Below are 72089 nucleotides of genomic sequence, written 5' to 3' on the forward strand. Positions count from 1 at the left end.
TCTTATGAGATTCATCTTTTGTTGGCTGGTGTAGATAGGCTAATTAATATTTTCACCTTTTTGTTTATCTTATCTGGTTGTACATGTTGCTTGTGAAACTTGTTGTAGCCCTTTCAGTCCCTTACCCCTTTGATGGTACTATTCTCACATATGGACATTGTTGCTTGTCACTATTTAGTATCTTCCTGCATAATCTTGGTGACAGACTGAATGATGTGAATGTAAAGTTACCTTTTTGATTTACTAAATTAGCTAAGTAATTAGCTAGTTGGTTTTCCTCTCTAATTACATGTTGTATGATTACCTGTTTCCCTTCTAATGCTTGATTTATCTGTTCTACTATGTCTATTATATTTCATGGAACTTCCCAATTCTGATTTATGAACTTCTGCATAGCTATTGAGTCTGTTTGAATGATGAACCTGTGTTGACCTGTTAGCTTGCAATAAATGGCTGCATGTAGTAATGCCCTTTATTATGCTTCTATATTGTCTTTGTCTTCTATTACTAATCCTTCTGCATGAACTAAAGCACCCTGTGCATCCCTCAAACAAAATTCCCATGAGCTCCTCCCTATATTCCCTTTGGATGCTCCATCTGTATTATACTTGCACCAACCTTGTTCTTGCATCTCCCATAACACTAACTTAAAGTTGATAGTAGGTCTTAACTAGCTTAGCTGTTTTAGTATAGATGGCTATTCAGTAGAAAAATCCAATGTTGGCATTCTAACTTTTAGCATATTGTCATGTTCCTAGTGACATTATATACTAATGTAACACCCCATATTTCGGACTAAAATGAAAATCCATTATTCATATGTGTAGATGTTCCAAAATCCTCAAATCCTATGTAAATTTAGTGTGTTAATCAATTATGTAGTGAGGGAATCTATTTTAGTAGGAATTTAGATCATAGATGTCCCCTAACTCAAGGACAAGTTTAAAGCTTTCCTATCATTTAAGTTTTAGTAAGCGTCAAAACTTGGGTCAACTTTAATTGACCATAAATCTTTTTATATATCTAATTAGAGGACCTACTATATATAAAATGAAATATCTTTGAATTATCTTTCCAACGATATCAATTTCTCCCAAATTCGATATCGGAGCAAAGAGTTATGCCCATTTTACTCCAGCATGTTAGCCTAGAAAATTGACTAACGACATTTTGTGATAAGTTATCACAAGTGTGACGACTTATAACAAATGTCGCCAGCCTTAGGTAGAAATCCACTCCCAGTGATGACATTTTATGATAATTTATCACAAGTGTGATGACTTATCACAAATGTCGTCAGCCTTAGGCAGAAATCCATCAATTCCAGACCCCTAGTGATGACATTTGTGATGACTTATCACAAGTCTGGCGGCTTATCACAAATGTCGTCAGCCTTAGATTTTCAGCAACTGGGAAGCTATTTAGTAAGGGTATTTTTGTCTTTTTCCTTTACCTCCCACGACTTAAAACCCTCAAGGGATGTAACTTTCTCCTACTTTTCTTTAGTTAAAAATATCAAAAACCCTCTCTTACACTTTCAACCACAAGATTAAGGTTTTTATTAAAATTATCTCCCAAAAGCAAGATTCAAGCCCTTTTTCCAAGATAATCAAGAATTAAGTTTCCCAATCCAAGAACTCTCCAGAAACTCATCAAAGTTTCCTTTCTAAGGGATGCGTAGTGTTATCCATAGATCCCTTTGATCCATGGAGCTCAAGAATCATGTTTTAAATTATAAATTATGATTTCCTTGTTGTTTTATGACTATATTCATGTTGATGATTGTTGTTTGGATTCAAGGTTGTATCTTGATGTATTTTTCAAGAAGCATGTGAGTAGGTTAGTTGAAACCCATGAATTTTGGATGGATTAAGATTGTCAAATTGATAAGTACACCTAAGCCCAAAGTTGTGCATGTAAGGTCTTTGATAAAATGCCAAGAATGATAGAATCCATATTTTTATGACTTAATAGTTCTTAAATGACAGGTCCATGTTCTAGTCCTTATGTTTTCAAATGAATTCCATGTTATTGATATGTGTTGTTGTTATGAGTTGCTGTTGTGATATGGAATGTCCATGATATTGAGGTATGCAAGTATACCCATGTTATATGTATTCCCTTTCATGTATAAGGTGTTGAGAACCATGTGTAGTGTGAAATCCCCTACTTATGGTATTATGAATAGTGGATGTTATTCCTACGATCAAGAAGTATCATGTGTGTCAGTTTCCTTCCATCGAGTCCTAGAGGTACTTGAACTCGAAAAATATAACTGTGTGCCTAGAGCCGAGTCAGTCTCAAGATAATCTCAGTTATGCTTGATTAGTAGAACTCAATCAGTTATAGAATTCAAAACTCTCAAACAATTATAGAACTTAATAAATCTCAGTAATCTAAGTATCATTATCATTCCATCTTCAGTTCAGTACTCCGCTCAGATCTTAGTAGTATTCAAGAAATCAATTCAAAACTTAGTTTCATTCAGTCAAATAATAAATTTAGTTGTATTCCATCAGATAATGGAACCAAGTGAACTCAGTTAACTTAGTCAAGTAAGAAACTCAGTAATAGCTTCAGTTCAGTTCAAGTACAAGTTCTAAGAATCAGTTTAGAGTCTTTTATTTGGGAGTCGGAGCTAGCACCGAGCGAGTGCAGAGATAGAGGCTCCCCATCAGAGAGGCAGAGTTGGTAGGATCAATCCCTGAACTCCAAAACTACGTAGCCAGCACAGGATATAGGAGTCACCCATCCCAAGAAGGCTTGTCACCCATCAGAGAGGCTTGACTATTATACTGCCTTAGGCTTGACTTCCTAAGAGAGTCACTCATCAGATACGCTTGACCAGATAGGTCTTTACCTGTGGCATGGTATTGACACCCTTCCAGCTGGGGTTATAGGTTGGACCCCACCAGTTTAGATTCGGGGCATGTCGGTTAAGTGAGCACTCCCACAGTTACAGTTTTAGTATCAGTCATCAGAGTAGAACTCAGAAATTAGAACTGTCAGATATAGTTATTAATCTCCGTAAGGAACTCAAATAGTTCCACAGATTCGTAGACCATCCGCTAGATAGGCTTGGTCTAACATAAAGGTATTAAGTATCAGTACTTACATAGGTCACCCATCAAATAGGCTTGATCTCAGTCTTAGATTCAGTTAAGTATTCTCAATATCAGTTCCAGAGATCACCCGTTAATTAGGCCTGGTCTTAAGCTTAGTCACTCTTAATTATTATTAGAAGATTTAGACTGTCAGATACAGTCGCTCAGTATCAGTTACATCAGTTAGTCCAATCATCATAGTTATGTCAGTTAGATCAGTTGTCATAGCTTACATTATCAGTATTCAATTTCAAGACTGTTAGACACAGTCAATCAGACTAGTTCTTTATAATTCGAACTGTCAGAAATATCCATTCATTTATTTAGTATCTTAGTATCAGTAAACTCATGTTGTTAGCATTTAGACTCAGTAGTCAGTATCACCAGGAGTTCAATTATAGTTACTTATGCATGTATGTATTCTCACGTTCATATCAGTCAGCATTATTCATGCATATAAACCCTTTGCATTTAGCCTACCACACTCGTGTACTTAGTACATTCAGATGTAATAATGCATTCATGCTATGATGTTTTATTTTACGCCATAGGTTCATAGGCACGAGTTCTAGAGTAGCAGTAGCATTACAGATTTCAGCAGTCAGAGTTAGAAGTGAGTGCTTATCCTTTGAGGACATAATTATTTCTCTATCTTCTCATTGATTAGTTCATTAGTCAGAGTTAGTTGGGGACATGTCCCATCAGCTCCTTATTTAGATTATTAAAATAGTAGAGGCTTTCAGACTAGACGCAGACTAGATTACAGATGATTCAGACTTTAGTATTTTGATTTTGTTTTGGTATTGTGATACCACTTTATTCAGACATTATTATTATTCAGATTATGTTTAGTATTGAACCTTATGGCCTTTCAATTCATGTTTCTACATTTATATTCATATAGTATGCAGTGTACAAGTACAAATATCAGTCATGATTAGCCTGTGGTCCCTCGGGGTAATGAGCATCGTTTAGTGTTTCGGTTCAGAAAATTGGGGTGTTACAACTAATCTGTGGACTATCACCATTATACCTTCATGCTTCATTCTGTTTCTTCTTCTCTATAACTCCCATAAGATGATTTTTGGTATCGCTCTTAAGTATACCTTCTCCTTTTGCTTCACCTGTGCTTCCCACCAAGCTTGTATTATTTCTCTCAAGCTGAGACCTTGAATATTGATTTTTGTAAAAGAAGAAAAATAGTACCATGTCCTATTAGCAGCATAAGATCTCAGTAGAACATGAGATATGGTCTCTTGTGTTGGGTTTTGACAACACCAACATTTGGAAGGACCTTGTACTCTCCATCTCTTTATTGTATAATCCACTGCAATTCTTCTTGTCCATATCCTCCATATAAAAAATACTATCTTAAATGGCATTCTTTTTATCCACAACTGCCTATAGAAATTAGAAAGTTCTTCTCTTTGTTTCACATGCTCCCATGCTATTTTGACAGTAAAACTTCCCCTTGGTTCCACACTCCATATTATTTATCTTGTTGTGTCAGCTATTCACTAGGTGTTACATTCTGGTTCACATGGTCCACTATTTTCCCAGGTAACACCTACTTCATTAACTCTCCATTCCACCTCTCTTCAATTATTAAATTTTTTATACTTTGCAAGTTGGATTCCCCTTTTTTTCCTGTCTTGTAGGATAGAATAGAAATCTCCTAAGCCACTCTAATTTTCAAACCATAAATGAGGATTCCCTCCTCTAACCTTCCATATAATAAGATGATCAATGATGTCTCTAACCTGTAACATTTTTTTCCACACTTGAGATCCACCATCCACTTTCCACCTAACTTCCTTTGGGTATAGCCTTTTGCAGTACTTGTTAACCATATAATCACTCTCGAGGGTATTCTTAGTTATGAAATTCCACCATATCTTTCAAAAGAGTGTTTTTGAAACATCTTCTAATATTCTAAAACCTAAACCCCTTCTGCCTCAAGTAAACACATTTTATTCCATGATACCAAATGCCCACCTCTTTCCCTTATTGTACTACTCCAAAAAAAATTAACAAATATTTTCTAAATAGTACTTAGCATATTTTTAGGAGGATTCATGATAGACAAACAATGTATAGGGATGCTTTGAAGCATATTCTTAATAAGTATAGCCCTTCCTCCAAATAACAACAACTTTCCTTTCCATGCCGGTAATTTGTTAGTAATTCTATTCATGATTTGTAGATAGTACAACTTATTCTTCCTCTTTTAAAAAATAGGCATCCCAATTATGTGAAGGGAAAATCCTCCCTCAAAATACCTGTTGCTACCTTTACTACTACCACTGCTCCATTTGACATATTCTCATGAAAGTATAATGTATATTTATCTCTATTGATTTTTTGTCATGAGTCCTTCTCATACGTCTCTAACATTGTTGTGAATAATTTCAAAGTAGTCACCTCTTGCAGACATAGTATGATCATGTCATCCACAAATGCAAGATGATTTACTTTTAGACTTCCTCTAGGCATGCCAAAAGTTTTAAAGTCTTTCCTACAAAATAGCTGCTTCAAATTTCTTGATAACACCTCTGCAGCTATAATGAATAATGTAGGTGATAATGGGTCTCCTCTATTAATCCCCCTAGATGACTTGAAAAATCCTTTAGGTTGCCCATTCAGTAACATAGAATATTAATTATTAGCCAGCAATCTGAAAACCATATCAATTATTTGTTCAAAAAAAATAATCCTTCTTAGGACTTTAGTGAGAAACAACAACTCAACCCTATCATAAGCCTTCATCATATCCAATTTCATCACCTTGTTAGGTGGCTTTCTATTTTTCTTGATTTTTAAAATTATTTCTTATACCAAAAGAATGTTTTCAGCTATACTCCTCCTTGCACAAAGACAGCTTATTCCTCCGACACTATGTTAGGCAACACTCTTTTTAGTCTTTCATGAATAATTCTAGAGAAGACCTTATTCATAAAATTGCTAAGTGAAATAGGTCTATGGTCAGAAAATATGTTTACTACTAACTTCTTTTGTAGTAATACCTAATTAGTGTGAGTAGTAAGCCTTGGAAGCTCTTGTCCACAAAAAAAATCTATGACCATCTGATGTATATCCTCTGCTATTATACTCCATGCATCTTGTAAAAAAGAACTTATCATTCCATCAGGACCAGCAAAACTATTTCTATTTAATCCCATTACTACTACTTTTACTTCTTTCATGTGTTGAATTCTCTTCAAATCTTCATTTTGTGTTGTTGTTATAATTTTTCGAAGAGCCTCCAGCATTGTGAAATCTTCAGCATCCTCCTTTTTTTCAAATTATTTCTAGAAAAATGAATCTGCAGCTTCCTCCAAAGTGGTAATCTCTTGGAAAATATTTCCAAAAGTTTGTTTACTCTACTTAGTCTGTGCTGATTTATTATTTTTTAGCTTTTTCTGAAATTTTAGAAAGGAACTTCCTTCAAAATCAGTACTCTATCTTTTCCTTATAACTTCCATGCATGATTCTTCTTTAAGCTAGAAGTTCAGAAACCTAAAAGGTTTAATCACTTGTTCTTCTGAGTTCCTAAATTGTAGTAATATTGGAGCATGGTCCGATCCAGTCCTCAACAAGTGTTCTACTTCTATGATCTAAAAAAGTTCCTGCATTTTATCATTCACCAATACTCTATCCAATCTCTTAAATATGCAATCTTCACCAATTTCCAGTTTGAGAGTAAGCTACTGTTCTTCATCTCTAATGATGTTGTACTCCATGAATGCATCCATAAATTCCTAAATCTTGCCTGATCTGTTAGCCATATCATGTTGCATTCTTAGTCATCTTTCTATTTCTCTATATGATGACCATCCTAAAATGGTTCCACTAAACCAACAAAACAAAAATGATATCATTTCTACATTGTGATGAGGCTTGTAAAATCTTTCTGTGTATTTACTAATCTGATATTCCAAATGAAGTCATTCATTGTGAATTTGGTTTCATGGTTTGACTCCTTGTCTACATAGTACTTTCTCTCCCTCTTTTACCTTTCTTTTTTTGTTTTCTTCTATGTTTTGCACTTATTGACTGAACTTTCTTAGAAGATAGATTCCCTTCAATAGATACCTTTTCAATGTTATCCCGCAGATCTTCATCACCCATATCTTTATTTTTTATATTTAGCACCTCCATCATGCTTCCTGTTTCTATTACTAGAGGTCTAATTCCTTCTATTATTATCTCATGCCTATTATCCTTGTTATGAAGTACCTTCATTAATTCTTTGTTGGTTTCCTGATCTTCTTCATCTTGGTTTTCTTTCTCTTGTGACTTCTGTACTTCATTTGCCTTTGATTGCACTATTGTTACTTCTTCTTATTTCTTACTTTATGTGGTGATATTATCTACTTGTGTCTTCTGCTTTTTATTATTGCTGATTGGTTGTTCTTCTGCAACCTTCTGTTCTACCTTGTCAAAAGTCTCATTAACCCACTCCTTTGTGCTTTGTTTACTCTGCTGAATTGATGTTTCTTGTAGCTTTTTATTTTCTTGATTTAAAGCCTCAAATCCATTTGAGATCTCCATTTCCTTCCCATTTTCTTGCACTTCTCCTACAATATGTCCATATTTGTCCTTGTTGTACTTGTTCCTTCTTTGTAACCATTGATCTTTTCTACTTGATGCCTCTTTTTTCATTTGTTCAGTCTGCACTTCTTCCATTTCAATACTTTTTTTGGTTTCTTTTTAACCTTGTGTCTTTCTCATATAGCTCTGGATGAAGGCTCTAAGAAGTCATTTTATTATGGCCTTGTAAACAACATTCCTTATATTATTTCGGCTTGTAATCATACTGTATGTTAATCCATTTTGACTTTATTTCCCCACTAGTATCATCTTCTTCACTGATCCGCACTCTGTGTGGTAATTTAGCAACAAGGTGTACCTCGATTTTAAGTCTAGTACAGCTAGGCCTTTTATGATTTTGTTAGCCATATCTACCATCGATGGTTTCCCTAGTGCAGAAGCTATTGAGAAAATAGCATCCTTGGAATAGAAATTTTATGGCAAATCCGACATTGAAATCTATGCAATGCCTGTTGTGGTTTTTACATCAGGTTCAGACCACAGATCCCATTTAAGGGTTCTCATTTACCAATACAAATCATTAGCCTTTATATAGTATGCAGCTATTGATAAAAGTTAAACATAATCCTCCAATTGGTTCAACCTTAGTAGTATGTGACGTGAGTCCAGCTCTCTAATATTACATTCTCCCTTTACTCCACATTATGATGGTATAGATTTATGTAAATCATAAACATTTGGTTTACCATATGAGAACTTACCAACTATTGTATACGGTAGATTCTCTTGTATGATTAAGTTTTTGACCTCAAAATATTTCCACGTGACTATGGGTTTCGCATGCAACATTATAACAGGTTTTGGGGGAACCCTAATGGTATCATTCACAGATGTTTTATTTTTCAATAAATCTGCATATTTTGGAACGATCGAGCTTATTGTCTCATCAACACCTCCACACTTCTTGGGAACACATCCACACTATTTAGGATTGTCATTCGGTGGGTCAGTCCTACTGGAAATCATAGCCATAATTATCGAAAAAGATTAGTTCTAGAAAGTTTTTTCATGCACTGATATTAGGGTTTTTCCTTCTTTATGGTATGGAATAAATAGACAATTGATTATGATACTTATGATTTAATTTTATACACTAAGTTATGTTATAACTATCCACTAATCACCATTTATTAGATAACCATCATTTATCAACTAACATAATTTATTTACTAATCGTCCTTTACCAGCTAATCCTCGTTGATCAACTACTCATGAGTGGTCACTTAAACAACATCCATCACGAATCCTTATTTATCACTAATCATCAACTATACCACCTTATAATTATTTATTACTTTTGGTCTATAACTGGCATACCTAATATCAACATCATACCCAACTTATATATGTGTGTATATATATATATAATTATATCAAAATAAATAGCCGAAATTGAACTGATAGATACACATATATACATCAACATAATCATCGTCTGGCCTTGCCGGGTATCAATGTATTATCATAATCATCCTCTGGCCTTATTGGGGATCAATGTATCATCATAATCATCCTTTATCCTTGTTGGGTATCAATGTATCATCATAATCATTCTCCGACCTTACCAAGTATCAATGTATCATCATAATTATCTTTTGGCCTTGCTGGGTATCAATGTATCATCATAATCATCCTCCATCCTTGTCAGGTATCAATTTACCATCATAATCATTCTTTGGACTTGCCAGGTATCAATGTATCATCATAATCATTCTTTGGCCTTGCCGTGTATCAATTTATTATCGTAATAATCGGTTCAAATCGAATCGGGTATAACCAATAGCATCATCATCTTTTGAAATCAAACAAGGTATAATCAATATCTTTCTTATTTTTCAAAATTCAACTGTGGGTATATGTATATACTAAATCCGACCTCAAACCGCTATTCACATTATCATAGTCGGTGGAAAAATCAATAGTATAAGTTCTAATATAGTCAACTATCATGAATTCTAGCATAATTATAGCATAAATTCCCATAAAATCAATAAGCATAACTTCTAGCATAATTAATAACAAATTGCTAACATCATTAATAAGAACGTTTTCTAGCATGATTACTAGCATAATTGCTTAGCATAATCATAATCATAAGTAATAGCATAGGCAATAACTTGTCCATGTCATGGTTAAAGGCTAATCATTGCCTAATAGATAGCTTATACATTGTATAACTCATAACTTCTTGCAATATGATCAATATCCCATCATAGCATAATTGACAATCTAATCCATTAGTCCATGAACATTACTTCTAGTGTCATAATAACCATAACTATCAAGTGTCAAAGTTTCTCAACATTGCCATAAAAGGGCATTCTTTAGGTATTTAACAGCGTACAAGGGTTTCAAGAGAACTATTCATCAAGCTTGACTTAAGGTCGGTTGAAGAGCCCACTTCTGAATCCCCAAAATTTACTTCAAGGAAATTTATACCCAGGACTAGGCTAAGGTATCTAAACCCACTTTTAGAAATGAAGTAAGCTACAATTACACCTAAGGTAGAGCTTTTCCTAAACACAACAACTAAGTCAAACAAAAACTAAGACAACCTTCATTAGTGCAAGCAACTAAGGCCAATCTTAACCTAAGCATGAGTTACTAAGTCACTCTAACCTAATTAGAGTAATCCAGAGTATTCTCATGATAAACATGAGAAGTCAAGTTTATTTCACCTAAGGCACAAGGAAAACAAGCTAAATGCTTCAACTCTACAATTTTAAATTGGCCTAAATGTTCCAATTAACCCAGGTCTTGCATTTCATCAAACCAACATCTAAAACTCATTCCAAATCTAACACAATATCATAAATATACTATGAAGTAGCTCAATCTAATAAGGAATAAACCTTGCCTATCTGGAAGCTGAAGAAAGCTCACAAGATATGCCAATACACCACTTTTCCCTTTTGATAAGCCTCATCAAGGTGCCAAGCTATCATAAAAACATTCTACTCATTAAAACAAGAATACCAATATCTATATTGCACCATTGTGCTTCGGGTCCAAAAATCACATATAAACCGCATGTGGGTCCCACCTACAAAAATTGCATTTTCAAAACTAACCCAACATTCTTACATGCTCAAGAAATCATTACCCTTAAAATAGATGAAAACTAAGCTAAATTGGGGATAAAATGGAGAGCTTAAAGTTTTGGGGTTTTAAGCAAAAGAATGAAAAATTCTACCATGAATATGGAGGAATCTTACCTCAAATCTGAAAGATAATCGTGAAAACAAGTATTAATCAAGATTTCCAATTACCCACAAGCTTCAATCCCACTCTATTTAACTATTTTGGATTTATTTTCTTAAGAAATAGCTAAATTTGCGACATAAAGTTCTATTGAAAGGCATACCAAGTACTCGGGGCCCGCTATTGCGGACCCAAACCTGTGATCGCAGCATTTAGTGGCTACACAAGCAAGTTACAACTGCAACTCATGCCCTGCAATCATACAACTTTGCCTTCCAAAGGTACTGCGATCGATACCTTTGGCTTGCGATAGCAGCTGTACTAGATGACAACTGAAATTTGAAAAAATTTCCAAATTTCCGCCAAGCCCTTAGCATTCATCCGAAATTCCATTTACGCAAACTAACTATGTAACCATAAAAAATTTGATGTTTTTGACTCAATGTTGCAATCATATTTTCCACACAAGATTGTTTAGACCAAATGTGGGTCCCACGCCCATATTTTATTTTCTTAACTTTTCGACCACTAGGTCAAAATGTGCTCGAGTGTCTCGGGACCCAAACCAAAGGTCCACCTAACCTATAATTGATTTTCTAGAGCTGTTGGCATAGTTTGAATTTGCAAACAAGATTATTTTATTGATTTTTTTTCAGGTGGCAATTTGGAACCAGCAAATATTTCAAAATAGAGAATTGGCTCTAAAAACCAAATGAACTGCCCGATAAATGATCTGTCAGAGCTAGCAAGACATAAATGATTTGGCGCTTCTATGGAAAGGCTCTAATGGTGAAAATAAGTAAAAAAATATGGAAAATGATCTAAAAGATCATTATATATTATGAAACATGCTTCTACCTACATATAGAAAAGTTCACAAATGGTAGCTCACACTGTATCTCTTAATAATTATACAAATATAATAATTATATAAGAATATATAAACATAAATATATCAATTAACTAAACATACAAAAAACCCATAAGTAGAATACAAATAGTACAATGTGGTTCAATGCAATGGGATGATAGTGGGATAGTAATATAAGCCACCGAATAACCCTGTATACACCTTCCGAGCTAAATCTTTAAAGACAAGACCAGCAGGGAGTTCAGGGCCTACATACCTTCTTGGCATTTTAATAAACATATTGAGGGCATATATTTATAGTTTCCAAAATAAAAAAACAAGCATCAATTCGCCATTCCCATGTAACCACATATTTAAACCATAATTATAACATTAAAACCATAAGAAAAGCATGGAAAAACATCATCCAACCACAAACAACCAAAACCCCCAACATCTATTTCAAAACCAAAACTATACCACAATAATACCATGAAAAACATTCATTAAATCATGCTTTTAGTTAAACTAATAAAGAGGGAGGAGTAAAATGCCTTAAACACCGAGGAAGACAGAGAGACTCACTCTTGAAAGTGCCTAATCGATTATCTTTGTGAAACCTTAGACTTTTGGGTAAGAGAGGGTTTGAGACAAATTTTAAGAGTATTTGATTGAGAATAATAGGTTAATGAAGCTCCAAAAGATATTTTATGTTGTGGTATTAAAGGGCGTTACATTGGGAAAATGTCTAGAATGCCCCCAATTTAAAAATATGAAAAACTCACAGGTGGGTACGAGTTGACCCTCCAAATCATCACCACATCATAAGACTAGTACCATCAAGTCATCACCAAAACAAAAAGTTGGACACCATATTTTGTCCAACTTACACCTCTCTTGCCCAACTCATCAATAGACTATATGACTAGTATGGTCTAGTCATACCCAAAAAAGAAACCAAAGGGATTGGACACTAGATAATATACGACTCGAGCTACCATTCATACCCTATCCTCACAGCTCTTAGTGAGACACTCGTACTCAAAGCCAAGTTAGTTACTAAGTAAATGATTTTACTAAGGGATTAACTAAATGAATCGTCACCAACCCTAACGACTCGTACCCACAAAACTATAACCACAACAAAAACCCAACTACCCTTTATTGGCCTCCTAAAAAATAAGGTCCTAGACCCATGCCCACACCATACAACTCATATAGTGAGTCATCACAATTAAAGTGTGTCCAATATGCAGGAAATTTCAAAGGGCCAAAACCCTAGTTTTTTCATAATGGGCCTTATGACTCATAGGGTCCAATCATAATCAACACAGAACCTATTTAGGTAAATATTGGACATCCTATGATTTGCACCCAAGGACTCATAAAAATTCCTTATGACTCATAGTGAGCCACTCGTACTCTAAGTAGAACTTAGCTACTTACTTTCTCATTTGGTTGCGACTTGGGTCCTTGGGACCTGTCAAGACTCCCTACAACTCGTAAGGGTAAGTCGTAGTCAAGATAGTAATGATAAAATTTTAAAAATTTTAAAGGACAAAAAACTTGAGTTGTTACACCTCCACACCATAAAAAAACTTAGGCTAAGGAGAGGTTACTTTAAATTATCCTTTAACTAGAGCATACCCTCATGCCCAAACTCTACCTCTACATCAGCCATGAACCTTGCCTTACCCCTGACTAGGGCTCCAATAGTGGGTGCCACATCATACTCATCAATAACTCTAGATCTAGTCCTCACCATTTGTTTAGAAAATAATAGAATATATGTTTAGAATCTTGGGTAATAACCACACATACGATGAGGAATCAAATTAGAGAAGTTTTTCTTAAGTGTGTCCTATAGCCTCTAAATAATAAATATGGACAACAATGTATCGATCCACAGGACTCTATTATAGACCATACTCGTTATCTTAAAAGATTGGTAAACCTAGTGCTCTAATACCAATTTATCATAATCCAAATGTTAAGTTCATAATGGCACCTACCATTACCCAACTTTGGTAGGTAAGACATAAACCCATAGCTGATTTGAAATACAATATAGGAAAAAGAAAAAGTAACTACAAGATTTCTAGAAAAAAGTTAGGCCATAATCATAAATCTAAAATATTTGATTAAAAATACAGCCAGAATGAAAACCTAGTATCATAAGTATAAAGAGCATATAGGAAAATACTTAAAACTTTAATTAACAACAATATCTTAAAAATGCAGGTAAAGACATAAAACATAGAGGAAAGCTGGAACAAGGCTTTGGATAAAGAGCTCACCAAAAATCTAAATTAACTCTCACTTCACAAATTAACCACTGTAGGTTGCACTCGTACTGGGATATGCACTGAAAGGGAACAAGAGAAGGAGTAAGTATGATCCACTTGTAATTAGTAGGTATTATAGGTCAACTGTGCAAAGCATAAAACTAAACAAGTAATGGATACTCTGAGCACGCTTCAACCTACACATTGAAAAGTTCTCAAATAGTAGCCCACACTACATCTCCTAATAATTTTATAAGTATAATTACTATATAAAAATAACTATACAAAAATATATAGAATAAAACTAAACACATGAAAAAACATAAGTAGAATACGAATGATGCAATGACATACAATTAGAAGATAATTAAATAAGTCATCGCATAACCATATATACACCTTTTGAGATAAAGATTTCAAGATAGGACCTATGGGGGGTGGGGGGGTAGCAACCCATATACTTTCACAATCTCAATCAACCTGTTGGAAAGGTCTCATTTAAGGGTTTTACAAAGTTTCTCAATTGACCTTGTTGACAAAGATCTTGGTCATAGATTTTATGAAGTGCATCCTTTTTTTTCAAAAATCAGTGTTGCTTAGTGATAACAATCTCATAAATATGAATGAATGAAATAAGGATGTATTCTTATAACCAAATAAGAATAATGATAATAATCAATTCAATAATGATATAAAAAAGCTCAAAATCTAATTTATATGTCAATATTTCATGATATAAGTCATTGCATGGTACCACTATAATAAATTATCATGTAAGACATTAATAATATCAATCCAAGCACCTCTCTTGGGTATTAATATAACAATAGAGGCATATATTTTCCATTTAACAAGGCGTATAGTATTAATATGATCCCCTCGGGTATCATGATAATTACAAGTCAAATAAATGCACCAATAAGACCTATAATTTCAACTCAAGCCCCCACATGGGCATCACAATAATAATAATAATCTCTCAAGTCAATAATAATATTCATATAAGCCCCCGCATGGGCAACACGATAATAATACTAATCTCAAACATAAAAATCTCATGACTAAATTCCCAACCCATTGCATGCTTTACATGAAAGGTTAACAACCAAACCTAGTCAGAAGAAAGTTATCCATAACCTATCTTAAATCACCAAAACTCAAGCTTGAACCCTTCAATATTGAGACTTTCCTTCACGAGCGGTTACATAACAACATAAATCTCTCAAAAATAGAATCTACACATCATAAGGTGTCAAAAATACCCATATAGGCTATATTTGTTTTTGGTCTACAAGTAGTTTAAAAATTATCTTGAAATCAATAAGGGTTATTTTGTTGGAAAATGGTTAAGACTCGATTTAACTTGAAAACTTAAAGAACTTTCAAAATTTTATCAAAATACAGTTGACACTTTATTTAATTCTAGAAAATTTAGAAAATCTTTTGAAAAATTTCAAGTATTAAAACAACAAAAAGACTTAAGAGAATTTTTTTAGAAAATTATGAGTAAGTAGTTCCTATTAATTCTTTGAGAATATTTGTAAGGCATTTGGGGTACCCATTAACTTGGGGTTGTCTGATATAATTAAAAATAATTTTACTGACTAACTTTGAATAAAATAGTTGCATTTATTAGAAAATAAATTATTATTGCCAAGGGCTCTTCTCTTTTATGTTAGATAAGTAGTTAAATTTGAACGAGTATTCAAAGACACAAACTAAAATCGAGTTTCATAGGAAGATGATTTATACAAAATCATAGCAACTTTACTTTAGGAAAATTCAACTAGATATAAACATGTCCCAAGGATTTAGTGTTAATTACAAATAAATAAGATTATATGAAAATAAAAGGGGCGAGGTAGAACTAAATAATAAAGACCTCATTTAAGCTCGCAATGTCTATCCTAATAGCTAGGGTTTGGCCAATTTTCAATGATCCCTGGTCTCCTTATATTTTTTGCCTGGGAGGTAGTTGAGACATTCGTTGTTGCATAATATGTTTTTGGCCGTTCAGCCCATTTCACCTTCTTCCACTTTTGTGTTCCTATTAATATCTAACAAGGCTAACTTGAAGAGATTTTATTGAGTTTGACTCAGCATGAAAATGGAAATGAGAGATAGGAATCCCGATGGACTCACATATAAACTGCATGCAACATAAATAAAAGAGAATAATTGGAACATGCTTGAAATAATCCAATTTGAACTAACAAATAATTCAAAAAAATCCAACTTTTACAAGAATAATATATAGTAAAATCAAAAAAAACTAATCAAAGATGCTATAACACTATTCAAGAATAGGGTAATTTAATTAAATAAGACCTCCATTTCTATTCTCCATTAGAAACAAACCAACAAATGATGCACTAATCACTAAAAGTTTGAGATGTCCCAAAATTTAGAATATTCGTAGTACAGACCATCCTTATCACGCATAGACATAAGGAAAGAGAGAAATCTGGGTGGAAAAGGATTTGTTGGAATTTTGGGTTTTGCTGGGTGGAGTTTTGTTGGTCTGTTGTTGCTATTATTTTTTGATTGATGTTACTGAAGCATTTTACGAGCTATGTGGGCTGGTTCGAGTAGAATATAGGTGGGTTGGGTTTAGTAGTATATGGATTTGGGATTTTAGAATTAGTCTTTTTAAAATATTACCCAAACAGGTTAGGACCTTAATCAATTTATTTAAATTTAAATCAAATTAAAAAATAATTGGACAATTGCATTGTAATTGTGGCTAAACTAATTGAAACTATTTTCAAATTTAATAAATTGACCTAATTAAATAATAATTTGAGATGAATTATTAACTATTTTAATTCCGAGCTTCTCAAATTAATAAATCAAGTGAACATTTTGCAAATAATTCATTTTTATTGACAAAATATATTTAATTCAAGATTTATCTTGTTTGAACCTATTTTCAAGACGAGTCTCAATTGGATACTGATTTTTTACTAAAATAATTGTTTAAGTAATAAAAATTACATGATCTCATATATATGAATATGATAGTGTATAGTAATCACCCAAGTAAAAAAATTATTCCAAGATAATTTTTGAAATTCCTTATCTGGTAAAACCAACATCTTGATTTTATATAAAACTTAAGAAACTCAAAATTAAATCAAGTCATGGAGGAAAAAAACTAGGTTTCAACATTGTCCTGCCTTTTGGGTAGGATGAATGTAAGTAACACTATCATAGATTAATTTTTTAAGGCGGTTGGTATTTGTAAAAATTTTGAGGAGTTATTACCCAACCCTGGTGTCATATTTCCTATATATTTTAGGTTATATGATAATTTAGACTACTTTTAGTTCACAATTATTGATTTATAAGTACAGTTTTCAAAGAATTCATAAGCTATCGTAATTCTAAATTTTTGGAGAGACAAGAAGGCTCATGAATGAGGAAATTGGCAGAGTTTGGAATGCAGTCAAGATTTTAACACATACCCCATTTTATATATCCCTGAAACTCGGGAAATTAGACTACCTGGAATTCAACTCAATCGATGAAAAAATTAGTCTTTCATGCTAAGATGACTTTTTGCTTAGGATGGGTGATGAACAATTGAGCTAGGCAAAAAGGCTTGTAATCACCTCTATAAAAAAATGTGGGGCCCTCACACCTAAAAAATATGAGATGCATGGTCATAGTTTGCAAAACTCCCTAAAATAATAGGTGTATGTTAACCAGATTTGAAGAAATGGAAAGTTGAATCCAGTGTAAGTTTAGAAATACTCTTGATCCAAAACATAAATTGGAAGTATCATAAAATAGCCACATACCTTCTAATAGGTGTATCATTTGATGGTGGTGGAAATCATTCTTTATCTCACATCCAAAGAGTCTGATATCCTTTTTTGGACTATGTCCTTATTTATTACTAGGAAAAAGTTTCCACATTCTTTTGCATCCACTTTGAATTTGTTTTCACTAGTGGCTTTGGTTAAAGATTTCTTCCTTCTTAAATTTTGTTGACAAAATCTTGGAACAATATTGGTTAAATATTGAACAAATGCTTTCTTCAACTCAGCTCTGCATTGTGCTATATCCGTTCTGGTGGAGTCCTCATCATACTCTATATATGATACTTTATTTCATATATTTTTATTATAAATCAGTGATTTTGGTTTGAGAATTTCATCCTCTTAGGCGCTCTAAACAAAATTTAAAATATGAATATAGGTAGAAAATGTAATTCACAAAGGGTAGTTCATTCTTTCACCATTCCTTCGCGTGGGTTGATTTCCAAAATAGTCATCCTTTCTCATACCCATTTTTGAAGATAAAATTTTTTTCAATTGTTAACATTATTACTTTTTTGGTTTTTGGATATGATGGCTCTCTTGGAAATTGAAGATTTATCAAAATAGGGTAACCCCTTTCATTCATTGACAATATTTTGGGTAGAACCGTCCCTGTAATAGTTATATGGCCTTAAGTAAGTCTTGGGCATCATCTATATGAATATTACATACAAATAAACCTCATATTTTCAATCTTCAAGTAATCTTTCCCATCACCTGATGTTGTACACAAGGTGGCTTACATATATCCTTTAGGTTGCCAATTTTTAGGTAATCTCACACATTATCCAATCTTGGATAAGAGATGACTTATAGATTTTTCTCAAAATATATAGCTTTCAAGTACTTCAGTAGATCATCCAACCATAGGTAAAATGTAGCCTATAGATGTCCCTTAAATTATCAGTCTTTAGATAATCTTGTACATGATCAACCTTGGATATGGCGCGACTTATAGAAACCCCTCAGACTGGCAATTTTTTATAATCTGGTAGTAAAAATGTTGTTATGGCTTATGGATGACCCTCGATTACCGACCTTTACATAATCTTGTACACTATCATGCCTCGGACAACTCTACTTATATATGACCATTAGATTGTAAGCTTTTAGGATATCCAGTACGTCATCCTTTTTTAGATAGTGACTTACAGACATCTTTTGGAACGCATACTTCTTTAATTGTAATGAGTGTCAACCTCTTCGTCTTTTCACATTATAACAAACTATTTTGGAAATCCATATTATAATTTTTTTGGTGTTGACAGGCTTGTAATAACTCTACAATATTAATAAGTGTCAACCTCTTTTGTATTTGATGTAATATGATAGCCTCTTTCGGTGATCCACATCATTCTCATTCGATATTAATATGGATTTTCTTCCCCTTAAGTATTTATAATTGTCAACCTCTTTTAGATTTGGCCTAATATGGTAGCCTCTTTCGGTGATCAATATCATCATTTTTTTATATTCACATGGCTTTGTCATTCCGCTTTGGTATTAACAAATGTCAATCCCTTTCAGAATTAATGCTATATGGTAGTCTCTTTTGGTGATACATGTCATGTTTTTATGGTATTGACATGGCCTTGTCATCCTTCTTCAATATTGACAAGTGTCAGCCTCTTTTAATTTTGATGTGATATGGTAACCTCTTTCAGCAATCCATGCCATCCTCTTTCCATATTGACATTGCTTTGTCATCCCCATTTTATATTGAAAAACATCTACCTCTTTTGAATTTGATACAATGCAGAAGTCCTGTTCAAAATTCTATTTAATATCTACTCCTCTGTGTATACCTGCACACCAGGTAAATATTTAGTAGACACAATGTCACTTTTGATAGCGACTCCAGTCAGATTTTTAGAAATCTTTTAAAAAGTATTCAAAATATAAATGACTTTGTTTGGCAAATTTCATCCTTTCTTAAGATGAATATCTAAACAAGAAGTAATTTTGGAGGCAAATGAATGGATGAATCCCATTTCTAAGGACAACTATAAATACCACTTCTGAATTTTATATGTTTGGTTTGATCCATGGTGGATTGGAGGAGGATGTCTTTAGTCTCCTTATTGGATGATCTCTTTGACTGCTCTTTTTGTTAACTCTTTTGCATGTACCTGTACTGAAGGTAATTGGTTAATAGACATAATGTTGCTTTTTCTAGAAACCACAATAAAATTTAACAGAAGTTTTACGTGAAATATTCATAACATAATGTGCACAACATTATTTTCCATACACAACCCTTTTTCATAGTGGAATAAATAAATAACAGATCTTTTAAATTTAGTGACCGATTGAATCCTATCTTTGTGGAAAATGACAAACCAATTTTTAACATCAAGTGTTCATTTCAATCCTATAATTTCTTATAAATTTGAGAAGGATTTTACTGTTCACTCTTCATACATTGATCACTACAATCCTAGAGAGATCATTAGTTTTGAAAGCTCTGTTGCTTTTAGCTCTTTTCCAGTGTCTTGGATTTTCTTTGCCAATTATGGATATTAAGGGATACGCTGAACAATTGGAGTCTTTTGCTGATCCAGTTCATTCTTGGCACAACCGACATCTATAGAAAACTGTTAGTTTTGATGAAAATGATTTGTGTTGAACTCGTTCTACCTTTTACTCCTTTCTTTCCATTCTTTTGGTGCTCATGTCATGACCAGATTTACGTGTCATGATGGTACCTTCTCTACCCCACCAGTAGGTAAGACAAACCATATCCCAGAGATAGATGCAATGGATTAACTTTGTGGGAAAATGGCCTAAAAGCCAAAAATGAACATTTAAGATTCAAATAGCAATAATACGGTCATAAAAGTCTAATAGATAGATAGAAACCAACAAATATCCCAAGACTCTATAATGTCGATAGAAGAACTACTATAATAAACTATGAGTATTGAATAGTCAAATACAATTTGTCTCTAAATGAAAGACTAGACATAGAAAAATAGAAGGAAAAAAGGTAACTCAAACTCTAAGAGCTCACCTAATCACTAAAAATCGACTCCACATTAAGTCTAATCAGCAATGACAACTAGTACTCAGATCTACACCAAAAAGGTACAGGCATGTATAATTACCAAAACCATGGGTACTCAGTAGGCATCGTTGACCGACTAAGCTAAATAATAATATAAATATAATAAGATACAAGATAAATTAAGCTAAGTTAGATAAAAGGGGGAAACCTTAAAATAAGCTCTGAAACCGTTGTGCATAGATAAATAAATCCATACAAGCTAATAACATAAAGATCATACCATTACAACTACAACATTAGCCCCCATAAGCCAATGTATAGAAAAATAGCACAACATAGACCCACATAAGCCTGGAGGGTACAATCAAAATCATAATTTATCAAGTATCATGACATAACCAACAATCTATTCGAACCACATTATCTCATAAATAAATCCCAATGCCGGGATAGAACCAAAAATCAATAGCATCATCATTATTATTATTATAAATTTTCTGGGACTTAAACCGAAACTCATATCATCAATACCATCAGCAATTGTCGGACTTGAACCGTAACCCATATTTATAAACTATATCAATGAACCATAATGGTGATCCACTTAGACAAGTAAACCCAATTGATTATACTAATAAATCATATCTATAAAACATTCCCATACTCATATCTATTCATCGAACCAAGAATCATAACCACAAGTCTCATCCATAATAACATCGATAAGCCATATTATTAGCCATATGTGGAATCCATATCAATACTAATATTCATAAGCAATACTATTAAGCATATATCGTATTCATACTAATAGCAATATCTATAGTCCATCCATCATATCTATAAGTCGTTAATCGTATCTATAAATAACATCATACTTATGATCCATGTCATATCCATAAGCTATATTATATGTATGCATAAGCCATAATATATATTAATATATGCCATATCATATCCATAAGCCATTTATATATATACATACGCCATATTATTTATGTATTCCATATAATATATGTAAGCCACATCATACCTATAATCCATATTGTATATATAAAAAGGACATCTCGGTGCACTAAAGCTACTGCTATGCGCGGTGTCCGGGGAAGGGCCCCACCACAAGGGTGTATCCTACACAGCCTTACCTTGTATTTCTACCAGACGCTGTTTCCAAGACTTGAACCCGTGACCTCCTGGTCACATAGCAGCAACTTTACCATATTGTATATATACATAAGCCATAATATATATATATATATACATATATACGATATCATGCCCATAATCCATATAGATAAATACATAAGCCATATCATATATGTGAGCTATATCATATTCATAAGTCATAAACCTTCAATCATGCTGAAATCTATAACATTAAGCATATCAATAGGCCATGTTTTTAATCATATTCAAAACCCATACCAATAATCCCATGAATAAGCCATAAATCATACTTATAAATTACATCCTTAATCATACATATGAGCAATATCGTTAGCAACACTGGAAATTAGCACCAATCCTTCAATATCCAACTAATATATTCAATAATTATATTCAACCTCCTTAAGCATCAAACCTACCACCAATAAGAGTATATCATGCGTAAATGAGTCTACAAGGCTATCACAAGTCTTGGCCTAAGGTAGGCCGGGGGCCCACTTCTAATCCCTGAAAAACCACTTAGGCAACTTCTACCATAGACTACACTAAGGTATCTAAGATCATTCCTAGATGTTAAGCATACCATAAATAGCCCTAGGATAGTAATCCTTACCAAAAATGAATAACTAAGGCAATTCTACCTAGAACAATAACAACTAAAGCAATTCCCTTGAGAAACTAAGGACAATTATACTCTAACATGAATAACTAGGAAAATCTCACCTACCTTGAATTATTAAAACATTTCCATTCAAAACATATACCTCAAAACTCAATCCATATAAGCCATGAATAACTATGCTAACTACTCTAAGTCTTTGATTTCAAGATAGCCTAATGACCAAATTAAACCAAATACTCTCATTCATAATTCCAACACCTAAATCCCACCCCATATCTAGAGTAATATCATAATAATACTATGAGATATTTCAATCTATGAAGAAGGTAAACCTACCCTTCCTGGGCGCCGAAGAAAGCTCAAAAAATCCGCTAAATCACAAATTTCCCATTCTGAAAATATCTGCAAGTTGCCTCTCTATCAAAATCATAATCTACTCATCAAAATAACAATGATGATACCCATTTTGCATTATTTTTCTTCAGGTCCAAATTATGTAAAAATCCCACATGGGTCCTATTTAGGAAAATCTCATTTTTGAAAACCAACTCAACGTCCCTATATACTCAAGGATTTACCCTAAAAATGGTTGAATTCTGAGCTATAATGGTGCTAAAATCAAGTCACCAATCTTTTATATATTTTATATAGAAATGGAGAAATTAACCATAAAAATAATGGAATCTTAGCATAAATTTGAAGGTGAATTGCGTAAATAATCCTTATCCAAGCTTAAAAATCACCCACAAATGTTATCCCAAGCTTTCCCACTTTTTAGGGTTTAAGATTTTAGAGAATGGATGAGAAATGTTGAAAAATAGGCTAAATGGGGTATTTATACCCTTTCCAACTACACGGGTATCGCTTAGGTGAGCTTTGGGTTACTTATGCGGTACCTGGCCCTGGCACAGATATCACTTGACCAATAAGCCTATCACTTATGTGATATTTGGTTATCTGAGTAGGTGTCACTTATACGACAATAGTATCACTTATGCAATACGTGTTCTACTAACAAGAGGATTGCTTAAGCATTACAAGCATCATGCACGTGATACTTGCTACTAGTTGGCAGATCTCATAACCAATCAAAGGCATCACAGCGACAATGCACCAGCACCAGTTGAGACTTGAAAGTCTCGGTCAACCCCTCAAGATTCATGTGGAATCTCATATACATAAATTGACTATGCTACACTATCAAATTCAATATTTCTGACTAAATGGCACAGTCGAAACTTCCATCCAAGGCTATTTTAATAAAAAGTGGATCCCAACTATTTTTCTTAACTTCTGACCAAAAGCTTAAAATGAGCCTGCGAGTCTCAAGACCCAAACCAAGGGTCCACTTCAACTAAAATCTACATTACAGAGCTATTGGAACAATCAGAATTGGCATACAAAGTCATTTCACTAGAGTTTTTGCTAGATAGCCAATTTGAATTAGTAAAGACTTCAAAACATAGAATTGGCTCTAAAAACTAAACGAACTACTCGGTAACTAAGATATTAGTTGTAGCAAGTCATTAATGGCTTGAGGAATCTATACAAAAGATCTAAACGATAAAAATAAGCTGAAATACAAACAATTACCCGAAGGGTCATTACAATATCCATTACTAAAAGAAACTTTTTTCGCCAAAGTAAAGATTTAGGATATTCCTGAAGCCTTAAATAGGTGAGGTTAGTGGGTCTACATCTGACTCTCGATCTCCTAAGTAGCCTCTTCTACTGGGAAGTGCCTCCACTAAACCTTAACTACTCAAATCACTCAAGTGTATCACTATTTGGCATCACTAGCCAAAATAAGAACAAGATCATCCATGAAAGTCAAACACTTATCCAACTAAACTGAGTCCCATAAGGGCAATGATGTCAAATAAAGCTCACACATTGGCAACACACAATATTAGATATCATTTGTTAACAACAAGAGAATATAATCCCCTACTCGGACATAAAATAATAATAATAATCTCAAAATATAAACTCCATAGTTATTTTCCCAATCCATATCATGACTAACTTGTTGATTAACTACCCACCTCAATCTAAAAGAAGTTAATCCATAACCTACCTCTAAATAATGAAATCCAAGGCTAAAGTAATTAAACAAGGAGTTTTCCCCTTTAAGACCCCAAAAATCCAAGACAATATTAGAACCATACTTCAAGTATATGAAAAAATCAAAAACCATGTTTTGATAGTTTTATTAGTGATTTAAATACATATTAACGTCACAAATAGCTCCAAGCTTATAGACAAGTTAAAATATCCTTTAGTGATTAAATTGTTGTGAAGAATATAACTATAGTCAGCTTTAAATGAGCATAACTTTTGGATTACTAAGAATATTTGCGATAAAGACCCACCACTAGATAGATAATTGAATTGGATTTCCAAATCCACCAATTTCATCTTAATCTAATAACAGAGTAAAATGTTATGGCAAAATTACCGAAGCACTATCAAAGTTGTTAGTGACAACGACTCTGATAATGACTCATTGTCAAATATAATGGGTTGTCACAGGGAGTTGTTACCATGGAAATAGGGGACAAATTTGGGTCATCTAAATATTACTCAAGAAACGATTCGTAGCCAGATATAACAAGATATTACCATAGTCATCGGGACTGCTTCTAAGAGTTTTTCAAACTATTTTTAAGGGTTTTTTTTTGTCTTTTCCCAATCTTTTAACTCTAAAAATATGTATTTTAAGCTATTATAATGTTGAATATAAATCCTAAACAACTATAAATCCCTAATTCTCAATGCAACACATGAATTACTCAAGAAACATGTGATTTTCCACTCTTCCAATGCAACAAAATTAGGGTTCTTCATCTCCAAGTTCAAATCCTCAGAGCTTCATTTCAAGAATTAAAAGTAATCAGGTATGTGGGTATTAAATGAGGATATTCTTTCATCCTCATGCCCAAATTATTATTTTTGTTAATGAATTTTATGATCTTCATAAACTAGGGTTTTACCCAATTATTACTCAAAGCTTAAATTCAAAGCTTAAATTCATTCTCTGTGATATATTTATCATTCATAAGCATGTTTTAATGATTATTCCTGATTTTCTAGGCCCATATTATATCATTCATGTTATTATCAAATCCATGCATGATATACATGATATTAATTTTTGATCATATGATCAAGCTATGTGAGATTTATCAGTTTCAAGACTATTAAGCACTATTTATCATGATTTTGTGGATTTCATTCCATATTAGTTGACACACCAATTTTTCCCATAAAAATTTAGTATTTTTGCATACTTAAAATTATGAACCTTTGGTATGTTGGTAAATTCGTGATTTTGGAATTGAGTTATGAAACTTTTTATTATATTTAGATCATAGAATTTGTATTGTTTAGTCACATTATTCAGAGCTGGTGGGTTATGGACACCCAATATCTAGGGATTCATGCATATATCAGTTTTCATGATTAGAGCTCTTCAGATTATCCATTGTTGATATTCCAGAATAAAATTATAATGGACAATACAGTTTTCAATGTCATTTAGTTAGGAGTAGTACTTAGCATCGAGTGAATGTAGGGATGAAGGATCATCATCAGTTTAGGCTTGAGATGTCCGACCTGAGACTATCCTCTTATTATAATACTGTGTTCAGATTCACAAGTAACCCCAAGCTAAACCATGGCTTGGAAAACACTACGACTACTAAAAGATATAATAAAATTTTGGGTGGAAGCTAAACTAAAATAAATAATTATCAAAATAGTCATAGTGAAATACTAAAAATCAACCAAAGCTCGATATAAGAGTGACATCTGTTTGACTATTTGGAAGCCTATAAATCATGATGAGCTATTGGGGCGGGTCCTTAACTAACTCTGATTGGCTGAAATAAATAAAAATACTAAAAATAAACAAATAAAGACCAGTTATCTACTGAAGAGGACTCACAAAGGCTACAGCTGAGCAGAATTAAAATGTGCTAAGTGCGGTTTAGATACTGAGCATCTAAATCTATATCATGAAACAATACATCACAAAAAAGTATGCTATCAGTACTTTAAATGTACTGAGTATGAAGGATGGAAAAACTAACTGGCATAAACTGAACATGGATGCACATAAACATGATAATCTAAATTCAAGATCGAACATAATAACATGTACTGAATAAGGCGTATATCTGGAAGCAAGGTCATGTAAAGTCTGAAGCTAAAACACAAACTAGTATCATAAACTGAGGACTTTAGGATCAAAATGTAATTGGGATACCCCAATCTGAGAAAAAACTAGGGCCAAACCTGCAACCATAGTTGGAAAGGTGTCAGTACCTTACCAATGGTACCAATACTGGCTGGCATACATCCACAAAACTGATGTTCCTAAAGACTAGGGTGTCAAGTCTAAAATTATGGGTGACCCCTTATAACCAATGTTGGAGCCATAATTCTGGAAATTAGGGACTGCTACTAATAGTCTCAAGCCTAATTAAAAGGTGGGCCTCCATCCCTACATTCACTCAGTGCTAAGTACTACTCCCAAGTGAATGACACTAGAGTATAATTTCATACATGAACTTATAACGGATATGCTCAGTCATGGAATTCTTTACATAACAATGCTTGTATAAATCTAAACTACTCAATAAAATATAAGCTGATAGATATAATTAAATTTTTAGGTATAGGGTGTTCATAACCCACCAGCTCTACATATGTTTACATTAAGGATGTTAAGGGGAAATTCACAATTTAAACCCATGAACTCAACAATATGTCATGATAAGAGAATTTATCGTTTCAAACATGGAAGATGCTATTTTAGTAGGGAAAACATTTATTCATGGTTTTTATGGTTTTATTTCAGAATAAACTAAAGAGTTTAAAGAAAACTCATATTTGACCTCAAACCTAACTTGAGGGGAAATGTACTTGAGAATTGGGGTGCCTTTGGGACTCAATGGGTGTAAAGAACCCATTGATTAAATCACAAATACCTAGACTAAATTTCTTGGGGAATAGGTTAGAACCTGTGCTTTAACTTGGAGAACCCTAGTTTGCTTTAGAATAGAAGAAAATTACTTTTTTTTATCTAAGCATAGTAATTTTTTAGTTTATGAAGTGTTAGGGTAATTTAAGCCCTAAAGAACTGATATTAGAGTTCCAAAACAATGTGGGTTTGGGGTTAAAAGGATGGGAAAATACCAAAATTCCCTTCTTAAAATTGTGTAGGTATTTTTAGTTCCAGTCATCAGGGCTCACATCACGACTCTCAACGACTGGTCACGAGTCATAGTTTGAGTTGTGACATGAGGTTCTGAGGTCTGAGCCTTTATATTATAATCAAGACCTTCCTCTCCTAATGACTCATTTAGATCTGATCACGAGTCATACGGTAGAATTGCTATCCCTGGGCTGAAATTTGGCGGTCTCAATGTTGTGAAAATGACTTCCACATAACGACTTATTGTATTTATAAAAATTCATTACTTGAATCATCGTCACTGGGAATTTAATAGTCCCTCGGGATATTTTCATAAATTTTTTTTTACGATGTTGGATTTAGGCTAGACTTGCGGCATTAGAAAGCAATTTTAATGGTATATCTTTAGATGGGTAGATATTGAAAATTGGGGCATTATAATATCTCCTCCTTAGAACCATTCATCCTCGAATGAAACTAACTAAGTTGAGAGGCTAGGGGAAAAATTGAAACTTTGCCTTGAACACTTATGAGTCGAGTCATGAACTGATGCTTGAATTTATGACTAGTACATAAATTGAACTAAACTTAGGAATGCATGCCATGACACGAGAATATCTGGATTTCCTGAGATATAAACAAAAGAATTAACTAATTAAGGAAACTATTACCTTATGTTGGGACTAGGTTCGAATAAAAAAGGTGGGAGTACTTGGTCATCATACCCACCTTCGTTTCCCAAGTATCTCTCTCAACTAATTGATTTCTCCACACAACCTTTACTAAAGTAACCTTTTTATTCCTCATCCTACGAATCTAATGATCAAGGATCTCAACTAGGACTTATTCATAAGAGGGGGAATTTTCCACGATAATCCTTTCTACAAGCACTATTGATGTTGGGTCTCCAAGGCATTTCCTCAACAAGGAGACATAGAACATTGGGTGTACTAATTCTAACTCTATAGGCAACTTAACTCACATGCTAACTTTCCATACCATCTCAAAATCTTAGAGGGACCAACATAATGAGGATTAAGCTTCCCTTTCTTATCACATATCTTTACCCTTTTCATAGGAGAAATTTCCAAGTAAAAAAAATCACCAACATCAAACTCAAGCTACCTTCTCCTTATGTCTGCATAGGAATTCTAATAGCTTTGGGCCATTTTCAGCCTTTTTATAATCAGTGGAACCTTCTCCATCACTTAATGTACTGAATCTAGCCCTATCAATATAGCTTTGCCAACCTCAAACCAACCAATAGGAGACTTACACTTTCTACCATAAAGCACTTTAAACAGAGCCATCCAAGTACTGGTGTGATAGCTGTTACTATAGGAAAACACAATCAAAGGCAAATCATCATCCTAAGTATCCTTTAAATTGATTACACACTCTTAATTTGTCCTCTAAAGTCTCAACAGTCCTCTCTACCTGACCATCTGTCAGTGGGTGAAAAGTTGTGCGAAGGTGAACTTAGTACCAAGACCCTTTGTCTACCAAAAATAAGAGGTAAACTGGGTACATCTGTCTGAAATAATGGTTGAAGGGACTCCATGTAATTTCACCAACTCCCTAAATTAGAGTCTAGCATAAACTTCAGCTAAGTCAAAAGTATTAACTGGCAAGAAATGAGTTGACTTAGTCATTTGGTCCTCAATAACCCAAATGGAATCATGCTGACAATGAGTACGTGGCAACCTATAATGAAGTTCATATTTACCACTTCCCACTTCCAAGTGATATGCCATGAATTTATAGAAATTTTGATGCTTTAAAATATGAGAATATGCATGTACTTAAGGCTATTTTATCAGATTTGATTTTTTTTTGAGTGTTTTGCAGGAAATTACATTTTTTGATACTAAATTCAAGAAAAAGACAAAAGTGATTTTTGGCCACTTATTTGGTCATTTTTGATGTATGTGGAACTTACCGGGTGTAGTTGACCTATTTACATATCATAAGTTGAAATACAGAGGCTCAGAAGCAAGAAGAAAGAAGTGATTAGGGTAATTGGCAGCTCTGACAGTTCTTCAGTAATTTGGCCATAACTTTTCACCCTAATATTGGATTAAGGAAAAATTTATATCATTAGAAAGATAATTTAATTATCTATCTTATGGCGGGGATTTGGAACTTATCTATGCTTACTTTTGGAATGCATTTAGTACTTGAGGACTGTATGTGAATAAGGTAAGTTCCAAAAGTCCAAAATCCAGAGAGTGAATAGTGCGGGAAGATTTTCTGGCACTTACCTGGGTCCACATACGAACCACATATGGCATATGTAGATCGCATGTGGCCAAGTAAGTGGCATTGACCTCAACTTTTCTAAAACATTCCAAAATCATTTCCGAGGGTTTCAATGTATCCCAGTGACACTTCGATGATGTTTTTAAGTCTTATTATGTACGGTTAGTTAAGTTTTTCAATTTTTGTTAGGATTTGTTTCTAGGGTTTGTTGTAATTTATAAATACCCTTTAGTCTTTGTATTCATTATTGATATTCACATATTAAGGGAATTTAGAGAGAGGACCTTTGGGCTATGTTCATAAACATCTTATAGTCCTTGGTTTATTTTTGGATTTGTTTTTCAATTTAAGATTTTGTGTTTTCTTCTTTCAATAGTGTGAGATTAATTCTATGATTTTGTCTGTGAATCCCATGAATTATCTTACAACTATGATGGCTAATTCGCTTAGCTAGGGTTGTGGGAACTTTGGCGGATTAACAAAGTAAAGAAAATGTCAAGTCATTCAAGATAAAAATCCTTGCGTGTATTGTGATTTTGTTTGCTTAAATTTCTATCTTAACGGTGTCAAACTGTAGGATCCTACCTCTATTCTCTAAAAATCTGAGAGGGATGTAGAGATTTGGAAATAAAATCACAATAGTGATTCGGTATCAGCTGCCAAAATAAGCGCACCTTTATTATCTTCTTAAGATAGTTAAGTCCCATCAAATCAACTTGAGACCGAGAGGAGATAGTTGAAACTAGGGTCCAAGTCAAGAATTAGTAAGGCGACACTTTGATATTTAGAGAAGATGGGTGAAATTTATCAAATGTAGTTGAGAGCTGATTGGTGATGCATAACTTGTCAAATTTTGTATCACGGTAACGAAATAGTTTGATAGTGCATGATAAATCTGCAGAGTTGAGAAGTCAGGGGGGACACAAGCCTAGTGTTCTTCTTAGTTTGATTACAACCAAAATCATCCAAGCCTTGTTCCTTTTTCTAGTTACTACAAATCCCTCTTTTTACTTTTCCACGCTGCCTGGCGATTTTAACAAGTTCGAGACAAATTTTTAGCCAATTCCTTATGGGATTGACTCCATCCTAGTTAGGTTACTATATTTTGATAGTGACTACTTTATCCTTCTAAGGAGGGGTAGGTATCACGGCTGGGGAATAAAATTTTGGAGTTCTTGATTGAAATTGTTGGAGTTATCAGGTTTTATTTTATTTTGTTTTGATAGTTTTGTTGCCCACCCTTCTTGAGATGACATCCTATACAGAGGACGTATGGAGTGGTGATGACTCCTTATTTATTGATTCTTTTTCTTTTGATATGGTGCATTATTGCAGGAGCGAGATTAATATACTATTAAAATATAATAAGAGTATTATTGACACATTAACTCTCCTGGAAAAAGAAAATTGTAATGCCCCGTAAAATCCTCTTCCAGTCTGAGCCTTAGAGCGTATTTGGTAAAGCGAAAATCTGACTCAAAATATTTCGAAAATATCCTCCCAAGTATAAAATACTTTGAATCATGTGGGAATATATTTGATAATGAATTCATATCATAGAGGTCCCCTAACCTATGGACGAGTTGAAAACTTTCCTATCGTTCAAGTTTTAGTGACCGTCAAAATTTGGGTCAACTTCAATCAACCATAACTCGTTGTATATGCATAACTGAATATATTTCTATATATTAAATGAAATATCTTTGAATTATCTTTCCAACGATACCAATTTCGCCTAAATCCGATATCAGAGCAAAGAGTTATGCCCATTTTACTCCAGCATGTCAAGCTGGAAAATGGTGACGGCGTTTCTAACGGGCTATCACGTTTCTGACGACCATTTTGACGACGTCATCACATTTTGATGGCATTTCTAACAACTTCATCATCCTTGGGCAGAAAATCACTAATTGGAACCCTTTTGTGACGACCATTCGTGACGGCCTATCACGGATCTGACGGCCTGTCACGGATGGCGTCAAGAACATTTTTTTTAGCAATTCAAGGACATTTTTGCAAGGGTATTTTGGTCATTTTCCACTTTTTTTGAGCCTCTACAAATATGATGAACCCTCATTCAAACCCTAATTTCTCCATTTCTCTTCCAATTCTCTAAAGAGAGAATATCTAGGGTTTCAATTCAAGAACCTTAATCCTCCAAAATTCATCGATAAATCTTCAAGTTTTCTTCAAGAATCAAGTTCCTCATAGTGTGGGCTTCAAAATTTTTTTCATTTCAAGTGTGGATAAAGTTTCAAGCACTAAAGTTCATCCAATTTCAAAGGTTAAGGTATGTAGATGTTGATTCTTGGGTCTCTTTTATCCAAGAACCCTTTCTAAAATTAAAAGATTTTTATGTTTATGAGTTGTTAATGATTTCTATGACTTAAAATGGATGTTTAATGAGTTGTTCAGTTTTTATTTATGTTTTCCTACAAAATTTATGAGCTTTGACCCTAGTATGTGGAATTCATATGATGTTTGTGATAAACCCTCTTGAAGTTGTTTTTCCATGTGATGTGTTCATGACTTTTGGGTGTAGAAATGGTTGAATAAGTGAAGAACGTTCCCCATAGGTTTGATAAAGAGCTTAGGTGAAGCATAAGGGCCACAATAGTATATTGAATAGGGAACCCCAAATTGTGAGCTAGTCCATGCATGCCTTAGTGAGTGAAATGTGCCAAGATAGCATGAAATCCCCAAGTACGTGTAAAATCGGTCATGTCTAATGGTTGTTGAAAGACCCTAGTGAACAATTTGAGATATGATGGTTGTAAATTCCCCAATTTTGTGCTCATTGATATATGCTAAGTTTTTAATACATGTCAAGTGGTTAGCAAGTAAATAGTGATGTGTTAGTATGAAGTTTCCCCCAAATCAAGTGATATCCAAATACATAACAAGACCGATATAGGTATGAAGTACTTGATGTAAAATCTCATTGAATGGGGTATAATCCAATAGCATGTCTTCCCTAGGCTAGTATATGATAGTGAAACGATATTTATGATTCTTAAAGGTTTGGAGTGACCCTTTGGTTGCAGTGATGATGAATAGAGGTCTACGTTTCCTAAATGCTTAATGTGATGTCCTAAGGATCTTGAGAGGGAAAGTATGTTATGGTGCCCAACTACTTGAAGTAATTATTTAACGATTGTGATAATACATGAACGATTGTAATTATGAATGAATACTTGTAATGATGAATAAATGATTGTAGTGATGAATGGATGACCGTGATTATGCATGAATGATCTGTGATGAAGAATAATTATGTCTTACTTTTATGTTGTCGAGTCCTGGGGGTATTTATACCCAAAAATAGAGTTGTTGTCTAGAGCTCATGTCAGTTTCTCGATAATTCCAATTAAGCCATGATTCTTAGAACTTAGTACACTATAGAACTCTGTATCCTAAGAGAAGTGCTAAGCTTAATAAAGCTCAGTAATCTCAGTTATCTCTGTATCGCTAGTAATCTAGCCTCAGACCTATAATAAACTTAGTTCTAATAGCATTTAATTCATCAAATCCTAATCTCAAAATATATTTGAGTAATCTATTCAAGCTCTGTATCATCAATCAGATACCATGATTCGATATCTTTTCCGTCAGATACGAAACCAAGTAATCTTAGCGTAACTCAGTCATACCTTTTGAGTAATATGATCAGTGTCAGATTCAGTTCAACAAGTTTTCAGTTGAGAATTTAGTTCTTAGATTTTCAATTGGGAGTAGAAACTAGCACCAAGCGAGCTCAAGGAGGGGATCTCACCTACTAGTACAGGGTGTGATTCTTAGAAGCAATCTTTATGCTCCAGAACTATGTAGCCAGCATAGGTTGATACATCACACCTATTAGTTGAGGGTGGATGAGAGACATCATACCTACTAGATGAGGGTAGATGAGGTGGCTTGACCTACTAGATGAGGGCTCGATTGTTCTCGTTTGAGGACCTGCTAGATGAGGGTTACATAGATTTTTCTTTACTAGTGGTACAGTAATGAAACCCTTCCAATTGGGGCACAAGTTGGACCCCACCTGTGGTAGGTCAAGGTATATCGGTTAAGTGACTACTTCCCACAGTTTCAGTTTCAGATTGAGTCTCAGTTTTAGATCAGTCTTTAGAAATTAGGACTGTCAGATACAGTCATCTATCATTGTGAGGAACTCAGATAGTTCCATTGATTTATAGACCATTCCACATATAGACTTGGTCTCACATATAGTTATTTAATATCATATTCAGATATACCGTCAGACAGGCTTGATCACAGTATCAGATTTCTATTGAGTATTCTGGTTGTTACATTTAGATATAATCCTATTTCTTATCATTGATAAAGCTTCTGAAATCATCTGTTAGAAAGGTTGATCTCTAATCCTATCAGTTGAAAGCAGTAAGTCTAAGAATTCAATCATTGATGTAAGAACATCCAGATCCTCAGTTATCAGTATCAGATGAGTCAGTGATTCAGTATCTCAGTATCAGTAGTGAGTTCAGTCTGCAGTAAAGTGGTATCTGAGTTGTGTTATCTAGACTTTTGATAATTATGTTCATGTTATGTATATTTATGTATGTGTTCTCAAGCGGCATTTTCATGATTATTCAGTTTAGATATTGCACATGCATGAACCCTTGTATTAGCCTACCCCATCTACATACTCGGTACATTTTTGTACTGATGTATTTGTGCTATGGTGTTTTATTTGAAACCATAGGTTTAGAAGTATAGGATCCAGTTTATCTTCAGCAGTTTGGTCCCAGTCAGCCGGAGTAGCAGTGAGTCCTCTTCTTTTGAGGACGAGTGTCAGTTTACTACTATTGTTTCAGACTTTGTTTATTTTCTGTTGACAGAGTTAGTTGGGGACATATCCCATCAACGCCGCATTTCAGACAGTTAGAGGCTTTTCAGACGGATGTATTAGTATTCAGTTTTCAGCTTTGAGTATGTATAGATGTGTTGAACCTTATGGAAAGATTCCATATTTTTTCAGATATTATGCAGTGTACAGGTACAGATATCAAAAAAGGGTTAGCTTGTGGTCCTTCGGGTCCATAAGCACCGTGTGACATCTCGGGATGGGATCTGGGGGCATTATAAACTTGGTATCAGAGCCTCAGGTTCAATAGTATCCTAGGGAGTCTGAAAAGCCGCATCTAGTAGAGTCTTATGCATGGGTGTGTAGCGCACCACATTGATGTACAAAAGGCTACAGGATGTACTTAGGAGTGTTTTCCCTTCTTTCAGTATTCAGATAATGTGAGTGAGTATGAGCTCAAGTTGATCCTTAGTCTAATCCACTTATTTCTTCCAATTATAGAGTATGCCTCCTCACATAGATTTTGTCCTTGGGATAGATGACCCACCTCTATAACCAGTAGATCCTGAGAATGAGGGTGTGTCACATGCAGAGTTCAGAGCTACATTCACTACCTTAGCCCAGGCAATAGCTTAGAACAGTTTGGACAATGTTGTCCTATCTAGACTTTTAGCTGACACTCAGCAGAATAAGGGTAGAGAGCATAGGATGGATCAGAGGACTAGAACCAATAACTCTACGCCAAGATTAAGGAGTAGTAACCAATCCCAATTCCATCTGAGATCCTCAACACCAGTTTCTCTATCAGTCCAGGCACTGGTACCTAAATCTATAAATGCTAGTCGAGATAGAGCATCAAGCTCTAAGTTACTAGGTCGTGGGAAGAGTGTTCTCACCTACCCATGTTGTGAAATGTGTGGTAGGCAGCACAGGGGTGTATGTAGAGCCGGCAGTAGGGGGTGTTTTGGATGTGGTAGGATAGGCCATAAGTTACGAGAGTGAAGAATAATAGCTCAGAGGGTAAGAGATTCGTGCCAGCAGGAAGCCACTTCCAGTACTACTAGTGGTATTCATACCCATCCGCATTGTGGAGAGTGTGGAAGGATCCACCAAGGTGTGTGTAAAGCCAGTAGCGATGTGTGTTTCAGGTGCGATGAATCAGTCCATAGAATGCAGAAAAGTAGAGTGTTGACTCAAAAGGGTAGACTTTAGGCGCTTCAGACTCGCCTTGATCGAGAAGGATTCCTTGAAATAGACCCGGGTAAGTTATGAGCCCTTCTTATTTATGATATCCATTATTAGGTCCTTTGCTTCCATTTTGAGCTTATATGTTAGCATGAGTCATGCATAAGTTTTAGAGCTTGATCTGTTAATCATGACCCAGTTGTAGGTGCCCCGCGCACCGCTCCTATATTTCAGCGAAGTGTGTTTAGTGGGACATAGAGCCCCAAGGGGGAGATACCCTATAGTATTATAATGTTGCATGCCATTAGATTCATCCAGATATATGTTCAGATCTTCTTTATAAAAATAGCATCAGTTGTCACTGCATTGTCAATCATTATTGCATTGTCAGTCGTGCTTACAAAAGTTAGCTTAGCCGGACATTCATGCATTAGATTTACATATTCAGTAGAAAAAGTTTAGCTTGTCAGCATGTGTTCAGTCGTGTATTCATGAGATCATCTCAGTTATGAGTCCATGCATCAGATATGCATGTGTATTATGAGAATTTAGCTGAGTATCATCAGTCGAGTATTCCATGCATCATATCAGCATACCCAGTGTGAGAAATCTATATATCAGTCGTTCCAGTTGCGTAGTCCTGATCTGAGATGTTTCCATTTATTGAGTAAGTTCTGTTGATCTGTATTCTTAGTCTATCAAGCGACATTCAAGGAAGAATGTTCTCAAGGGGGAGATAATGTAATGCCCCGCAAAATCTTCTTCCAATCTAAGCCTTAGAGCATAGTTGGTAAAGCAAAAATCTGAGTCAAAATGTTTTGAAAATATCCTCCCAAGAATGAAATACTTTTAATCTTATGGGAATCTATTTGAGCATGAATTAAGATCATAGAGGTCCCCTAACTTATGAACGAGTTGAAAACTTTCCCATCATTCAAGTATTAGTGACCGTCAAAATTTGGGTCAACCTCAATCAACCATAACTCATTGTATATGAATAACTAGTGGCTTTATATTAATCAAATGAAATATCCTTCAATTATCTTTCCAACGATACCAATTTCTCCTGAATCCGATATCGGAGCAAAGAGTTATGCCAATTTTACTCCAACATGCCAAGCTGGAAAACAGTGACAACGTTTCTGACGGGCTATCACATTTCTGACGACCTTTTTGACGACGCCGTCACATTTTGATAACATTTCTAATGAAGTCATCAAACCTCGGAAGAAAATAGAGAATTAGAATCCTTTTGTGACGGGCTATCACGGACCTGACGGTCTGTCACGGATGCCATCAAAAACATTTTTTCCAGCATTTCAAGGGCATTTTTGCAAGGGTATTTTGTTCATTTCCCACTTTTTTGAGCCACTATAAATATGAGGAACCCTCATTCAAACCCTAATTTCTCCATTTCTCTTCCAGTTCTCTAAAGAGAGAATATCTAGGGTTTCAATTCAAGAACATTAATCCTCAAAAAATTCATCCATAAATCTTCAAGCTTTCTTTAAGAATCAAGTTCCTCATAGTGTGGTCTTCAAGAATTTATTTATTTCAAGTATGGATAAAGTTTCAAGAACTAAGGTTCATCCAATTTCAAAGGTTAAGGTATGTAGATGTTGATTTTTTGGGTCCCTTTCATCCAAGAAGCTCAAGAACCCTTTTTAAAATTAAAAGATTTTTATGTTTATGAGTTGTTAATGAGTTGTATGAGTTGAAATTGATGTTTAATGAGCTATTGAGTTTTGATTTATGTTTGCCAACCAAATTTATGAGCTTTGACTCTAGTATGTGGAATTCATGTGATGTTTGTGATAGACCCTCTTGAAGTGGTTTTCCATGTGATGTGTTCATGACTTTTGGGCGTAGATATGGTTGAATAAGTGAAGAACGTTCCCCATATGTTTGATAAAGAGCTTAGGTGCAGCATAAGGGCCACTATAGTAGATTGAATAGGAAACCCCAAATTGTGAGCTAGTCCATGCATGCCTTAGAGAGTGAAATGTTCCAAGATAGCATGAAATCCCCAAGTACATGTAAAATCAGCTATGTCTAATGGTTGTTTAAAGACCCTAGTGAACAAGTCGATATATAATGGTTGTAAATTCCCCGATTTTGTGCTCATTGATATATGCTAAGCTTTTAATACATGTCATGTGGTTAGCAAGTAAATAGTGACGTGTTAGTATGAAGTTTCCCCAAAATTAAGTGATATCCAAATACATAACAAGACCGATATAGGTATGAAGTACTTGATTTAAGATCTCATTGAATGGGGTATAATCTAATATCATGTCTTCCCTAGGCTAGTATGTGATAGTGAACCGATATTGATGATCCTTAAAGGTTTGGAGTGACCCTTTGGTTGCAGTGATGATGAATAGAGGTCTATGTTTCCTAAATTTTTAATGCGATGTCCTAAGGATCTTGAGAGGGAAAGTATGTTATGATGCCCAACTACTTGAAGTGATTCTTTAATGATTCTAATAATACATGAATGATTATAATGATGAATGAATGCTTGTAATGATGAATAAATTATTGTAATGATGAATGGATGACCTTGATAATGCATGAATAATTTGTGATGAAGAATGATTATGTCTTACTTTTATGTTGTCGAGTCCTGGGGATATTTATACCCAAAAATAGAGCTGTTGTCGAGAGCCCATGTCAGTTTCTTAATAATTCCAATCGATCCATGATTCTCATAACTTAGTGAACTATAGAACTCTGTATCCTCAGACAAGTATGAAGCTTAATAAAGCTCAGTAATCTAAATAATCTCTGTAATCTCTGTAACTTTTAATTACCTCAGTTCTAATAGTATTCAAGTCATCAAATCATAATCTCAAAAGTGATTTTAGTAATCTATTCAAGCTCTGTATCATCAGTCATATACCATGATTCGATATCTTTTCCGTTAGATACGAAACCAAGTGATCTCAGCGTAACTCAGTCAGACCTTTTAAGTAATATCATCAGTGTTAGATTCAATTAAACCCGTGTTCAGTTGAGAATTTAGTTCTGAGTCTTTTAGTTGGGAGTAGAAACTAGCACCGAGCGAACTCAAGGATGGGATCTCACCTACTAGTAGAGGGTGTGATTCTTAGAAGAAATCCTTGTGCCCCAGAACTACATAACCAGCGTAGGTTAAGACATCACACCTATTAGTTGAGGGTGGATGAGAGATAATATACCAACTAGATAAGGGTAGATGAGGTGACTTGACCTGCTAGATGAGGGCTCCCCCATTCTTGTTTTAGGACCTGCTAGATGAGGGTCACATAGAGTTCTCTTTACTAGTGGCGCGGTAATGACACCCTTCTAACTGGGGCACAGGTTGGACCCCACCTGTGGCAGGTTGGGGTATGTCGGTTAAGAGACTACTTCCCACAGTTTTAGTTTCAGATTCAATCTCAATTTCAGAATCAGTCTTCAGAAATTAGGACTACCAGATACAGTCATCTTTCATTGTGAGAAATTCAAATAGTTCCATTGATTTATGGACTATCCCATCATATAGACTTGGTCTCACAAATAGTTATTTGATATCATATTCAGAGATATGCCGCCTAACAGGCTTGATCACAGTATCAAATTTCTATTGAGTATTCTAGTTGTCAGATTCAGATATAATTATATTTCTTATCATTGATAAAGCTTCCAAAATCATCTGTTAGAAAGGTTGATCTCTAATCCTGCTAGTCGAAAGCAGTAATTCTAAGAATTTAGTCATTGATGTATGTACATCCAGATCCTCAATTATCAGTATAAAATGAGTCAGTGATTCAGTATCTCAGTGTTAGTAGTGAGTTCAGTTTGCAATAAAGTGGTATCTGAGTTTCAGTATCTTGAGTTGCGATAATTGTGTTCATGTTCTGTGCATGCATGTATGTGTTCTCATGCAGTATTTTCATGATTATTCAGTTTAGATATTGCGCATGCATGAACCCTTGTATTAGCCTACCCCATCTACATACTTCGTATATTTTGTTCTAACGTATTTTCGCTATGGTGTTTTATGTGACACCAGAGGTTCAGAGGCACAGGATCTAATTTATCCTCAGAAGTTTGGTCCCAGTCAGCAGTAGTAGTAGTGAGTCCTCTTCTTTTGAGGACGGGTGTCAATTTACTACTGTTGTTTCAGACTTTGTTTATTTTTTATTGACAGAGTTAATTGGGGACATTTCCCATCAACTCCACAGTTCAGACAGTTAGAGGCTTTTCAGACGGATGTATTAGTATTCAGTTTTCAGCTTTGAGTATGTGTAGATGTGTTGAACCTTATGGTAAGTTTCCATATCTTTTTTTAGATATTATGTAGTGTATAGGTAAATATATCAAAAAAGGGTTAGGTTATGGTCCTTCGGGTCCATCAGCACCGTGTGACATCTCGGGATGGGATCTGGGGGTGTTACAGACTTGGTATCAGAGCTTAAGGTTCAATAGTGTCCTAGGAAGTCTTAAAAGCTGCATCTAGTAGAGTCTTGTGCATGGGTGTGTAGCACGCCACATTTATGTACAAGAGGCTACAGGATGTACTTAAGAGTAGTTTTCCTTCTTTCAGTATTCAGATCATGCGAGTGAGCATGAGCTCAAGTTGATCCTTAGTCTAATCCATTTATTTCTTCCAATTAAAGAGTATGCCTCCTCAAAAAGATTTTGTCCTTGGGATAGATGACCAACATCCTGAGAATGAAGCTGTGTCACATGCAGAGTTTAGAGTTGCATTCACTACCTTAGCCCAGGCAATAGCTGCTCAAAATAGTTTGCAGAATATTGTCCTATCTAGACTTTTAGCTAACACTCTGTAGAATGAGGGGACAATGTAGGATGGATCAGAGGACTAGAACCAATAACTCTACCCCAAGATTAAGTAGTAGTAACCACTCCCAATTCCATATGAGATCCTCAGCACCAGTTTTTCTATCAGTCTAGGCACCGATACCTAAACCTAAGAATGCTAGTCAAGATGGAGCATCAATGTCTAAGTCACTAGGTGGTGGGAAGAGTGTTCTTACCTACCCGTGGTATGAAAAGTGTAGTACGCATCACAGGGGTGTATGTAGAGCCGGCTGTAGGGGGTATTTTGGATGTGCTAGGCTAGGCCACAAGTTGTGAGAGTGTAAAATACTAGCTCAGAGGGGTAGAGATTCGCGCTAGAAGGAAGCCACTTCCAATACTACTAGTGGTGTTCATACCCATTCGCATTGTGGAGAGTGTGGCAGGAGCCACCATGGTGTGTGTAGAGCCAGTAGCGATATGTGTTTTGGGTGCGGTGAATCAGTCCATAGAATGCAAGAATGTAGAATGCTAACTCAAAGGGGTAGACTTTAGACGCTTCAAACTCGCCTTGATCGAGAAGGATTCCTTGAAATACACCCGGGTAAGTTATGAGCCCTTCTTCTTTATGATATGCATTGTTAGGTCCTTTGCTTCCATTTTGATTTTATATGTTAGCATGATCCATGCATAAGTTTCAGATCTTGATCGGTCAATCATGACCCAGTTGTAGATGCCCCGCGCACCGCCCCAGTATTTCAGCGAAGTTGTTTAGTGGGACATAGAGCCCCAAGGGGGAGATACCCCATAGTATTATGATGTTTCATGCCATTAGATACATCCATATGCATGTTCAGATATTCTTTATGAAATTAGCATCAGTTGTCACTGCATTGTTAATTATTATTGCATTGTCAGTCGTGCTTTCAAAATTCAGATTAGCCGGACATTCATGCATTAGATATGCACATTCAGTAGAAAGAGTTTAGCTTGTCAGCATGTGTTCAGTTGTGTATTCATGAGATCATCCCAGTTATGAGTCCATGCATCAGATATGCATGTGTATTATCAGAATTTAGCTATGAGTATCATCAGTCGAGTATTCCATGCATCATAGCTGCATACCCAGTGTGAGAACTCTATATGTCAGTCATTCCAGTTGTGTAGTCCTGATCTATGATGTTTCCATTTCTTAAGTAAGTTCTGTTGATCCGTATTCTCAGTCTGTCAAGCGACATTCGAAGATGAATGTTCTCAAGGGGGAGATAATGTAATGACCTGCAAAATCCTCTTCCAGTCTGAGCCTTAGAGCGTATTTGGTAAAGCAAAAATCTAAGTCAAAATGTTTCAAAAATATCCTTCCAAGTATGAAATACTTTGAATCATGTGGGAATATATTTGAGCATGAGATAAGGTAATAGAGGTCCCCTAACTTATGGATGAATTGAAAACTTTTCTATCGTTCAAATTTTAGTGACCGTCAAAATTTGGGTCAACTTCAATCAACCATAACTTGTTGTATATGAATAAATGGTGGCTTTATATATATCAAATGAAATATCTTTGAATTATCTTTCCAACAATACCAATTTCTCCTAAATCCGATATCGGAGCAAAGAGTTATGCCAATTTTACTCCAGCATGTCAAGCTGGAAAACGGTGACGACATTTCCGGCGGGCTATCACATTTCTGACGACCTTTTTGATGACGTCGTCACATTTTTATGACATTTCTGATGACGTAGTCATCCCAGGGCATAAAATCAAGAATTTGACCCCTTTTTTGACGACCATTCGTGACGGCCTATCACGGACCTGACGGCCTATCACAGATGGCATCAAGAACATTTTTTCCAGCAATTAAAGGGCATTTTTTAAGGGTATTTTGGTCATTTTCTAATTTTTTGAGCCTCTATAAATATGAGGAACCCTCATTCAAACCCTAATTTATCTATTTCTCTTTCAATTCTCTAAAGAGAGAATAACTAAGGTTTCAATTCAAGAACCTTAATCCTCCAAAAATTCATCCATAAATCTTTAAGCTTTCTTCAAGAATCAAGTTCCTCATTGTGTAGGCTTCAAGAATTTATTTATTTCAAGTGTGGATAAAGTTTCATGCACTAAAGTTCATCCAATTTAAAAGGTTAAGGTATGTAGATGTTGATTCTTGGGTCCCTTTCATCCAAGAAGCTCAAGAACCCTTTTTAAAATTAAAAGATTTTTATTTTTATGAGTTGTTAATGATTTGTATGATTTGAAATGGATGTTTAATGTGTTTTTGAGTTTTGATTTAGGTTTTCCTACAAAATTTATGAGTTTTTACCTAGTATGTGGAATTCATGTGATGTTTGTGATAGACCCTCTTAAAGTTGTCTTTCCATTTGATGTGTTCATGACTTTTGGGTATAGAAATAGTTGAATAAGTGAAGAACATTCCCCATAGGTTTGATAAAGAGCTTAGGTGAAGCATAAGGGCCACTATAGTATGTTGAATAGGAAACCCCAAATTGTGAGCTAGTCCATGCATGCCTTAGTGAGTGAAATGTCCCAAGATAGCATGAAATCCCCAAGTACGTGTAAAATCGGTCATGTCTAATGATTGTTGAAAGACCCTAGTGAACAAGTCGAGATATGATGGTTGTAAATTTCTCGATTTTGTGCTCTTTGATATATGCTAAGCTTTTAATACATGTCAAGTGGTTAGCAATTAAATAGTGATGAGTTAGTATGAAGTTTCCCCCAAATCAAGTGATATCCAAATAAATAACAAGACCGATATAGGTATGAAGTACTTGATGTAAGATCTCGTTGAATGAGGTATAATCTAATAGCATGTCTTTCCTAGGATATTATATGATAGTGAACCGAAGTTTATGATCCTTAAAGGTTTGGAGTGACCCTTTGGTGGTTGTGATGATGAATAGAGGTGTATGTTTCCTAAAAGCTTAATGCGACAACCTAAGGATCTTGAGAGGGAAAGTATGTTATGATGCCCAACTACTTCAAGTGATTCTTTAACAATTGTGATAATACATGAATAATTGTAATGATGAATAAATGTTTGTAATGAAGAATAAATGATTGTAGTAATGAATGGATGACCGTGATGATGCATGAATAATTTGTGATGAAGAATGATTATTTCGTGATGAAGAATGATTATTTCTTACTTTTATGTTGTCGGGTCCTGGGGGTATTTATACCCAAAAATAGAGCTGTTGTCTAGAGCCCGTGTCAGTTTCTCAATAATTCCAATCGAGCCATGATTCTCAGAACTCAGTGAACTATACAACTCTGTATCCTCAGACAAGTGTGAATCTTAATAAAGCTCAGTAATCTCAGTTATCTCTGTAATCTCTGTATCGCTAGTAATCTAACCTCAGACCTATAATCATCTCAGTTCTAATAGTATTCAAGTCATCAAATCCTAATCTAAAAAGCGATTAGAGTAATCTATTCAAGCTCTATAACGTCAGTCAAATACCATAATTCGATATCTTTTCCATCAGATATGGAACCAAGTGATCTTAGCGTAACTCAGTCAGACCTTTTGAGTTATATGATCAGTGTCAGATTTAGTTCAGCCAGTGTTCAGTTAAGAATTCAGTTCTGAGTCTTTCAGTTGGGAGTAGAAACTAGCATCTAGCGAGCTCAAGGATGGGATCTCACCTACTAGTAGAGGGTGTGATTCTTAGAAGCAATCATTACACTCCAAAACTACGTAGCCAGTGTAGGTTGAGGCATCACACCTGTTAGTTAAGGGTGGATGAGAGATATCATACCTACTAGATGAGGGTAGATAAGATGGCCTGATCTGCTAGATGAGGGCTCCAGCGTTCTTTTTTGAGGACCTGCTAGATGAGGGTTACATAGAGTTGTCCTTACCAGTGGCACGGTAATGACACCATTCCAACTGAGGCACAAGGTGGACCCCACCTGTGGTAGGTCGGGGTATATCAATTAAGTGACTACTTCCTACAGTTTTAGTTTCAGATTCAATCTATGTTTCAAAATTAGTTTTCAGAAATTAGGACTGTCAGATACAGTCATCTATCATTGTGACGAACTTAGATAGCTCTATTGAGTTGTGGACCATCCCATCAAATAGACTTGGTCTCATATATAGTTATTTGATATCATATTCAGAGAAATGCCGCCAGACAGGCTTGATCACATTATCATATTTCTATTGAGTATTCTGTTTGTCAGATTCAGATATAATCATATTTCTTATCATTGATAAAGCTTCCAAAATCATCTATTAGAAAGGTTGATATCTAATATTATCAGTCGAAAGCAGTAAGTCTAAGAATTCAGTCATTGATGTAATCACATCCAGATCCTCAATTATCAGTATCAGATAAGTTAGTGATTCAGTATCTCATTGTCAGTAGTGAGTATAGTCTACAACAAGTGGTATCTGAGTTTCAGTGTCTAGAGTTGCGATAATTGTGTTCATGTTCTGTACATTCATGTATGTGTTCTCATGCGGCATTTTCATGATTATTCAATTTAGATATTGTGCATGCATGAACCTTTGCATTGGCCTACCCCGTCTACATACTTGGTACATTTTTGTACTGATGTATTTGCACTATGGTGTTTGATTTGACACCATAGGTTCAGAGGCATAGGATCAAATTTAACCTCAGCAGTTTGGTCCTAGTCAGCAGCAGTAGCAGTGAGTCCTCTTCTTTCGAGGATAAGTCTCAGTTTACTACTATTGTTTCAGAGTTTGTTTATTTTTTGTTGACAGAGTCAGTTGGGGACATGTCTCATCAACTCCATAGCTCAGACAGTTAGAGGCTTTTTAGATGGATGTATTAGTATCAGTTTTCAGCTTTAAGTATGTATAGATGTGTTGAACCATATGGCAAGTTTCTGTATTTTTTCAGATATTATGTAGTGTACAGGTACAAAAATCAAAAAAAGGTTTGCTTGTGGTCCTTAGGGTCCATAAGCACCGTGTGACATCTCGGGATGGGATATGGGGGCATTAAAAAAATTAAGAGCTTATTCAAAAGGTTGATAAGTTTGGTTTAGATATTCACCACTTACAAGTAGAATTAGATGCAAACATTGCTATGTGTAATTCCCACCAACCTAGTTATGGGTGGTGTAAGACTGATAAATTTCTAAAAAACTAACTGGAGGAGCAAAAATTGGAGACGTCAAAAATAGGTCATGCTCTTATGGATAGTGTCCCTCTTAAGAATAGCATACTAAAGTTATGTGGGGATGTAAAGAATACTACAAATCCTAAGTTGGGGTGTATTGGACCTCATTCAAAGAATTTTTTCATATTATGTTTGGATAGTCAGATCTTGATCAAACCATTTAAGACTGTAGAAGAGTGCAAAGAGGAGGACAAATAAGTCTATATCTTGGAATTTGGCAAGCCGACTTCTGAAAATTACATTTCTCACTTAAGGGCCAAGAATTACCAAAGATCATATCTATTTCTTGGGTCCTTTATTTTTATACCTCTACCCCCAAAGCATAATGGGAAATCAGAAAAACAATTAGGGGTGAAATTCATAAGTTCAAAGTGGAAAGAGAAATTTGGAGGCTATTTCATGGGCTACCTTGATGAAGTCTGAGTAATCAAGGTACCTATGGACTTTTTGGTGAAGTATGAGTAACCAACATAGCCTCTTCATGCCGCGACGTAAAAGATAGCGCTGCTTAGGAGGCAAACCAAGGCATTTTATTATTTGTATTTATGTTCCTAATTGACATTAGATCTCCATACTTGTGGTGCCACATGTATGTTCCTAACACACTTATTTTATAGTGGTTAGATACGTCGGGGATAAAGCATGATTTTAAGCTTAGGGTGTGGGGATGATGGTGAGTCTTGATGTCCTTTAGAGGTTTTTGTTATCATGCCTTTTTTCCCAAAGTCTTATTCCTAGTAGAGCCAGTATGTTTAGGCGTATTGTGTTTTTTTACATATTGTATTGTTTAACAAGGAGAAAAATAACATCTAAGGCAGTTAATACAATGTGTTAAAAATTATACCCCTTCAATAGCTCGTTTTTGAACTATGTGATATGTATATGCATATGTAACTATTGTGAATCTTGTTATGGCATTAAAATTAGGGACATGATAATCATAGCTAACTTTTTCATGAACCGAATAAGTAGTATCTTGTGACATGACTCTGTTCCAATGTGTGTGCGTGTGTGTTACTACTTAGTTACCTCTATGTGTTAAATCCATAAATTTCCCAATTAGTCTTGCCTAAGTCATTGGATAGTATGTTAGAAAAGGATCATAGGCCGTTTTTTATTTTAGTCCACTTTTAGCCTAAATGAACTTCCATGTGAAAATTAGTATCTTTTATCCCTATTTTGGGCCTTATAGTTTATTTCTTTGTTTTCACCTTTCACCTTCTCATTCAAGTTATAATGAACCTATTTTGGAGCTGGTCCTCCTTGGATATTGTGCACCTCAACTAAGGCAAATAGTCTAAGTTGAGGGTGGATATCATAGGGATGCATAATGTAAAGAGGGTATGAAGAAGGGGGAAATAAAAGAAAAAGAAAGTAGGAATGGGTGTAATAGAAAGAGAAAAGAAAAAAAACAAGAAAAGGAAAAGAAAAATGTGAAAAAATTGAAAAAGAATGAATAAACGAAACCACACCCAACCAAAATGTGCTTTAAAAAAAAGAAGGAGAAATAAGGGTGGGAATAAAAAGACATTCGTTAAAATATGGACCACAAAGTTTGTGTAGTGCCAAGGAGGCTTAGTCACTTGATATATCCATATGTACCATAAAATCCCCTCAAGCCTACAATACAAGCCGAATAAAGTCCTATGGTGATCCTAACTTGAAAATCTGAAAACTAAGGTAAAGAAAATAAGGGCAAGCCTATGGTATTTGATGCACACTGATTAAAACTTCTCTTATGAGTGTGAATGTCTCTTGATCGTCCCTACATTGAAATGTATTATTTCATATGAGTGAGTTGGACTTTATTGTTGTGAGGGAACATGGGTTGTGTTGCAACCTGCTTACTTGTTTGGGTAATTGATAATGCTCAAACTACACTCTTGTATGGGTGTAAGCGATCGTTGTTAATATAAAACCCAACTAGGTTGGGTTCGAATCCCATAGGGAATATTGTGTGAACTCAAGTCATTTGTAATTTAATTCACTAATAGTTTAACGTTTCCTGTAATGGGGGTTGAAGTTTCACAAATAATTGTTTGTCACTTTAATTTCGATGTTTGTAATCAAGATTTTATGAAATAACCAGAATTATGTTCACTAGGGCTTACGGTACATGACAGATGCTAAAGGTGACTCAATATTCTCACTGTGGTTAGGATAACAAGCTATCTTTATCGATGATATGCTCAAATGTCTCTCGACCTATTTAAGCATCTAATTTTCTAATCCTCTCGGACTTAGGAAATTGCTATTCACTACCCAGATTTTACCTTAGGTTAATCAACCTTGTTATAGCGCTGATTATTAAACAAAGTATTTCTGAGCCCCTGTTGATAATTCACTTCCTACTGTATATGATTTCTTTCTCAAGTAAATCAAAGTAGGTGTGTCTACTGTTTGCAACCAACAGACGTTAATTAAAATCTCATAATTATCAAGAAATCCTAACACCTATTAAATCTTGAGTGTTTAGCACATCATCATGACCTAACCCTAGATCCCATAATTCGGGTTAATGGAGTTTAGCCACTCATGATGCAAAGAACAAAACAAATAATTGAATTCATAATTGAGAAGATTAACATATAGAGATGAATAATAATTAGTGAATCATAGATTAGATCACAAAGGAAAATCCCCAAAATAGTTGTATTGTTCGAATCCAAAAAGATAGAGAAAGAAAAATGGTAAAATATGCTCCAAGACTCAAAGTATCAAACTCTCTTTATAATAATGATGATAATGAATGAATGCCTCCAAAAAAACCCTAAAACATAGATTTAAATAGCTCAAACTAAATAAGGAAATAAAATTAAAGTTGTATCTTTTCCTCAAAAGAGACGACGACATCCGTGACAGCTTATCAGGAGTCTGGCGGCTTATCACGGATGTCACCAGCTCCTCTGCACTTTTAGCTTCTGTTGTCTAAGGCTGACGATGATATTGAAGCCTTATCACCAACCTGATGGATTATCACGAACGTCGTCACAAAAATGTTTCAAATCCCATTCTCTGTTTAAGGCTGACGGCATCCTTGACAGCTTATCACCATAATGACGACTTATCATAAACATCGTCAGCCATACTTGTCCTTTAATTTGCTTTACTTTTCAGCCTTTTTGCTTCCATTATTTTTTGTTCTCCTACATCTCAACATTTACTGCAAAAATCAAAGTAAAGTAATAAAAAACAACTAAAGGTTCTCAAGACCTTACAATTATTTAAAGTTCAAAGCCTCAAATGTGTTAGTGTAGGCTCACACATAAACACCCTCAACTTAAACAATTGATTGTCCTCAAGCAACCATAACATAACTAAGAAAATACAAAGTACAATTTGGCAGCTAACTACTCATACTAGTGTAGAATACACCATCTCCAAGGTCAGTCAATTTTGAAGCTCAATGTTGATGTTTTGAAAAACAACCATGCAACTCACAAGAATCAAGATATGGCAAAAATTCAGCAATAACAACCATACCATACCAAGATCACACTTATCTGGACAAGTCAATGACTAGCAACATACACAGTGTGCCCTTACAATAAAGAAATCCCTTTTTCACTCATATCAGAATTCAAATACATAAATAGAGGGATAAAATAAGACTCACTCTCATAATGAAGTTCCAAACACTGAATGTCAATTTCCATAGTCTTGCCCTTATAGTCAGTACCCAAGTTTTCAGCCAGCTCAGTTAGGATCACTATAGGGCTTCTCTTAAGCTTGTAACATAGGCCAGGGGATGGTATGATATTCATGGATATTTTAGAGTGACTATGCCTCCTTGACACTACACTAAGCTCTTGGGGTTTCAAATCTAAACCTTCTTTTCTTCCTCTTTTTTATTGATCACACATGCTCAAGATGGATGCGGTCTTTTCAATTATCACACTATCTTTTTATCATCTTTTACACAGCTTTCTCATTTCTTATTCCTTTTTTACCACACCTAACTTTTTATTCTTTTCTTTTATTCTTCCTCTCTTCATATTCATTTTGCATCACGTGCCCCTATGATAGCCACCCTCAACTTAGGCTTTTTTCCTAAGTCAAAGTGCATAGTGTCCAAGGAGGACCAAGGCCAAAATAAATTCATTGTGATGTAAACGGAAAGGTGAGAGGTGTCGTAGAAAGAAATAAGCTATTTAGGCTCTAATAGGGATAAAGGGATATTATTAATAGTGGGAAGGTCATTTAGGCTAAAAGTGGACTAATCATCAAAAATGGCCTATGATCCTTTCCTAACTCCTATCCTATGACCATGGCAAGACTAACCGGATAAGTTCTAGATTCAACACACAACGGGAACTGAGTAAGACCTTGCACACACATGGAACATAAGTATCTTGCATATCACTACTTATCCAGTTCATGTACTTGATTAACAAAGGTTATTCAGTTGCTATACTAATGCCACAAAAAGATGCATAGTGGTCACAAATGGATGTAATTCACACAGTAGATAATATATCAGACTAATGGAGAGGTACTCAAAAATCACAAAATAAGCTAACTGCCTCAAGTACTTGTATTACTCCTAATTAGCTACAAAATATGCTACAACAACAACCTACCCTACCCCCTTAACTTAAAATCAAAAATAAACTACTCTAAGGGTTAGGGTATACCTGAAGGCAATCAAGAACATGGATCCTGGGTCTTTGACCCTGCTACTGCATCATCAGCTATCTTCTCTTCATTGGGAGAATCTGGCTTTGTAGTAGCTGGAGCCCTGCTAGATGATGCACCTATAGCCCTAGCTTGAATGGTTGCCACCTATTTCTCGTTATCAACTAAGGACTCAATTTCTGCCCTTTTCAACTCTTCTTTCTCCTTCTTGTTTCTTGTCCTTTTCTCTGCTTTTTGCTATTTATCACTGTTGGGCCTCTCTCTCTTTCCCTTACCTTTCTTCTCACTTTTCTTCTTCTTTTTCTTTGGTGAGTTTCCAGTGAGGTCAAGCATTGGAATTTCTTCCTCAGATTCATCCATGGCCTGACCTGTTGGCATTATAAATTGGTATTGCTGCAACACCCAACATTTGCCTTTACCTTGTCCAATGCCACTCTGAATTTAGCAAGATCAACCCCTATATTTCTTTTGCCCACGTATAAAATCGGTTCTCCAAATCTACAACCCGCTCAGGCAAAGTAACAAAAGGCTCAAGGGCAGCCTTGATTCTCTTGTCCACTGCAGTAGTAAACTATTTGGCAAAAGCATATAGCAGTACCTCACATCACTTGGCTTGTTTAGCCACTTTTCGGATATTGATCGAATGAAATATAAAACCTACTGCTGTTGTAGAAACTGAAGGGCTGGCTTTAGTCTCAGGCACTAATCCTGCTTGTACTAAAGAAGTTGCCTGCACAGCCTCAGAATCTTACACTTCTACATGAGGTGTTGCACTGGCATCTGTAAGTGGAGGGTCTGCTGCTACCTCTTCACCTCTATCAAGTCTTAATCCTTGCTAATTTTTATCATACCGTATGGGGTTATGAGTTTTTCAGGTAGGAATGTCATCATCAACCCTGGCAATCTTCAGCATATTAGCAGCTCAGAATAACTCTATGATAAGACAAAGGAAAGGGTAAGCAATGTCAGTGCTCGATATTCTAATCTTTATCTCATCAGCAATGATTTCCCCAAAATTTAAGAAAAGGTTCTACACTATGCACGCCACTAGAATAGCTTAGTCATCACTGAGAATATTGTCTCCATCAGGGGGCATCAGCCAGATACGTACTATACCCCACCAAAACTTTGCCTCTTGAATGGACTTTGTTTCTCCTAGTTCCTAATCCGAGCATCAAATGATGGTGCAGTGGCCTGAAGAGTGAAGTTGGGACTATGCAAGAACCTGTTGATGGTTTTTATTAAGACATCAACCCTTACGCCCCTCACCTATACTCTATCTAATAGGGGCCGGTCTGCTACTCTTTCACCTGGCCTGCACATGCTTTCCAACTGAGCCTAGTAGTTCGTGTAGAACACCCAAACCAGTCAGGGCAAAATGAACCTCCTCCTTTTGTGGTCCGTCCCAAGCCATACTCTTGGAACTTCTGTTCCACTTAAAGATACCTGCTTAATCCTCTAGTGATAATTATCTTTTCTTCCAGAATCGGCCTCTTAGCACTCCTTCTATCAGTTCTATGGAGCCCAGCGGTGAAGATGCTCTCTGCCCTTGGAATTTGCCACCTAGCATTATCTCAAACTTTGGTGTTCTTATATTTGATAAGTGTTCCTCGAGCTGGATGCTCTTCATCATCTTTTTGTTTAGTAAACGGGGATCCAGATATTTCTCCCAGACTCAGACTCCTAAGACCCTTCCTGATCCTCTTCTTCAGATTCAGCATAGTCAGACTCATGCTGCTCAGAACCCTCTTGGTCAGAGGCATTATGTTTAGAAGCTGCATTTTCTGATGGTTTTGTAGTCTTAGTATCATCACTATCCTCTACTTCAATGGGTGGAGGTCGTGAAGGGTGGTGAAGGTTTCTTCAGACTTTGCTTCTTCTTTTGCTTCCTGAGCAGGGGTTCCTCCTCCTCGTAATCAGATTCCTTGTCGATGAGCTTACGATGTACACATTTTATGGTCGCTTTCTTTGGTGCTTTGAGTCTCTTTCTTTTGGTGCCATTTTAAGGTTCCTGTAGCAGTAGAAAATCCATTGGTTAGTCCACAAGAGCATAAGCACTAACACATTAATCATTTTGGCTTATTCATGCTTCAGGTTCCAGGTGTGACAATAATTTTTGATAAGCCATCATGACTGTGATATCTTATCACAATTGTCATCAACCTTAGACAGCACCTTTAAAATTTTAACAACTTTTGATGACATTCCTGATAAGCCGTCACAATTGTGATAGCTTATCACAAATGTCGTCAGCTCTAAACAGAAACTACTTCATTCTTGTCAGCCTTTGACAACATTCCTGATAAGTCATCATAATTGTGATAGCCTATCATGAATGTCGTCAGCTCTTATCATAACCCACTTTTGATTTTAACTTAATTTTTGGTCACCATTATTTCTTAAAATCCACTTGAATTCCAAGTTTGAGCTATCTTTTTAAACCTTGGGCCTGCACAGTAGACCCAAGGTGTGATTTTTAGCTCCTTTCTAAGTTAAAGTTGGTTCAAGCATCTTGGGGACTTGGTTTGTCATCTATCAATCACTTACTACAAGAAAATAAGAATTAAAAATAGAGTATACCTAATGGGGGCCCTTAATCTGATTACATGCACAGGAGAAAGTACGAAGTTGGAAGAATCTCTTGATTGTGAATTGCAAACCCACACACAAGGGAACTTATTTTCTTGAAGTGTTTTGCAAAGAGTAGGAAATAAACTAAGGAAAGAAATAAACTAAAGGAAAAGAATTAAAACTAGCAAAAATTTGAAAAGGTTCTTGTGCTGGGCCAAGTCGAATTGATTTAAACTGGGTCCAGAATTTAGCTTTTAAGGCTTTGGGATGACGATGATTTATGACGTCTTATCACAAGTATGACAGCCTATCACAAATGTTGTCACCCCTAAGTAGAGGTTGCCTCAAGTTTGGCCTATTTGCGATATTTTTGATAGCTTATCACAGTTGTGATGGCTTATCTGAGATATCATCATGGTCTTTAGCTAACCTCCTCATTTTTTACCTTTTCTGTACTAAATCCTAATTATAAAAGTAAAAAAACTTGCTTAAACATAAAAACTTTGGGTTGCCTCCCAATTGCACCTGATTTACTGCCCCGGCACGACTTGGTTATCTTGACTACTCAAACTTTGCCAAGACAACCTGTTGATACCCCTTTACCATCATCATAGAAGATTACAACGATTGACAAAATACTTATCTTATGTTTTTAATTCATGGATGAATGTATTTTGAAGCATGCTTCTTTGTTTTTAAACCTAAACTTTAGCTCATTCAACTCCATGTCTAATAGCACTCTACCAATTGCAAGTAATGGCCTACCCAAGATGATGGTCACTTCAAAATCTACTTCACAATCTAGGACCACAAAATCAGCAGGCAGAATAAAATCGGCTACCTTAACCAAAACATCATGCAGTATGCCCACAGGCAACTTCACAGATCTATCTTCCATTACTAACCGCATTTTTGTTGGGGTAGGATCACCTAAACCTAATTTCTTGTACACAGCCAGTGGCATTAAATTTATACTGGCTCCCAGATCGCATAGTTCTTTTGTGAACTTCAGGGGGATAATAGTACATAGGATGGTAAATGCTTCCGAATCTGCCTTTTCTGCACTAAAGACCTTGTAGAGATAGCGCCACAATGGAGAAGATTATTCTCCAGCTCATATCTAACATGCGGTTTATTGGTTACAAGGTCTTTCATGAACTTTGCGTAGCCTGGAATTTGCTCAAGTGCCTCAATCAAAAGCACATTAATTGTCAATTGCTTGAGCATGGCCATGAATTTGCTTAATTTTACATCATCAGCCTTTTTATTCAATCGTTGAAGAAAGGAGGTAGTGGTCTTGGGATAGATTTCAACACCACTTCCTCTTCTATCTCTTTTTCTTTCTTTGAAGCACCAGTAGAACTATCCAGCTTCTCAGACTCCACGGGTTTGCTTTCTTCGAATTCATCAACAACTACCTCACCATCTACAAATTTGCTCACAGAAAGGCCAGGTAAGATCTTACCACTCCTAGTCGTAATCGCCATACATAAGCCATCATTCCGCGGATTCTGAACTGTATCATTAGGTAAAGTACCACTTTTTCTTTGGTTAAGTGTTGCAAAAAATTGGCTCATCTGCTGCTCTAACTGCTTGATAAAAGTAGAGTGTAAACTAGCCAACTAACTCAGGGTAGAGAATTCACACTTCATAGTGGTTACCCTTGAGTTGGTACCCTCAACTCCCTTCAACAATTTTTCCATCATGTCCTTCATAGACATCTTGCCAGATCTAGTTGGTGCAATGTCCCGACTTCCAGGAGGAACATACAAACCACTCCTATCATTATTATTTCTCTAGTTTTCTTGCTTCCTATCTTTATAATCAGGCTTTGTCATAAAAGTTTCGACCTTGATTCCCTTGGCTATTGCCTCGAAACTCCCCCCCCCCCCCCCCCCCGATTATTAACATAATTTACCTCCTTATCTGTATCAATAGCAATAGTGCACTGAGATTCCACAGCCTTAACCTTTTCAATCCTGCCTGACTGTAAGTGCTTGGTCAGTAAGTCCATCTGAGTCTTTAAGTGGGCCATGTCTTGGTCTCGCTCCTCATCCCTTCTGTGCTGCTCTGTAGTCATACCACCAGAAAAAGTAGGGGCAGCTACCAAAGAATCCCTGGTATGCCAAGCTCGATTCTGTTTGGTCATTTTATTCAACATGTCTGAAGCATCTTGAAAAGAAAGGTCAATGAATAAACCACCTACAGCATTATCTACAATTGTCTTTGTCACAGAGTTAAAAGCTCTATACAAAGTCTCCATAAAGTGTAAGTCCGTCATGTTGTGGTTTGGATATTGTGCTATCTTCTTCTTAAATTTCTCCCAAGTTTTATGCAAATCTTCAGTCGGGAGCTGCCTGAAATTACTGATTTGGTCCCTCAACTGTACCCTCCTGGAGGGTGGAAAGAACTATTCTAGGAACACCTCTTTCAAATGTCTCCAGTTGGTTATAGAATCAGGATCCAAATCATTTAACCACATTGTTGCCTTCCCAGATAGAGACAATGGAAACAATCTCAACCGAATCATATTTTGGCTCACTCCTAAATTATCAAAAGATTTGTAAATGGTGATAAAGTTCACCAAGTGCATGTTCGGATCATCACCAGGGAGGCCTCTAAATAACCCCTTCAAATTCACGAGTTGGATAATGGTACTTGTTATGATAAATTTTGCACCAGGTGCCAACGGTGGAGAAGATTGTCCTCCAGCTCATATCTAACATTCGGTTTATTGGTTACAAGGTCTTTCATGAACTTTGCGTAGCCTAGAATTTGCTCAAGTGCCTCAATCAAAAGCACATTAATTGTAAATTGCTTGAGCATGGCCATGAATTTGCTGAATTTTACATCATCAGCCTTTTTCTTCAATCGTTGAAGAAAGGAGGTGGTGGTCTTGGGATAGATTTCAACACCACTTCCTCTTCCATCTCTTTTTCTTTCTTTGAAGCACCAGTAGAACTATCCAGCTTCTCAGACTCCACGGGTTTGCTTTCTTCGAATTCATCAACAACTACCTCACTATCTACAAATTTGCTCACAGAAAGGCCAGGTAAGATCTTACCACTCCTAGTCGTAATTGCCATACATAAGCCATCATTCCACGGATTCTGAACCGTATCATTAGGTAAAGTACCACTTTTTCTTTGGTTAAGTGTTGCAAAAAGTTGGCTCATCTGCTGCTCTAACTGCTTGATAGAAGTAGGGTGTGAAATATCCCACTAACTCAGGGTAGAGAATTCACACTTCATAGTGGTTACCCCCGAGTTGGTACCCTCAACTCCCTTTAACAATTTTTCCATCATGTCCTTCATAGACATCTTGCCAGATCTAGTTGGTGCAATGTCCCGACTTCCAGGAGGAACATACAAACCACTCCTATCATTATTGTTTCTCTAGTTTTCTTGCTCCCTATCTTTATAATCAGGCTTTGTCATAAAAGTTCCAACCTTGATTCCCTTGGCTATTGCCTCAAAACTTCCCCCCCCCCCCCCCCCCCCCCCCCCCCCCCCGATTATTAACATAATTTGCCTCCTTATCTGTATCAATAACAATAGTGCACTGAGATTCCACAGCCTTAACCTTTTCAATCTTGCCTGACTGCAAGTGCTTGGTCAGTAAGTCCATCTGAGTCTTTAAGTGGGCCATGTCTTGGTCTCGCTCCTCATCCCTTTTGCGCTGCTCTATAGTCATACCACCAGAAAAAGTGGGGCCAGCTACCAAAAAATCCCTGGTATGCCAAGCTCGATTATGTTTGGTCATTTTATTCAACATGTCTGAAGCATCTTGAAAAGAAAGGTCAATGAACAAACCACCTGCAGCATTATCTACAATTGTCTTTGTCACAGAGTTAAAAGCTCTATACAAAGTCTCCATCAAGTGCAAGTTCGTCATGTTGTGGTTTGGATATTATTCTATCTTCTTCTTAAATTTCTCCCAAGTTTCATGCAAATCTTCAGTCGGGAGCTGCCTAAAATTACTGATTTGGTCCCTCAACTTTACCTTCCTGGAGGGTGGAAAGAACTGTTCTAGGAACGCCTCTTTCAAATATCTCCAGTTGGTTATAGAATCAGGATGCAAATCATTTAACCACATTGTTGCCTCCCCAGACAGAGACAATGGAAACAATCTCAACCGAATTATATTTTGGCTCACTCCTAAATTATCAAAAAATTTGTAAATGGTGATAAAGTTCACCAAGTGCATTTCGGATCATCACCAGGGAGGCCTCTAAATAACCCCTTCAAATTCACGAGTTGGATAATGGTACTTGTTATGATAAATTTTGCACCAGGTGCCAACGGTGGAAGAATGATATCACTCATTTCACCTAATCCTTCCATTTTTTCATCATCATCATCAACCTCGTAATGGACAAGCTGTTGACCATACCTTCCTCTGACTGGACGGTTTTCGTTGAAATTTTGTTGCACTGGTGCAGCAATTTGCTTAGCTCACCTTGGGCTTTGAGCATTCAGTAATTCCTCATCACCCAAGTCTTTATCATTAGGGTTTAGATAACTTACTTGTTGACCCTAGTTTTGTATGTTCACCTAAGCCCTGGCCAAGGCTGCCAGTTTGCCAGTCTCTTGTCGTTCTATCATTCTCCCTATCAGCTGAGGTTTTAGATTAATTGGTAATAATGGTTCTCCATAACTTCTTGTATTTGTCATAAAAAAAGGAACCTATAATAAATAAAAACAACAAATAAATGTAAATCTACGAAACCTAACTAACAGTCAATTAGCGCACACAACTTTCAATGGGTAATAGCGCCATTTTTGATAATGGTCAAACTACACACTCTTAAATGGGTGTAAGAGATCGTTGTCAATATAAAACCCAACTAGATTGGGTTTAAATCCCACAGTAAATATGGTGTGAACTCATGTTATTGCGATTTAATTCACTGATAGTTTAACGTTTCCTGAAATAGGGGTTGAAGTTTCACAAATGATTGTTTGTCACTTTAATTTTGATGTTTGTAATCAAGATTTTATGAAATAACCAGAATTATGTTCACTTGGGCTTATGGTACATGATAGATGCTAAAGGTGATTCAAGATTCTCACGGTGGTTAGGATAAGCAACTATCTTTATCAATGATATGCTCAAATTTCTCTCAACCTATTTAAGCATCTAATTTCCTAATCCTCTCAGACTTAGGAAATCGCTATTCATAGCCTAGAATTTACCTCAGGTTAATCAACCTTTTCACAGCGCTGATTATTAAATGAAGTATTTCTGAGTCCCTATTGATAATTCACTTTCTACTGTATATGATTTATTTCTTAAGCAAATTGAAGTAGGTGTGTCTACTGTTTGCAACCAATAGACGTTAATTAAAATCTTAGAACTATCAAGAAATCCTAACACCTATTAAATCTTGAGTGTTTAGCACATCATCATAACCTAACCCTAGATCCCATAATTTAGGTTAACGGTGTTTAGCCACTAATGATGCAAATAATGAAACACATAATTGAATTCATAATTAAGAAGATTAACTTACAAAGATGAATAATAATTAGTGAATCATAGATTAGATCACAAAGGAAAATCCCCAAAATAGTTGTATTGTTCTAATCCAAAAAGATAGAGAAAGAAAAATCAAAAATTATTCTCCAAGACTCAAAGTATCGAACTCTCTTTAGAATAATGATGATGATGAATGAATGCCTCCAGAAAACCCTAAAAAAGATTTAAATAGTTCAACCTAAATAAGGAAATAAAATTAAAGTTGCAGCTTTTTCTTGGAATAGACGACGACGTCTATGACAGCTTATTAGGAGTCTGACGGCTTATCACGGATGTCGTCAGCTCCTCTGCACTTTTGGCTTCTGCTGTCTAAGGTTGACGATGATGTTGACGCCTTATCACCAACCTGATGGCTTATCACGAACGTCATCAAAAAAATGTCTTCAAATTCTATTCTCTATTTAAGGCTGACGGTATCCTTGACAGCTTATCACCAGGTTGACGACTTATCATGAATGTCATCAACCACACTTGTCCTTCATTTTGCTTCATTTTTTAGCCTTTTTGATTGCATTATTTTTGGTTCTCCTACATCTCAACATTTACTGCAAAAATCAAAGTAAACTAATAAAAAATAACTAATGTTGCTCAAGACCTTACAATTATTTAGAGTTAAAATCCTCAAATGTGTTAGCGTAGGCTCACACATCAGTAGTGTAACTTGTATATATGCATGGTGTTTCTTGCTAATGTAATTCCATAGCTTGATTCCTTTGTGTCACAGTTTTGTGCTTCATTGATACACACAGTTGGTTTTAAAGTGATTGAACTTGGAGAGGGTAATGATATTGATCTTAAATTTTATGACTGACTTCCATAGGTATCTTAGGTTTCTCTTGGTTAGGCATCATCATATTTTTTGTTATATTTTATTGTCAGAGGACATACAACATTCTAAGTTATGGGTGTTGTTGTGACATAAATTTATAGCACTTTTGATGCTTAAACTATGAGAAAATGTATGTACTTAGGGCTATTTTATTATATTTGATGTGTTTTTGGAGTGTTTTGAAGGAAATTAAGTTTTGAATGCTAAATTCAAGAAAAACATGAAAAGTGATATTTTTGGCCTCTTACTTGGTCATTTTTGGACATATGTGGTTCTTACCGAGTGTAGGTGACCTAAGTACATATAAGAAGTCAAAGTCCAGAGGCTCAAAAACAAGAATAAAAACTAGTCATGGTCATGGTAACTCATATAGTGCTTCATTAATTTGGACATCACTTTTCACCCCTATATTAGTTTAATGCAAAATTAGTATAGTTGGAAAGCTAATTCAATTATCTATCTAATGGTAGGGACTTCGGTACTTACCTATGTCTACTTACAAATGGAAATTGGGTTAGGTAAGTACCAAAAGTCCAAAATCCAGAGAGTGAACAGTGCAGGAAGATTTTCTGGCACTTACCTGGGTCCACATGCAGACCGCATATGCCCCAAGTAATAGCCACTGACCTCAACTTTTCCAAATCATTCAATAATCATTTCCAAGGGTTTCCATGTATCATAATTACACTCCTACAATTATTGTTTCTCTAGTTTTCTTGCTCCCTACTTTTATGATCAGGCTTGTCATAAAATTTCCAACCTTTATTCCCTTGGCTATTGCCTTGAAAACTCCCTCCCCCCCAATTATTAACATAATTTGCCTGCTTATCTGCATCAATAGCTATAGTGAACTGAGATTCCACATCCTTAACCTTTTCAGTCTTGCCTGACAGCAAGTGTTTGGTCAGCAAGTCCATCTGAGTCTTTAAGTGGACTATGTCTTGGTCTCGCTTCTCATCTCTTCTGTGCTGCTCTGTAGTCATACCACCAGAAAAAGTTCGGCTAGCTACCACAGAATCCCTAGTATGCCAAGCTTGACTCTGTTTGGTTATTTTATTCAACATGTCTAAAGCATCTTGAAAAGAAAGGTCAATGAACAAACTACCTGTAGCATTATCTACAATTGGCTTTGTCACAGAGTTAAAAGCTCTGTACAAAGTCTCCATCAAGTGCAAGTTAGTCATGTTGTGGTTTGGATATTGTGCTATCTTCTTCTTAAATCTCTCCCAAGTTTCATGCAATGCTTCAGTCGGGAGCTGCCTAAAGTTACTGATTTTGTCCCTCAACTATACCCTCCTGAAGGGTGGAAAGAACCATTCTAGGAACACCTCTTTTAAATGTCTCCAATTGGTTATAGAATTAGGCTCCAACTCATTTAACCACATTGTTGTCTCCTCTGACAGAGACAACGGAAACAAATCAACCAGATCACATTTTGGCTCACTCCCGAATTATAAAAAGATTTGCAAATGGTGATAAAGTTCACTAAGTGCATGTTCGGATCATCACCAAGAAGGCCTCTAAATGACCCCTTCAAATTCAGGAGTTGGATAATGGTACTTGTTATGATAAATTTTGCACCAGGTACCAACAGTGGAGGAATGATATCACTCATTTCACCTGCTCCTTTCATTCTTTCATCACTAACATCAACCACATAATAGACAAGCTGTTGACCATACCTTCCTCTGACTGGATGATTTCTGTTAAAATTTTGTTGCACTGTTGCAGCAATTTTCTCAGCTTGCTTTGGGCTTTGAGCATTCAACAGTTCCTCATCACCCAATTCTTCATCATCAGGGTTTGGATGACGTACTTGTTGACCCTAGTTCTGTACGTTCACCTAAGCCCTGGCCAAGGCTGCCAGTCTGTCAGTTTCTTATTGTTCTGCCATTCTCCCTATCAGCTGAGGTTTCAAATTAATTAGTATTAATGGTTCTCCAGAACTTTTTGCTTTTGTCATAAAAAAAGGAACCTACAATAAATAAAAACAACAAATAAACATAAATCTAGGAACCTAACTAAAAGTCAATTAGCGCACACAACTTTCAATTTATAACTGTATTCTCTGGTAACAGTGCCATTTTTGATAATGCTCAAACTATACACTCTTGAATGGGTGTAAGCGATCGTTGTCAATATAAAACCCAACTAGGTTGGGTTCAAATCCCACAGGGAATATGGTGTAAACTCAAGTCTTTGCGATTTAATTCACTGATAGTTTAACGTTTCCTGAAATAGGGGTTGAAGTTTCACAAATAATTGTTTTTCACTTTAATTTTGATGTTTGTAATCAAGATTTTATGAAATAACTAGAATTATGTTCACTAGGTCTTACGGTACATGACAGATTCTAAAGGTGACTCAAGATTCTTACGATAGTTAGGATAAGAAGCTATCTTTATCGATGATATGCTCAAATTTCTCTCGACCTATTTAAGCATCTAATTTCCTAATCCTCTCAGACTTAGGAAATCGTTATTCATAGCCTAGATTTTACCTCAGGTTAATCAACCTTGTTACAGAGCTGATTATTAAACAAAGTATTTTCGAGTCCCTATTGATAATTCACTTCCTACTGTATATGATTTCTTTCTCAAGCAAATCAAAGTAAGTGTGTCTACTGTTTACAACCAATAGACGTTAATTAAAATCTTAGAATTATCAAGAAATCCTAACACCTATTAAATCTTGAGTGTTTAGCATATCATCATGACCTAACCCTAGATCCCATAGTTTTGGTTAACAGTGTTTAGCCACTCATGATGCAAAGAACGAAATACATAATTGAATTCATAATTAAGAAGATTAACTTACAAAGATGAATAATAATTAGTGAATCATAGATTAGATCACAAAGGAAAATCCCCAAAATAGTTGTATTGTTCTAATCCAAAAAGATAGAGAAAGAAAAATCAAAAAATATTCTCCAAGACTCAAAGTATCGAACTCTCTTTAGAATAATGATGATGATGAATAAATGCCTCCAGAAAACCCTAAAAAAGATTTAAATAGTTCAACCTAAATAAGGAAATAAAATTAAAGTTGCAGCTTTTTCTTGGAATAGACGACGACATCCGTGACAGCTTATCTAGAGTCTGACGGCTTGTCACGGATGTCATCAGCTCCTCTGCACTTTTGGCTTCTGCTGTCTAAGGTTGAAGACGATGTTGACGCCTTATCACCAAGCTGATGGCTTATCATGAACGTCATCAAAAAAATGTCTTCAAATCTCATTCTCTATTTAAGGCTGACGGTATCCTTGACAGCTTATCACCAGGCTGACGACTTATCATGAATGTCATCAGCCATATTTGTCCTTTATTTTTTGTCACTTTTTAGCCTTTTTGATTCCATTATTTTTGGTTCTCCTACATCTCAACATTTACTGCAAAAATTAAAGTAAACTAATCAAAAGCAACTAATGTTGTTCATGAACTTACAATTATTTAGAGTTAAAATCCTCAAATGCGTTAGTGTAGGCTCACAAATCAGTAGTGTAACTTGTATATATGCATGGTTGTTTGATGCTAATGTAATTCCATAGCTTGATTCCTTTGTGTCACGGTTTTGTGCTTCGTTGATACACACAGCTAGTTTTAAAGTGATTGAACTTGGAGAAGGTAATGATCTTGATCTTAAATTATATGATTCACTTCCATAGGTATTGTAGGTTTCTGTTGGTTAGGCAACATCATATTTTTTATTATATTTTATTATTTAAGGACATACAACATTCTAAGTTGAGGGTGTTGATGTGACATGAATTTATAGCACTTTTGATGCTTAAAACTATGAGAACATGTATGTACTTAAGGATATTTTATTATATTTGATGTGTTTTTGGAGTGTTTTGGAGGAAATTAAGTTTCGAATGCTAAATTCAAGAAAAATATGAAAAGTGATATTTTTGGCCTCTTGGTCATTTTTGGACATATGTGGTACTTACCGAGTGTAGGTGACCTAAGTACATATAAGAAGTCAAAGTCTAGAGGCTCAAAATCAAGAATAAAGAAGTAGTCATGGTTATGGTAACTTAGACATTTATGACGCCCTGCGTCACTACCCATTAAATTCATTACGTTTTGGGCATAATTCCGAGCATTTCGGGTGCATTTCGGAGCCCGACGGGGCTTCCACAACATCTATTGACAAGGACAATGTGGGGGAATCTTTAGGAGGTCAAATTACAAGCTGGGGTCAACATTTATGGGGCTTTGGAGCCTTGACCAGCTACTGAACAGAGACTGCACAGAAAAATCAGGTTGCTAGACAAAGGCCTTTCACTAGTGCATGGATTACATGGCCAAATGTAGAAATGTTGACTAGCATTTATTGTACCCCTTGACTAAGGGACATTATATATATCTTGTAAGGTCCTCTTGGGCAGATATCATATACTTGTTTTTACTCAAGAAATATATAAGAAAATTGGCTCTTCGGGCCTCCCAAATCGAGTGTCTTCCTTTGCTATTTTCCTTACGTGTTTGTGTGAGTGTTCAAACGTTCTTGAGGACTGATTTAGTGCTGGGTTAGGACTGAGTTTAGCATCGATATTGAGAGTGTTAATCTGTCCGCACGCGGCTAAAAATAGGCCCGTGACAAGTGGTATCAAAGCAGCACTTTAAACATGGCATACGACGGCGACGAGGAGGTTCACGGTGGAGACAATTTGGGCAAAACCAAGACCAGAAAACGTGACAAGAGTAGGAACAAGGATGAGGCCCAAATTCAAGTTAGTGAGGCTATCACCAACGTGGAAGATGGTGAAGGTTCAGCATCCGGCTCTCTCGATGAGAGAATCTTTAGCACGGAGGCTGGTTTAGCAGTTTTGGGCCATCACTTCAAGACCCTTGATTCCAACGTTGGTACCCTTGAGACTGCTGCTCTTGAAGGGCTGGAAGAAGTCAAAGACGACTTGTCCGAGCAAAATTAAGAGCACAAGGAGGGGCTGACCAGCCTGGAACTCAAGCTTACGGAAGCATTATCGGCACTACACAAGGAGTTTAGGTCAAAACTGTCTGTGGTGATGTTGGGGCAGTCTGCTTTATAGAAGGAGATTGCTGATTTGAAGCAACAACTGGAAGCAGCCCGTGTTGGTGGAAATCATGGTTCCGTGGCTTACCATGATGCTCGTATTGAGGCTCCTAAACCCAACGTGTTTAAGGGTGAAAGGAACGCTCAAGATGTAGAAAATTTCATATGGCAATTGGAGTCGTATTTTGAGCACGTCAAGATTGTTGACGGGGCAGCAAAGATCCGAATTGCAACCATGTACTTTAGTGACGTCGCAATATTTTGGTAGCGTAGAAAAAAAGTGGACATGGAGAGGGGTCTTTGCACCATAGCTGATTGGATCAGTTTAAGGATGAGTTGAAGGAGAAACTTTACCCTCAAAACGTTGTAGATGAAGCTCGACGGAAGTTGATGGAACTTAAACAAACTTCTTCCATTCATAACTACGTGAGGGAGTTTACGATGCTCTCACTTCTTGTGACGAGTTTCAATAGTGAGGATTTGCTATTCTTCTTCCTTGATGGCCTCCAAAATTGGGGCAAGCAAGAGTTAAGGAGGCGCAATGTCAAGACCGTGGATGAGGCCATTAAAGTGGCGGAATCCTTGACTGATTTTCATACCCATTATGCCAAGGCGAAGGATAGTCAGAACAAGCCAGTTGCTGCCAAGGGAGATCGTGGGATAAGGGCAAAGACAAGTTTATTCCCAACAAAAATCATGAGTTCAAAGGCGAACGCTACCAGCCATCGTCATTCTGCAAGAACTACGAGGAGAAGAAGAAAGGTGTAGCTAACCGCGATAGCGGCTGCTACCTTTGTGGGGATATATCTCACTTTGCAAGATCTTGTCCTTCATTGAGTAAGTTGGGAGCGATGATTGCAGCAACACGGAAGGATCAAGCTAGTGCGTAAGCCAGGAGTTTCGGGGATCAAGAAGCACAAGCTGCCAATTCGGAGAAAGGAAAGGGACATGCCATTGGTTTGTTCAACCACATGGCCTTGGTCAACCACATGACGGTTGTTGCTCTTGCTGCAAAGAAGCATAGCGTTAGAGATCGAGAGTCATTATTTGTTGATGGAGAGGTGAATGGCCGAGCAGTCCGCATTATGGTGGACACCGGAGCAACGCATAACTTTGTGACGGAGGAAAAGGCTAAAGAACTTGGCCTTGCATTCGTGACCAGTGATTCCATGTTAAAGACCGTCAATTGTCTCCCTACCAATGTCAATGGCCTCGCTCCTCGGGTGAGTCTCACCTTGGGAGGTTGGAAGGGAGAAACGCATTTTTTGGTTGTTCCGATGGATGTCTTTGATATTGTATTGGGGCTGAATTTTTGGTATGAGATTAACACGTTTATTTTACCACGTCTCAACCAGCTATCCATTTGCGATGAGGGTGGTTCTTGCATTGTTCCACTGATTCATGTCGCTCAAAGTGGCACACGTTTGTCAGTGATGCAGCTTATTAAAGGTTTCAAGAAAGGAGAACCAACCTTTCTTGCGACATTGATGGAGATCGTTTACTGCCAAGACGCTGAATTAGTGCCCTCATATGTCCAACATGTTCTTGAAGAGAACAAAGATGTAATCCCAGATGAGCTGTCCAAACGGTTACCTCCACGAAGGGAAGTTGATCACGAGATCAAGTTGGTACCCAGGGCAAAGCCACCAGCTATGACCCCGTATCGGATGTCGCCTCCGAAGCTTGAGGAACTTAGAAAACAACTCAAGGAGCTGCTGGAATCTGGCCATATCCGACCATCTAAGGTACCCTTTGGAGCTCCGGTCTTATTTCAAAAGAAGAAGGAAGGGACGTTGTGGTTGTGTATTGATTACCGTGCTCTCAACAAATTCATGGTGAAAAACAAATATCCCATTCCTTTGATAGCTGATTTGTTTGATTGCTTGGGGTAAGCCAAAGTGTTCACGAAGATGGATTTGAGGAAGGGCTATTATCAAGTTCGCATAGCCGAAGGAGATGAAGCCAAGACGACTTGTGTGACTCGTTATGGGTCCTATGAGTGGCTGGTCATGCCTTTTGGACTGACCAATGCACCAGCCACGTTTTGCACACTAATCTACAAGATCTTCTAGCCATACTTGGATCAATTCGTGGTCATATACTTGGACGACATTGTTGTTTATAGTAGCTCAATGGAGGAGCACATTAGACACCTTCAAATCGTGTTTAATGTGCTACGGGAAAACGAGCTATGCGTCAAAAGGGAGAAGTGCACTTTTACATAGCCAAAGGTACAATTCTTTGGCCATACGATCAGACAAGGGTAGATTCAAATGGATGGCGACAAAGTTGAGGCGATCCGAGATTGGGAGGTTCCAACGAAGGTACCCGAATTGAGGTCCTTCCTTGGCCTTGCTAATTATTATCAGAGATTTATTCTTGGATACTCGGATATTGCTGCTCCTCTCACAGATTTATTAAAGAAGAATCATGTTTGTGAGTGGAATAGTTCATGTCAAGGGGAATTCAACAACCTCAAGGCAGCCATCATCAAGGAACCGATTTTGGCTTTACCGAACTTCACGAAACTATTTGAGGCGCAAACGGATGCATCCGATTTTGCTATTGGTGGTATCCTAATGCAAGATGACCATACGATAGCGTTTGAAAGCATAAAATTGAAGGATGAGGAGCAGCGCTATACAGTCCATGAAAAAGAGATGACGGCCATTGTCCATTGCCTAAGGACATGGCGTCATTATTTGTTGGGATCTCATTTCATCGTTAAGACGGATAATGTAGCGACCAGCTACTTCCAATCACAAAAGAAACTCTTGCCTAAGTAGGCTTGATGGCAAGATTTCTTGGCGCAGTTTGATTACTCATTGGAGTAAAAATCGGGAAAGGCAAACATTGTTGCCAATGCATTGAGTCGCAAGGCTATTTTGGCGACACTATTGAGCACGACTAGTTGTGGTGTGCTGGATACCATCAAGGAAGGGATGGAATATGATCCCATTGCCAAACAACTTCTTGATTTGGCGCACAAAGGCAAGACCCAAAAGTTTTGGGAAGAGGACGGACTATTATACACCACCGGAAGGCGAGTGTATGTGCCTAGATGGAAAAATCTTAGGCGCTTGTTGATCAAGGAGGGCCATGACACGACGTAGGCTGGTCATTCGGAACAAAAACGCACCATGGATTTTTTAGAAGCAGCTTATTATTGGCCTCGCATGAGGGACAATATAGAGGTATACGTTCGCACTTGCCTTGTTTGACAACAAGACAAGGTGGAACGCAACGCGCCCGGTAGATTACTTGAGCCGCTGCCCACCGCGGAGAAACCATGGGACAGTGTCACCATGGATTTTATCACATATTTGCCTAACTCGGAGGGTTGTGGAACAATCATGGTTGTCGTTGATCGCTTCTCTAAATATGCAACATTCTCAGTTGCCACATCGAATTGCAAAGCCAAGAGGCAGCTCGATTGTTTCTCAAAGATATAGTTAAACTTTGGGGTGTGCCTAGGCATATCATTAGTGATCGAGACCCGCAATTCACTGGAGCATTTTGGAAGGTTCTATTCAGTTTGTTAGGGTCGGAGCTGCACTTTTCAACCAGCTTCCATCCTCAAACCGACGGAAAAACGGAGCGAGTAAATAGGTTGCTCGAGTGCTACTTGAGGCACTTTGTTAGTGACAATCAAAGGGACTGGTAATGGTTGCTCAACACGGACCAATTCTCATACAATTTGCAATGGAGTGAGGCAACGGGTCGTAGTCCATTCGAACTTGCAACAGGGCAGCAACCAAACACTCCACAATCCTTACCGGTTAACGCCGGAATGAGGAATCCAGGTGCTTATCATATGGAAAAGGCTTGGGAGGAACAATTCGATATGGCAAGGTCGTATCTTGATAAAGCAGCCCACAAAATGAAAAAATTTTCTGATCGCAGTCATCGTCCAGTCCATTACCGGATTGGAGACAAACTGATGGTCAAGCTCAATCCGAGGCAATTCAAGTCGTTGAGGAGCGTCAATCAAAGTTCGATTCAAAAGTACGAGGGTCCATTCAAGATTGTTGCCAAGGTTGGCAAAATTTCATATAAGCTGGACATGCCATCGCATTTAAAGATTTATCCCGTCTTCCATGCAAGCAAATTGAAACCATATTTCGAAGATAAGGAAGACGTGGAGCAGGGTAAGTCTAGTCGGGCACAAATCTTCATGACGTCCGCTGCCACGAATAAGCAAATTGAGGACATAATTGATCATCAATTGGTTCGAGGTAAAGGTTGGGGCAATTCAAGTGCCCAATTCTTAGTCCATTGGAAGGGGCAATCGCCCGAGGAGGCATCGTGGGAAATATTTGAGGACTTGTGGCCGTTCAAGGAGCAAGTCCACAAATATTTGCAGCTATGTGGTGCCGCGGTCGTCGCCAAATCAGGTGGGGGAGAGTGTGACGCCCCGCGTCACTACCCATTAAATTCATCACGTTTTGGGCATAATTCCGAGCATTTCGGGTGCATTTCGAAGCCCGACGGGGCTTCCACAAAGACTATTGACAAGGCCAACGTGGGGGCATCTTTGGGAGGTCAAATTACAAGCTTGGGTCAACATTTATAGGGCTTTGGAATCTTGACCCGCTGCTGAACAGAGACTGCACAGAAAAATCAGGTTGCTAGACAAAGGCCTTTCACTAGTGCATGGATTGCATGGCCAAATGTAGAAATGTTGACTAGCATTTATTGTACCCCTTGACTAAGGGACATTGTATATATATTGTAAGGCCCTCTTTGGAAGATATCATATACTTGTTTTTACTCAAGAAATATATAAGAAAATTGCCTCTTCGGGCCTCCCAAATTGAGTGTCTTCCTTTGCTATTTTCCTTACGTGTTTGTGTGAGTGTTCAAACGTTCTTGGGGACTGATTTAGAGCTGGGTTAGGACTGAGTTTAGCATCGATATAGAGAGTGTTAATCTGTCCGCACGCGGCTAAAAATAGGCCTGTGACACCGTGCTTCATTAATTTGGCCATAACTTTTCACCCCTATATCAGTTTAAGGTAAAATTAGTATAGTTGGAAAGCTAATTCAATTATCTATCTAATGGTGGGGAATTCGGTACTTACCTATGTCTAATTACAAATTAAAATTGGGTAAGATAAGTACCAAAAGTCCAAAATCCAGAGAGTAAATAGTGCAGGAAGATTTTCTAGCACTTACCTGGGTCCACATACAGACCGCATATGCCCCAAGTAATAGCCACTGATCTCAACTTTTCTAAATCATTCCATAATCATTTCCAAGGGTTTCCATGTATCATAATTACACTCCTATGATATTTTTAAGTCCTATTATGTATAGTTAGTTAAGTTTTCCTATTTTAGTTGGGATTTGATTTCTAGGGTTTCTTGTAATCAATAAATACCCTTTAGGCTTTATATCCATTATTGACATTCACATACTGAGAAAATTTAGAGAGAGAGGCCCTTTGGGGCCATGTTCACAAGTATCTTATTTCCCTTGGTTTGTTTTTGGTTTTGTTATTCTATTTAAGACTTTGAGTTTTTCTTTTTTCAATAGTGTGAGATTAATTCTTTTATTTTGTCTGTGAATCCCATGAATGATCTCACAGCTATGACCATCTAATTCCCTTAGCTATGGTTGTGGGAAACTTGGGGGATTAAAAAAGTAAAGGAAGTGTCAAGTCATTCTAGAGAAAGATCCTTGTTTGTATTGTGATTTTCTTCGCTTTGATTGTTGTCTTAAAAATTGCAAACTTTAGGATCCCTCATGTATTCACTATGAACCCAAGAGGGAGGTAGAGATTAGGAAAAAAAATCATAATAGTAATTTGGGGTTAACTGCCAAAATAAGTTTACCTATATTATCTTCTTAATCTAGTTAACTCTCATCTACTCATCTTGAGACCAAGCGAAGATAGTTGAAACTAGTTTCCAAGGCAAAGGTTAGTAAGTCAACCCTCTGAGACCGAGAAGGGATAAGTAAAATTCATCAAACGGTGTTGAGAGGCAGTTGGTGATACATAACTTGTATGTTATTTTATACAAGGTGTCAAATTTTTTCGACAGTGCATAATAAATTTGTGGAGTTAAGAAGCTAGGGGAATACAATCCTAGTGTTATTCTTAGATTGATTACAACCAAAAACATCCAAGCCTTGTTCCTTTTTGCTAGTCACTATAAATCCCCTGTTTTACTTTTCCGCCCTACCCGGAGATTTTAACAAGTTCGAGATAGATTTCAGCCTATTCCATGTGGATCAACCCTAAACTAGTTAGGTTATTATATTTTGACATCGATCGCTTTATCCTTCTAAGGAGGGGTATTTTGGGCGTGATCACCAAGTGGGGATGCTGAATTCCTGAAGCTTACCACCAGGCCTCTAGTGCAGAACCTTAACCTTCTAACAACTTGGACACTTTGCCATGAATTCTGCAATATCTTTCTTCATACCATTCTACCAATAGACTTCTTGCAAATCGTGGTACATCTTAGTGGCTCCTCGATGAATAAAATATCACCAACCATAAGCCACTGCTAATATTTTCATCCTTAAATCATCCATATTTGGTACACATAACTTGCCCTGACAATGATGCACACCATCTCGCTCTTGGGAGAAAACTTCAACCTTTTGATCCCAAATTTGCTCTTTCAACTTAGACAAAACAGGATCACTATCTTGCATTTTCTTTACCTCGACAACCAATGAATATTTTGAACCATTCTGAACCCACACACTACCTTCAGTCAAATCAACCAATCGAACTCCGAACCTAGCAAGCTGATGATCCTCACAAACTAGATCCTTCTTTTTGTCCTCAACGTGGGCAATACTTCTTATTGACAATCTCCTAAATGAGTCAACAACCATATTGGCCTTGCTGAGTGATACAACATGCCCATGTCATAGTCTTTTAACAATTCTAGCCACCTTATTTGATAAAGATTTAGATCCTTCTAACTGAAAACATATTGAAGACTCTTATGATCGGTGAACATATCAACATGAACCCCATATAGTTTGTGCCTCCAAATATTTAAGGTAAAGAAAACTGCTGCCAATTCAAGACCATGAGTTGGGTATTTCTGGTCATAAGGTTTGAGTTGTCTAGATTCATATGATATAACTTTGCCCTGCTACATCAACATAACCAAGAACAACTCTAGAAGCATCACAATATACCATGATACCATTTGAACACTCTAGTTGAGTCAAAACTAGGGTGGAGGTAAGTTGAGTCTTCAATTCTTGAAAACCCTTCTTGCAAGATTAGACCACTATATTTTGACCTTCTTCTGAGTTGGGTTGGAAATAAGAGAAGCAATAAAGGAAAACCCTTCAACAAAACATCAGTAGTAATTGGATAAACCTAAGAAACTCCTGATGTCTGATGGAGAGATGGGTTTAGGCC

Source organism: Capsicum annuum, chromosome 3 (genome assembly GCF_002878395.1).
Source record: "Capsicum annuum cultivar UCD-10X-F1 chromosome 3, UCD10Xv1.1, whole genome shotgun sequence".
Lineage (NCBI taxonomy): Eukaryota > Viridiplantae > Streptophyta > Magnoliopsida > Solanales > Solanaceae > Capsicum > Capsicum annuum.